Source organism: Ursus arctos, unplaced genomic scaffold, assembly GCF_023065955.2.
Source record: "Ursus arctos isolate Adak ecotype North America unplaced genomic scaffold, UrsArc2.0 scaffold_21, whole genome shotgun sequence".
Classification (NCBI taxonomy): Eukaryota; Metazoa; Chordata; class Mammalia; order Carnivora; family Ursidae; genus Ursus; species Ursus arctos.
The window spans coordinates 40,489,826-40,561,914 of record NW_026622886.1 but is presented as its reverse complement, the minus strand read 5'-3'; the positions used below and the strand labels follow the sequence as shown (position 1 = coordinate 40,561,914).

At 38.9% G+C, this 72,089-nt stretch overlaps 1 pseudogene; it reads right to left on the bottom strand.

The window, feature by feature from the left end:
• Positions 1-15,170: 15,170 nt before the first annotated feature.
• Positions 15,171-52,812, bottom strand: LOC130544456 (60S ribosomal protein L7a-like; annotated as a pseudogene).
• Between the last annotated feature and the right edge of the window lie 19,277 nt (positions 52,813-72,089).

Here is a 72,089-nt window from a genome sequence, read left to right as displayed (position 1 = left end):
ATCTTAAAAAGGCAGTATATGAGAAAAGCAAGTTCTAAAAGGCAACAAACATTATGAAACCATTTTAATACAGCTCAGAACAAGCAAAACCACATTGTTATATATTTATGTGCTGAAATTATCAACAGAATGATAACTACAACTTACAAAAAAATGATTGCCTCTTAGGGAGAGGCAGGAGAAGAAAAACACATGATACAAGTAATGCATTAATACCTATTTTTTTAATAATTTTTTTTTAGTTGGAAAGGAGGGTCATGGGTGTTTATTTTTTTATGTTACTTCATTCTTTTGTATATGTCAAATATTGTATAATAAAAATATTTAAAGGGTGACCAATTGAGCCAGAGTAGTTAATTAAAATCAGTAGGAAAAAGACAACCTTCTGGAAATTACAAAGACTCTATGTCCTCCAAGGGAAGTCTGGCTAGATCCGACCTTTCACTTCCAGGCACTGGAGACCTGTCTTGACTAGTCACAGGAGATTTACTCATGCTCACTAAAACATGCATGAGCCAGAGGAAGACATCAGAATGCCAATGTACAAGTTTATAATGAAAAAAACAACTCACATAAGTGAACATACTCATCTAGCGTGATTAGCACATCCTATACCTGTAATCAAACTACATAGAAAGTCAAATTATAATCAGAAGGCTTATTATTGACCTTCTGACCGTCCACAAGAATTTGTGGTCAGAGGGGCTGGTTTACTAATTTATCATGCAACTGTAAAACAATACTGCAGCTACACAGAATATGAATATATCTTAGAAACAATACAAAATCTATCTTCATATTTATAGCTGCATGGGCAAACCTGCATGGGAATTAAAAGTTTACTCTGTGAGCATGGATCAATGTTAAGGAATTGGGCAGAACGAGAATAAAAGAAAGCCAAGCCTCGGCTTCCCACTGTCTTCAGTAGGGTCCAATGTATCACAACTGATGCTACTCCTACTTCTCACACCCAGGACAGACACCATTCATCAATGATGGTGCTTCCCCCCACCCCAAGAATTGCCTCATGATGCCTCTCAAAGCATTCCAGATAGCCACTACTAATTGGATTGGCATGTAAACTAAAAGCTATTGTCTGTAATTCTGAACAGCTAAAATTAAATATATTTATATTTCCATAAAAGGCCTTCTACAATCTGACCACAAACTACCCAAAATCCCTTGGCTCCATTTGAAGTCATCTACTCTCTGCCCACCCCCCAAATGTTCTGTTCTATTCACACACGCTCATCTGTGCTCACTCAAGTGCTCCCCACACACTCAAACACTCACAAACTCACACACACCAACCTGGAATGTCCTTTCTTTCTTCTATGTCCTGCTTGAATCTAACTTCTTCTGTAAAGCTTTTCTGACCATTACTGCCCAGAACTACTGTTTCCCACTTCTGAAGGCCTGATGTTTACAGGTTATTTGGCATCCACTGTCTGGCATGGGTAGTTGTATTTTTAAGTATTTCTGTATTATAATCCATGTGGTCTCTAAGCATTTTGAGGGCAGAACTATACTTCTTTAGATTCCCCACAAAACTAGCATGGCCTCTCACATTGTAGATGCTCAATGAATAATTGTTCCTTGATTTTTCCTGTACTTAATACCCAACCTGAAACATGAAAAAATAATAATCTCTTAAATTATGATTATATGTAGACTTCCAATCCAAAAAGAAATAAGTAAAAAAAGTAGAACATTTCAGAAGATATATGTTCAAATTGCACTTTCAATTGAGTTTTTCATTAGTAAATTAGTGGTGGTGCTGGGGGAGGGGTGTTATGGGTATCAACTTACTAAAGCATTCAAGAGGTAAATGGGTCAAGTCCCAGAAAAATTTTTGCTAAATTTCCCCATTTTCTCTCCTACATAGACTGTATTTTGAGTGAAAATACCAGGATAATAAATTAGGTAAGAGGAAGTTCTGCTTATTTTTTTGTATGTAAAAGATTTATGATCGTTACAATGTCCACCGTAGAAAACTCAAAAAAATACAGGAGATATTAAAAAAAACAAAAACAAAACAAAACAAAAAAAACCACCAGGAGTCCTCAGAAATCTCACCACCCAAAGATAACTACAGTTTAACATACATATACCTTTCCCTTCCTTTCTAAATTCATACAGTTTCTGAAATATACACTCTTTTGTTAACAGGGTCATCTTTATTTACAACTTGCTTTTCTATTCTGTCATGGAGTCTTTCCTACAACCTGTGAATATTGTTATGCACCATCTTTTCCAATACCTACACTGTACTATGTTGTTTGTGCTTTTGGCTTCAAGTGACAGAACCCAAATATAAATGGACTTGAACAAAAGAGGAAGCTAATCAGATTGTGGGAACTAAGGAAAGGTTGAATAATTGAGAAAAGAGCAAGGATGCAATGAAATCTCAGGAAAAATTAGGACGAGGGATCCCAACAGTATTGGGACTTCTGTTCTCCTGATCCATTTTCTTTCTTGGGTCTACTTCATGCTCTTTCACTCTAGCATGGATTTTTCCACATAGCAAGAAACATTGCTCTAACTGTACTGACTATATAATTTTCAGAGCACAAAGTTCAAAATCTCAGGGAAGATGTTCATTACTTAATTTCCACCCCTGTGTCAGCTAGCTACTGGAATATGGCAACTCCCACAGCAGCCATCTGAATGAGCAAAGGTAAAGTCCTATGAGAACAGAGCTACTGAGCAGATGAAATTACAGATGTTCATCACCATTCACTGAATCAAATCCTATTAATGGACGTATAAGAGGCTTACAATTTTGAATTACTATACATAGTGTCCGGCAAATATTTTAAATTTTAAATTAAGTTCACTAATATGAAACTTCTCACACATTTTTAGCACATACCTGATAATATGCTTATATTCCTACCATTGGGCTCATTCAACTTATTTATTCATTCAATAAATCTTTTTAGAATCTACTGTGTGCCAGGCTCTATTCTAGGGACAAGAAAAACAGCAGTGAACAGTTAAAAAGCTTTTTAGAGTAAGAGTTTGGGCAGCTACTGTGTATATTTTGAAATTAGAGCTTTCAGGATTTGTTAAGGAACTGGACATGGCATGTAAGAGTCAAATCTTTCACTGAGCAAATGGGGAAGACCAGGAGCAAGTTAGAATAGATCTGTTTTGAACATGTTAATTTGAGATTCAATTTAGACTCCCATGAAAAATTTTAATTCAGGAAAGGATTCAAATACATGGAGATTCAGAGATTGGAGAAATACAGAGGTCCAAGCAAAGGAGTCAAAGGTGGTCACTGATGTAGGAGGAAAAATGAGGAATAATGCCTGGTAAGGCAGTGAAGAAAATTCAAGAAGCAAGGAGTGATGGATTATGTTAAATGCTGACAGATAAATAGGATGAGGGTGGACAGAGGACCACTGAATTTGGAGAACCTGGCACCTATCTATCAGTGACTCCTGTGGAGTGGTGCAGTGAGGAGAAATGTCCGACTAGAACAGGTTCAAGAGAGAATGAGAAGAATTGGGACAGTGAGTATAGCCAACTCCTTTGCTAGGTTTCACTCTCAAGGTGAGCAAAAACTGGGGATACAGCTGAACAAAGAAGTAGAGTTAAGACTTTAAGATGGTGAAAATATATCTGTATGCTAGCAAGAATAATTCATTATTAAGGAAAAAGTTGTGGATGAAGGAGCAGGATAGGACAAGGACTGGAGCAGACCACTGAGTCAGCAAGAGGGAAAAGGATTCAGAGCACAGGGTGGGTATATGAGCACAGAGGCAAATGGTGGGAAGATGTGGTGTGGGACGTGGAAGTTCACTTCCAATGCTTCAGCTTTTCCAGTGAAAAACAAGCAAGTTCTTGGTTGAGAGTGGGACCCCAGGAGGAGGTGTTGGAGGTAACTGGAGAGAGGACAAAAGCAAACTGGCTACCTGAGAGACTGGGAGAATAATGGACTAGACAAATGCAGTATGGCTGCAGGGCAGCCCTCAAATGTCTTTTGAGATTTCATGATCATGGGTGTAAAGTGAATCCAGCCAGTACCATTGTGGGTTTTTGTCCAGCAATGTCCAGCTATGGGGGCGAAGGAGTGAAGCAGGACTTTGGTTTTTCCAGATGAATATGACAAGGCAAGCAAGAAACAGGAGAGTCGAGTGGGGATGCTGAAAAGAGACTTTAATCACGGCTCATAGCCTGCTTTCAGCCCACACACTTTTTAATGGCTTCTCAAAGTCTAGCTGTATGAGTTTCCTATTGCTGTTATAACGAATAACCATGAATTTAGTGGCTTAAAGCAACACAAATGTATTATCTTACTGTTCTATAAGTTGGAAGTCTGGCACAGGTCTCACTGGGATAACATCACTGTGTCAGCAACATCATGTCCCTTTATGGAGGCTTGGGGCAAGAATCTGTTTTCTTACCTTTTCTAGTTTCTGGAGACCTCATTCCTCCTTCTTCAGAACTAGCAACACAGGTAAATCCTTCCTACGTTGCATCACTGACCTCTTCTCCTGACTCCCTCTTCCACTTTTAAGGACCTTGTGATGATATTGGGCCCACCTGGGTACTCCAGAATCATCCCTTTAAGGTCAGCTAATAAGCAACCTTAATTCCATCTGCAATCACAATTCCCTTTTGCCCTTTAACAGCATATTCACAGGTGCTGGGCATTAGGATGTGGCCATCTATGGGTTTATCATTCTGCCTCCCAGAATGCATAATGCCAAAGTGTCCTGTAGAAGCATTACACTCCAATCTAGTATGAAAAGGACTTTTCACCACTACCCTGCTAGCTCTAGGCATTGTTGGGTTTTTTTTTTTTTTCATTTTGCCAATTTGTCAGTGGACAATGATATCACATGGTTTTACTTGCACCTACTTGATTACTAATGAGTCTAAGCATATAAACTTTTATTCTTCTGTGAAGAAAATCTGTGCCCTTTGCACAATTTTTAAAGGTCTTTTTTGTTTGCTTTTCTAAGAGTCAGAAGATTGTAATTCTTTGCCTAGCATATATGCTGTAAATGTAGGGGGAGGGTTACAGGTCATCATTAGTTTCTCAGCTTTTTTTTATCACCTAGTCAAATCTGTCAAAATTTTTGGGGTGGATGGGGGTTCTGGCCTTCGTGTTCTGTTCAGAAAAATATTCTCTACTATAGGAAAATAAAATTTCCCTGAATTTCTCAGTGCTTTTGTAAAAAGTAGTAAGCCTCCTAACACATGGAAATACAGAAGATAGGGAATGTTTATTTTCACTTCCCCTAGAAGGATTTTGCTCCACACGTACCATGAGAATCAGATCTGTAGCCATTTGTCCAGTGAACTGCTCTAATCCAAGAGGGCCAAATGGATACAGCCTGGGCTAGATACCCAGGCAAGGCCACAGGGGGTCGGGAAAATGGGAGCTCTTTCCACATAGGTAATTACATTTTAAAAAGGAAGAAGCCCAGACTTTAAACACATATCTAGGTCATAAAAGATGCAGACACCCAACATTTCTGTGCTCCTTTAGAAGACATATTTATATTCCAGAAGATTAGAGTGAGAACCAAGGACCCTTTCCATACCTTCTAGAAGGAGCAAAGGGTTTTGTTATCTCTCTCTCCTTTCAGGATGGGAGAAGAATAGCTGTCTTTACTCCTATAAACAAATAAGGAAAATCCGTAGAGCCAACTCACTGTGTCCTAAAGTTTGACCTGTTTTACCTGGTTTTTCATCACATTACCCCAGGGGTAAGGGCTGGGACAGGTAAGCTTTCTCACTTGTTATTACTGCAAGGTAACTGTAAGAAAACTATCTTTTACCCAGAAGACGTCATATGTACATTCAGGTTTAAATTAATAAAGAGGAATATTAAAAACCCAACAGCTACTCCAAAATTATAAAAACATTCCATCTTCTGGAGAGTGGAAAGTGTTTCTGTAGTTTTTTTCTGGTAACCAGTGGGTTGTTGTACCCAAAAATTATCTGCAGGAAAATGATTGCAAGATGATGACATGGTGTGATATTTAGCACTGATGTCCCGTCTTGAGCAAAACACAGTATCAGTAGCACTTTCTCCTTTCTACAGCTTCTCAGAACCAATTCCAAAGTGACTTTGTGCCTTTTTCCTTATCTATACTGTTTCGTCCAATGGCAAAAGCTTAGGAAATTTGTAAATATATAAATAAAGACAATGCCTTCTTAAATATAAAATTAAAGAAGAAAACTGCTGTCAAACTTTGATTTCTAAATATAAAAAGTAAGCAATTGCTTACTTAACCTATGAATTATTTTTTTCCAAGGACCATTATTCAAAACTCCCTAAGAAAAAAGAATTTTCCCCATGACCAACTTCATACAATCACAAACACATTATTGTTTTATTCTTAATCCTTAAAAATGTGTTTTATAAGTCTGGTGACTTGTTTACATCTTTTACTTAAGGATCCCCCCAAGATTTTAACGGAAATGGAAAAAAAAGCATCATGAAAATGATCCTGTCCCAAGCTGAATGCAAAGTTTGCAGCGGCCACCTGCTGAGCAGAAACTCTTGATATTTGTGTACTTAGAAATACCACAGACTGCTGAAGATCACTGGCCATATGCGTTGTGGCTATGTGAAGACCACCCTCCATTTGTGCTTCTGACTTAACTTTAACTTATAAAATGTAGGCACGTGTGAATTTTTGCTTGCTTTTTCTACTTGTTTAGACAACTTTCAAACATTGAAAAATATTAAATTAAATGGAAAAAATGCATATATACCACTCATCACATTTTTATTTTTTAATTCATTCAATGTCACTGAACAAGTTTTGCTTTTTATGTTTATTTGTTTTATATAATTATAGAATAAAATGTTTTACTCATTTTCACTTAGCACTACTTTGAGCATTACATTTTCTGCACAGTTATATTTTTTATTTGATCATAAATTCAGTGGCGATTAAATAATCCATTTCATTATATGATATAATTTGCTTAACGGTTTCCCTTTTATGTTCATTTAAATTGCTCTTAAGTTTTTGCTAATGTAAGAAATATTATAGTATGCACTAAGATATTGGCCCATATAAGTCATTTTTGAATAATTAATTTAGAATGAATCTTCAGAAAGGAAACCAAAGGATTAAAAGTCATGCACATTTTCATGGCTCTCTACCAAATTATTTCCTAAGGACTGACAGTCATTTGCAGAGCCACCAACAAAGTATGAATATACCCATTTCCCTGGTAAATCCCTGACTTTGGATTTTAATATGAACTCTTGAAATTTTCAAATAATTCTTCACTGTCTGAGTTAATCGTTTTTAATTACTGGCAAATTTGAATGCATTCCTAAATATTTATTTTCCAAACTTCTTTTTAAGTGAATTGTCCATGCCCTTTTTTCCATGTATCTACTGGAATATCACTACAGTTCTTAAGTTGTGTGAGCTTTGCACATACCGCAGAGTTTCTCATTTGTGGCACTAGGGACACTTTGGGCCGATTTTGTGTGTGTGTGTGTGTGTGTGTGTGTGTGTGTGTGTGTGGATCTGTCCTGTGATTATAGGATGCTGAGTAGGTCCCTTATCAACTAGATGACAGTAGCACCCCCCCCCCCGTTGTGACAGTCAAATATGTCTCCAAAAATTGCCTAATGTCCCTGGGAGGCAAAACTGCCCCAGGTAAAGGGACACTGTCATAGATCCTGACAGGTATAGCTGTCAATTACTAACCAGTCACTACAAGTCTAACAGCGTTCTAAGTGGTTTTTCTATACTCATGCATCTCACACCTCCAACACTGCTACAAGCTGGATACTACTAGCCCCAAGAAGGAGAAACTGAGACACTGATGAATTAAATAACTTGAACATGTTTACACACGGAAAAAAGGCAGGATTTGGACTCATTGGTCTGACTTCAACGCCCCTACTTTACTCACCCTTCCTGGACCTTCTTCTTTCCCATTATAGGCTACCATTTTTCCATTTTACCAAATCCTCTGTTTTTTTGGTTTTAACCTTATAAACAATTTTACTTAATCAAAATTGTCCATCTTTTTCCCTGTCATTTCTTCTATTGCTTTAATTCTCTCAAAAGCATCTATCTCTCTGACATACCTGGGAATTTACTTTTTCTACTTTAAAAAAAAAATTCAATGTTTTACTCTCCTATGTTGTATTCTGGAACATACCTCTAACTTAATTTTTTTCCATATTACTATCTACTTTTTATAACATTTAATAAAGTTTTTTATAGTCTAAACTTGATCATACATCTACTATTGTAAACTAAATTGATTAGAATTTCTACTCTATTTCACTAAACAGATAACTATAGCACTGATATTATACTGTTTATTATTGTTATAACATAATCTATTATCTGTTAGGATCTGTCTTCTCCCATTATTTTTCATTTTCTTTGAAATATGCCTTAATGTTTTTCTTGTTTAATTCCCAAAGCAATTTAAAAACCAGTTGGTCTAGTTCTGAAAAGAATGTTAAAAATTTTGTTTGATAGCTAAATTGTGGAAGGAGCCGAGATGCCCTTCAACAGATGAATGGATAAAGATGTGGTCCATATATACAACAGAATATTACTCAGCCATCAGAAAGAACGATTACCCAACATTTGCAGCAACATGGACGGGACTAGAGGAGATTATGCTAAGTGAAATAAGTCAAGCAGAGAAAGACAATTATCATATGGTTTTACTCATTTATGGAACATAAGAAATAGCAGGGAGATTGGTAGGAGAAGGAAGGGAAGAATGAAGGGGGGTAAACAGAAGGGAGAATGAACCAAGAGAGACTATGGACTCTGGGAAACAAACTGAGGGCTTCAGAGGGGAGGGGGGTGGGGGATTGGGATAGGCCGGTGATGGGTATTAAGGAGGGCACATATTGCATGGTGCACTGGGTGTTATATGCAAATAATGAATCATGAAACACTACATCAAAAACTAAGGATGTACTGTATGGTGACTAACATAATAAAATTTTTTTTTTAATTTTGTTTGACGTTAAAGCTATGAACTAATTTGATGGAAAATTGTCATCTGTAGAATGACATCTTAAAATGAACTGGGTAATTTTACAAAATAAGGAATAAAATAATGGTATTCACATAATACATGAACTGAAAATAGGTTATCATTCTCCCTAGAAATTTAACGTCTACAGTGAGTCAATACATAAATGCCTTGACTTCAAAATTTGAGTTCCAAACACTCATTTGTAAGTTGATTCTTTAGACATCAAAATTTTTGTTCTGAAGAAACAGCATTATATAAATGTTAATTAATTGGGTTCCTAGGCAGCCTATGAAAAATAAATAATACAAAAACTCTCTTAATGTAGGGAAATACCCAAAGAAGACCATTACTCTGTGGAAAAGGGCACTCAGTGAAGTGGGTATTATTTGGAGGTTTCCAGAAATTAAAGTCACATCTTGAGACAGGGAGCACCTAGGGTTCAGCTTCTGTTGCCCCTGAAAACTCCATGAACACTGCCTTAACCAGACACATTTTCGAGACCCCCACCCTCCAGAATCAAATCAAGAAGCACAGTCCAATAAGTCTTCTGTTATACTCTCGGACTCTATTTCCCCGGGGAACATACCTGGAGAAGTCGGCCAGACCTTCATAAGCTTTTTAATTGACCCATATTGTTTTTGTTATCCTCCAACTTCTTTCTATTATGATTAGCGTAAACCCTTAAAATGAAAAGAAATTTTCACTGGAGCAACTATATCCCCCTTCACAGCATGGTGAGAATAGGCTGAAGGGCAGGTGAGGAACCTCTGGAAGCCAAGTGAATGGTGGTCTCACAAAGATGGAAAAGTTGATGTGCCTCTTGGACCTATGGCAAGCAAGGATAATGACATTACCCACCTCCTAGGACTGGGGTGATGAGCAAACTAGTTAACATATGCGAACAACATGTAGAACAGAGCTTGGTACGTAACTAGGTCTCCATAAAGTTAGCTGGGGATAATTAGGAGTAATTATGAGCCTTGAGGGAAGAAATACCTTCCTGATCTCCCCCCTCAATGTTACTGAAATTAATTTGTATCACCCTTTGAGCTGACTCAGAGAATTGTGGCTTCTTAAGCTAGAGGAAAAGAAAGGCAAGATGAAGTCACATGTATTAATATGCCCAGGTCTGTAGCACCACTAATAGTCATTAGCTCATTTATTTTCTATGACCTTACCTCCTTAGAATGCTTCATTTTATCTGATCTCTGAAGCTTAGAAGGATCAGTCCTGACTCTCCTTTGATAGGGACTCAATCTTACATGAAGGCTGTATGGGTTAGTGGTTAAGTGCAGCTGGGTGGCCATCAGTAACTTGCTAAACATCTCTGCCTCAATTTCTTCATCTGAAAAATGGGGTTAACAATGGTCCCCACTTCATGGGGCTCTTGTTAGGAGTAAGTGAAACAATATATATGCCTCAGCTATAGTCTATAGCTATTAAGGGTTAGCTACTATTTTCTCTTTTTTTTATAACAATTTTTATTTTGTTACATTAGTCACCATACAGTACATCCCCAGTTTTTGATGCAATGTTCCATGATTCATTACTTGTGTATAACACCCAGTGCACCATGCAATATGTGCCCTCCTTAATACCCATCACCGGCCTATCCCAACCCCCCACACCCCTCCCCTCTGAAGCCCTCAGTTTGTTTCCCAGAGTCCACAGTCTCTTTCAATATCATCATTGTTGTAATTCCAGGAGTTGGAAATCATTACTTTCATTTTTAGAAGGCAGAATAGGCTCAGAAAAGTTAGATAAATTAAGTCACACAGCCATTAGGAAGATGAAGCTCATATTTTACCCCCAAACTGATTTTAGAATCTAGGTTTTGCATTTCTTGTATTTTTATTTCCTTTACTTGACATTTCCTTAAGAGAAGACTTGCAGGAAGACGTGAGAGCTGTTTGCAGATATTTTAAGGGTAAGCTCGCAGATGGGTAGGACTAGACTTTCCTTGTTGTCTTCAAAAACAGAGCTGAACCCCAAGAGTAGAAGCTCCAGAGAAGCTCTTTGGGGCTTACTATAAGGAGAAACATTTTTCCAAAAGGAAAGAAATTCAAAAGCAGAGTGGTTTCTTGAAAGGAGTAGTAAATTCTCCTACTACTTTATCTCTTAGCCTGTTGGTATGCAGACAGGTTAGATGTCAGCTTGTTGAGGATATTGCAGAAGAGATTCCTGTAACTGTCTCCAAGGCACCCTGATCTCCCGTCCTGGGCAATATTTGGGGGACCAACATTCCACCATACAGATATACCCTCTTTCTTTTGTTACAAGGGCAGATGGACTTCTTGGCTAACATCTAGAACCAAGGATGAGTGAGGCTTCCGTGGCATCTCCAGGAAGAGATAAGTCTTTCTCCTTTTCTCACTTGGGATTAGTGTGGCATATCACTTCTCAGATGACCGACTTACTGTATCTAAATGTCTAAGGATCCTCTAGGTCATGTACAGAAGTATTTATGGCTCTAGTCTCATCAGCACAGCTTCAGGACACTTCCTGTCAGCTACCCTAGCTCTCTTACTCCAGGGAACCCTCAGGGAAGGAATCCTCAGCTCTCAGGACCTGCCTACTCCTATACTTGCTCTCTCTCAGCTCCTGCCAATGGTCTCACGGCAGACTCTGCCTCAGGTGCAGAAAACACTATCAGCTCCGGCAGAGCTGTTTTCAGAGCATGACCATCCCAAGCCCTCAGGAAGTTACACCATGTTCTGGGGCCGACTGGGGGCAGGAAGAGAATGACCCACAGGACAGTTCTGTGTTAATCTTTGTCACGGGTGGCCCAAAGCAACAGTGCTTGACCCTAGGTTCTCACAAGGCTATTACATCAACGTGGCATTTTATTGTTCAACAAAATGTTTCCAGGTATTTTCTTTCTTATTTCTCTGCACCCACACAAGTATTATTACAGATAAAGTACTTATCAATTATGATTGATATGTATGATTCTCTCACATTCGTGAGAGAAAACTCAACCAACAGTAACTTAATCAAAATAGGACTGCGTTTCATCCCATGTGAATGGGACACCCGCGAAGGCAAGGCCGAACTGGTGGTTCCATTGATATCAGGAACCCAGACTCCTCTTTTTCTACTTCATCATTTACAGTGGGTGGTTTCCATCCTGAAGGTGACCTCATGGCAACCTTATGTTTCAGGAGTTCCAGTTATTACAATCTTGCTCTGGGTAAGAGGAAGAAGAAAGGGTATATATCCTAGCTGAGCTACTTTCATTTAAAGATTTCCCATTGGCCACTCCTATCTGCAAGGAAAGCTAGGAAATGTACTTTGAATTTTTTTTTCTTAATCTGGACACAAATCTATCCCCATCAGCATAGGGATCTATCACTAAGGAAGTAAGGGAGAATGACAGCTGGGTAGGAAAATAGTAATCTCTAAGCAAGGCAATTGAAGCTAATTGGGATTAAATGACTTGGCCAAGGTAAAACAACTAGTTTCTTGTATAGGTCTATTGCTGTACAACCCTCAGGGACACAGTGGCATCATATTCTCTGTAAATGGAACCCTCCACACTTTAAAGTGATGGAGTGTACAACTTGTGCCTTCATGTATGGTGACCTGACTCCTCCTTCTGCACCTGGTGAAGTTTTGTACGTGAGACCTCTCACTGCCACCCCCAGGAATCCTGCCCTCCCTGCTCTAATCAGCTGGGCCTAATGTTTATTGCTGCATATTTTACTGGAGAAGTAAGGTCACTGTCCATTTCGTGGAGGCCCTTTTTCTGCCCAGGGGCCGTAAGTCCTCTTCAAGTTTCTGCACACCTGTTCGGGGCCTTCCCTGATTAGAAGTAGAAATGGGAAGAGGCCGCCATCTTTTCAATTCTTATACGCAGATGGGTAAATCAGGGAGTTGGCACTACAGCCCTATTTTCATCAATTTGTAGGAAAGAAAGTATATATTAAACACCAGTTTTTGAGGACCTCACTTGTTTATGAGAAGCTATTCCACTTTAGGCATTACAGGGTTTTTGCTTAAATTAATAAAGTAATACTTTGAGTTTCATCCTAGTATGATCCTTGAGTGTATATTCCCCTATTTAGAACCCTGAAGGATGGGAGGAAATGGTTAATAATATCACTTTATTACAAATAAAAAGAACTAAATTTGGAGTCACATTTTTAAAATTAACAATTATGTTGTATGGCTATGTATCATAATAGAACATTTTAAAAGTAAATATATTCCTGAAACAGTTGCTATTCTGCTTTTTTCCCCTAAGTTGAATTTGGGGGGGGAGGGGTGGTACACCGGTTAAAGATTTGGGTTTGGCGGGTTCTATTATTGGAGGTTTCATTGTAACAAGTTTTAAATGCAATAAACTGGGATCTTGCTTTCCTGATAGAATAGGGCATGGGTATGCTTTCCTAAACATAGAATTCTACTTTTGAAGATGTGATCACTGCAGTCTGAAGTCAGAAAATGAGACCAGCAGATCGTCCTTGGGCCATCCTGGGGTCTGTCAGTAAACTGAAAGTAACTGAACGAAGAGAGGAATCTCCAAGAGAGGCCAGGGGAGTGCCACCAGCCCACCACTACAGAGAATTTCAGAGCTAAGCCACTCACCGAAAAAAAAAGCTCAACCACAGGGCGGATGTGCTGCTTTTCACACCCAAGTCATTTATTTGAAAAGCAAAGGCAGTAAATTCTTGAAGCCTTCACTATGTTAGGATTACTCCAGAAGAAAAGAGAAGTTAAAGAAACGCTGAGCTTCCCCTTCCAGTGTCTTCCTTGCTTATTTGTTTCTCTCAGGCAGACTCTTTAAACCTTATTTCCTTATTTTGCAACAGGAGTCTATAAAGTTAAGACAATTGTTTTTAGCCTTTACAAGTATGCATTTAATTGTGTTCACTGTTATCTCTACTGTATAAAACATGAAGAACTCCATGGTACATGAGAGCAAGTTCCACATGAACCAATGAGTAATAAGAGAGTCTAAAAAGAATTAGGCTACCCTTCAAAAAGCCAAAGTAGTATCATCAATTAAGGGCCCCAAAAAGCTAATTTTAAGTGAAAAAAAAAGAGGGGGGATAGTCAAGTGTTCTTTGGTATGCCGGTGCCATCAGGTTTTTACTGTGCCTCCTACCTCATTGCCTAAGAATTACTATGAAAAATCTTTAAGGTCATCCCAAACCTGCATCTTGTTTAGCAAGAGCAGAAGTTTGCTCAATTATTTACCCAATTTGGGTAAGGCTTAAAACCTACTCAAAATATTTCTGTTGAAAGCATACTCAAATGAGAAGGCATTGGAAAAAGTTGTCCAGACAGGCTGTTCACCTATCTAGCAAACTATCACTGGACAGTTTTAGCACCATTCAACTCCTGCTGCAACCACACTGATGGGAATGGAAATTCTATACATTCAGTTAAATGATTTGCATACTGGAGCAGTAAGCAAATACTGGAACAGAGGCCCCGAGCTTAGGTCTCTTGCATTTCCCACAGTCTTCTCTGAACCCATCTCACTTATTGTCATTACCACACAGCATACTGCTTACTCATGCAGGTCTGTACTATTTGGGTCCCCAAGCAGATTGGAAGCTCCATACATGATGGGGAACATTGTTATAGCTACCATGTATCTCCCACAATTCCTTTACAGAAGTGCCTATGCTTGCAAGCATTTATTCATCCATTTATTCAACTAATGTGTATTAGGAGCCTACTGTGTGTCAGAATCCATTCCACACACAGGTTGAGCATATGGACTGTACAACCTCTCTACTCTTGTAGGGCTTAAATTTGAATGAGATGAGACAGTAAATAAACAAGAAAAACACAAGAGGTGACAAATATGATAGAATTAAAAGAGGGTAATGAAAGAGGAACTGAGCGACTATATTGAATTAGGTGGTCAGAGACCTCTGAGAAGGTGATATCTAGATGTGGACCTGTTGAGCTGGGTTGGCACGTACAAAGGAACCAGCAGAGGCCCTGCGTGGCCAAGGCATACTGAGAGAGGAATATGATATGAGAAGAGGCGGGAGAACAGCAGGGAAGACTTCTCAGGGTTGGGGAACACACGGTTGGCATGTGGATTTTATTCTAAATGCAGCACAGGGTTTTACCCAGGAAAATTACGTGATCTGATTTACTTTTCTTTTAAGAGAACTTATTATTTTTATGTACAGAAAATACAAAACAGCATATACTTAGCCCAGTTTGGTAGCCAGTTCTTTAGCCTTTGTCTTTTCCAACTTGGCAATACAAGCCATGGACTTTTCCTCCCCAGTGACTGCAGATGTCATTATATCCATCATTATAACTGGTCCTGATAGCTTCCCCTGCTTAGCCAGAGCTCCTTTTTCTTCTGAGTTCACCTGTGTGAAGGCAATAGTAGTGCAAGCCTTCCTGTGGACTAGACACCCCAGCCTGGCCTTTCCCTTGGTAATGGAGTAGGGAACTCCCATTCAATGAAATGGGGCAAGCAGGCAGACAACCAGCTCAATGGGATCTACAGCATGTGCAGTCACTACCAGCTGAGCTTTCTTGGTTTCCACCATGGTGGTGACAGTTATTAACCCCAGCCCAAAGGACAGGCGGCCTCTGAGGGAGGGACATCCCTTTGCCAACAGCTTTCTTTTCAGTCCGGGCCAACAATCTCTGCTTCTTCTCTTGACTTGTCCCTCATCTGTATTTGTGGGCCAGCTTAAGCAGCTGAATAGCTGTATAGCGTCTAAGGCCTGGGTAAGCTGGTTAATCACGGGAGGCACTTTTATTTTATTTCAATTTTTTTACTTAAATTCTAGTTAGTTAACATATATGGCAAAATTGGTCTCAGATGTAGAATTTAGTAATTCATCACTTACATATAACAACCAGTGTTCATCACACCAAGAGCCCATCACCCATTTAGACATTTATAGAGAATAAGCCCTCTATCACTGCAGATGATGTAGCGGGGCTATTTGATAAAGTGGGTGAGGTCCCTTTTGGGCTGGATGTCCTGTCTGATGCCAGAATTCTTGGGCCTTTTCTCAAACAGGAGACTGACCACCTTCTTGGTCTCCTGCTTCTTCACAACAAAAGGAGCCAGGGCTACCTTCTTTCCTTTGGCATCTTCGATGGCTGGAGAAAAGAGCTGATTTACATTTTTAAAAGACTGCTCTAGCTATTATGTGAAAGGGAAAGCAAAAAGTGAAATACAGAGAGTAGTTAGATTATTGTAATAATGGAACAGGACATGGGTATACATGTAATAGTCTTTAAGAAAGATTATGTTCCTTGGATGAAGGGAGCATTAACAGAGATGGAGAAATACAGATTGAAGAGAAGTTTTAAGGGTATCATCAAGATGATTTTCTGATGAATCAGGCATGGGGGAATGATGAAAGAAGGAAATCAAGGATTACTCAGATTTGTGGCTTAAGCAAATGAATAAATGATGATGTCTTTTACTGATGGATGAGGAATAGGTGTGTAGGAATTGAGGGTGGAGGGGGAATCTGGAGTTTTCTTTAGTTTGAGATGCTAACTAAAGATGTCCAGGATGAAAATTCAACCTAGCAGTTGAATACAGAATTCTTGAAAAAGGTCAAAGTGAAGTTATATGTCTGGGACTCAGCCGAATCATGGTATCTGGATGAGATCATACGTAATGATTAAGTAGAGAAGCAAGAGGGACCTGTTTAAAGGCTGAAGTCCCTTCTTGTTTACTCTGATGAGCAGGTTAAACAAGTAAGAGAGCAAGGCAATGGGTTTTCATAACATCTATATTAAAAGGTAGAGTATGAGTATCAGATTCCCTTCTCATTTTAACAGCAAAGGACACTGATTAATAAGTAGTTGTTTGCTATCTTCATCAAGACATTCAACATAAGAAACTCTGCTCAAAGTCACTGAGTATTAGAAGAATGAAATTGTATATTCACTAGATTTCTGTTTCATTAAATATATGCATATGTTTCTCATAATTCACAAACTGGTCTGTGAATGATCACATTATTAAATAGAAAACTGAAATGACATCTGCCTAAAAAAAACTAATTCTGTAATTGTCTTGACTTATGAAATGCCATATTAAAAAAGTTCACTGGAATCTTAGTGTGGTTCCTTCAAATAAATTCTATTTGTACTAAGTATAAAAAAGTCAAGGAAGGCTTGAAAGGGTGGGATAATGGAGTCGTTTCCTAGGTAAGAAAGTAAAATGCTTCTTTTTTTAAAAGCTTATTTTCTAACTGCATAATATAACATATTTTGATTATTAAAAAAACAAATATAAAACTAAAGCCCACCCTCACAACACTCCTCAACCTCAGGCCTATCACTAGAAGTAATCATTTGACCACTTTTGTGTGAATTCCTTGAGTCTCTTGCTTGCATGTGTGTTAAAAGGGGATCTTGCTGCCCTGCCAAGATCCCCTTTTCTGCTGCTGCTGGAGCTGATAGTACTTCCCCTTTCTGTGGAGAATTGCTGTGGCCAAACAGATGCTGTGACTACTCCCCATATCCCTTGGGATGGCGGCAGGCCACATTTGGTCAATAACAGACAGAGGGATATAAATCCCTGCAAAATCAGACAGCTGGTCTCTGCTCAGGACCACAGTCACTTTCTCCCTGTGTCCTACCCTGCTTCTCTCACTCCACTTCTGGGAGCACTTTCTCCATGAATTACTTGAAGAAGAATCACCATCTCAGACTCTGCTGCTACAGCTAAGATAGTGTACGTCTATGTAACCGTACATGTGCATGAGAGCAAGTTTTACATAACGTTAACATAATGTGCTTATCATTAGTTTTCTTAAGCAACAGTTTTCTTGAAAAGCTGTTGTATCGATATGCATAGATTTATTCCATTGTTTTTTAACTGTATTAGATTACATTGTGAAAAAAATTAATAGATAACTTATGAAAAACTTAAAAAATGTTCCAATGTGGTAAGTGAATGTCATCATTCTCGGTTACATTTCCTTGATTACCAGAAGTAGAGTCATCGTATATGTTTATGGTCCACTTGTAACTCCTCCTCTGTGAATTATTTCATATTCTTTCAGTTGGATTGTCTTTTCCTTATATATTATCATTGGCTCTTTATAAATTCTGAATATTGTTCATTTGTTTATGGTGTATTGAAAATACTTTTTCTACCTATCATTGTTTCTTATGGGGTTTTCTGGTGTGGTCTTTTGTATTATTCAGAAGTTTGGTAATGTACTAAAAATTATATTTTATTCTTAATGAATTTACATATTTAAGAGGACCACTCTACCACAAAGTCATAAACATATCTTCCTATATTTTCTTTTAATATTTTATAATTTTCAGCATTATTTAATTCACCTGGATTTTTTTAATGAATGGAATTAGGTGTTGATATATTTTATTGTATTTTCTAAAATCGATAGTCAACTGTCCTATATATACACAGGCTCATTACTGGACTCTGAATCCTGTTCTATTGATCTTTTGGGGTTTTTTCCTACTTAAATACCATACTATTTTTATTACCATAGATTCACTATATATTTTGATTGCTGTTAGGGTATAATCTCCTTTTCTTGTTCTCATTTTGCTTGTTTTTAAATTTCCTTGGTGATTTTTGGGCATTTATGTTTCCATATTGAATTCACCATGTCATTGGGGTAGAAGTGATACCTTTTCCCATGCTCAGACGTTGTATATATTTTTTAATACATCAGGTCTTCCTCAATAAATTTTATTAGTTTTTCCATAAATATCTTGCATATTTCTTTATTGGGTTTATTCCTAGATATTTTGTATTTTTTTTGGTAATTATAAATATTCTTCCTAATACATTTTTAATTGGTCATTGCTGGAATTTTAAAAAGCTGGTGATTTTTATATGTTGCTCCATACTCCTTTTTAATCTCTCCAGTTTGTTCTAATAATGTTTTCATTGGTTCCCTAGGAGTTTCTATATACACTATCAAACATATTATCTAAATAATAATGTCTTGTATCTTTCTTGGTAACAATGATGTCTCTTACCTATTTTTACATTGGTATGACATTACATAGGTCCTCTAGTACAATATTAACCAGTAACTATGATGCCAGGTATCTTGAGTTTGTTTCTCACTATAATATAGATGAGTTGAATGTGGTGTCCTTAAGCTTATGATAATTGTAGAGTTTTAGCGTACTAAGAATTTTTTTCTGTTTCTAGTTTGCTAAGAAGTTTTTACTTAGAAAAATTGGATCAATGTTGAAGTTTAACAAACACTTGTTTAATATTGACTAAATGGTTTTCTTCCTCTCTTCTAGTTAATGTAAGGAATTTCACTAGTAATTTTTTCCTTTTGACAAAAATAATACAAGTTATTAATTCATCAGCAATTTTTTTCAAGATCTTAACATGCCATGTATGGTCTATTTAAGTGGTTACCCAAAATACTACATTCCTGAAATGGTACTTATCTAATCCGTGTAGATATTTATGTATGGGTCTTTACTTGCCTTTTCTTATTTATTGCCTTATAGGAATTTTCCAAATTTCCCCTTGGAATAGACATACAGTTTATTATATGAAATGCTTTCCCTGAAGGCAGTGATTTGATGAGAGCTTAAGTTATTGGTTAACATTTTAACGTAAAAAAATTAGTTTTAAATTTCCCATCAATTTATTAGGAAAAAACTGTAAATTATATTTTCTTATTTAAGTAACGCTAATGAGTAATAACACCTAGAAGCAGCATAAACATTTTGCTAATCATGCTGTAGACAGTAAGAGAGGATTAATTTCAAGATCAATTAGAAACCTACATTCTCAGAAGCTTAGCCCCTAGAAATGAGCAATTCTGATACACCTGGCAAACAGTTTCCAATTTCTGGGATGCCTGTGTGGCTCAGTCAGTTAAGCATCTGCCTTTGGCTCAGGTCATGATCCCAAAGTCCTGCACCAGGCTCCTTGCTCAGCGGGGAGCCTGCTTCTCCCTCCGCCTGCTGTCCTCCCCCCCCCCCCCCCGCCCCCGCCACGCTTGTGTGCATTCTCTCTCTCTGACAAACAAACAAAACCTTTAAAAAACAAAAATAAACCAACAAAAAATTTCCAATTTCATCTAAAGGGGTTGGTGTCTAAAGTATCATTGTTGAGACATCTGTCAACTACACTGGGGTCTTTCTTTATTCCCCTGCCATTCTATTGTTCTTTCATTTGAGATGTTCTAAGAAACACTTACTTAGGTCCTGAAATGTATCCTTTAGACATTTATTTAAGAGTGGTCTACTCGGACACCTGGGTGGCTCAGTCAGCTGAGCGTCTGCCTTCAGCTGAGGTCATGATCTCAGAACCCTGGGATCAAGTCCCACATTGGTCTCCCTGCTAAGTGGGGAAACAGCTTCTCCCTCTGCCTGCTTCTCTCCCTGCTTATGCTAGCTCTCTTGCTCTCTCTCTCTCTGACAAATAAATAAGTACAATCTTTAAAAAAAAAAAAAAAAAGAGTGGTCTATTGGTGGGTAAACTCTCAGCTTTTCATGAAAATGTCTTTATTTTATCCTCATTCTAAAAATATAATTTTGCTTTCTTTCTAGCATCACTTTAAAGATACTACTCCATTTCTCCTGGCTTCCATTGTTGCTCTTGAAAAGTCATCTTTAAGTTCAATTGTTGATCATTTGTAGGTGACTTGTCTTTTCTATTTGCTTTTAAGATATTTCCTTTAAACATTGGAATGCTCAGGGCTCAGGCCCCTTCTCCTGTTACCCCTTCTCGTGGATCTCTCAGCCAGTTTCATGTCTATAAATGGCACTTACATGATGATGACCCCAAAATTTATCTCCGATTCAGACTTCTCTCTAGCTATACACTGGCATACTCAACTGTCTACTAAATACCTCCTCTGGAAACATCTCAAACATAAAAATGCTTAAATCTGAGCACATGGTTTTCAACCCTTTCCCCAAACATGTTCTTCAGCAGTCTTCCCCATCTCACTAAATGGCAACACTACTTTTCCATTATCTTAAGACAAAAAATAATCATTTTCCTTAGACCCCACATTCAATTCTTCAGAAAGTCCATCAGCTCTACGTTCAAAATTTATACAAAATTCAATCACTTCTTGCCACCCACACTGCTCCAAACTACTATCATGTTTTGCTTGGCTTATCACAATAGCTTACTAGTTGCTCTCGCTGCTTAAACTTGACCTTCCTTCAATTGATCTTTTCTCAACATAGTAACAAGAAGGATATTGTTATCCTGTTATCTCTGAATCAGATAATATCATTTATCTATTTAAAAGCCTCCAATGGCTTTTCCTTTGTCTCTGAGTAAAAGACAAAGTCATTTCAGTGGTCTACACAATTCTTACATGATCTGTCCCCCTCTACATCTAAGATTTTATCTCTTTATTTCTTTTCCTCTTAATCATTTGAATCTAGCCACAATAACTTTCTCGCTATTCATCCAGCACACAAAGCATATTTTTGCCTTGGGGCCTTTACACATGCATTTGTCTCTCAGATAATCACATGACTCACTCTCTCACCTCTTCCAGGCCTTTGCTTAATTTTCAGGCTTTCAGGGACACTTTACCTGATAACTAAATTTAAAATTACAATGACTACCCCTCCAACATTGCCTACCTCCCTTCTTTGCTAAAAGTTTACGTAGCATTTATCACCTCAGACATACTATATATTTTATTTTATTTATTTATTTTGTGTCTAATGCCCCCTCCCCCACCACACACACACACTAGAATATAAGATCCAGGAAGGGAGGGTTTTGCTTTTCCTTCTATCTTTTGGTTGTTGTATCCTTAATGCTGTAAAATTGTCACATGGTAAGTGTTCAACTCAATAAGTATTTGTTCAATGAATGAATGAAATAAATATCTTGCAGTTTCTCTAAAATGCGTAATTATGGATTTTTAAAACTTAATATTTTTTTGAATTCTGAATGCAAATATGTATTTTATCAAGATCACCAGATGATTTGTATGAAGATTAAAACCTATGAAGCACTTCTCTAAGATGTATGCCTATGAGTGTAATTCCTGATCACAGAATATATATATCTTTACGAAACAATGCCTAATTGCTTTTCAAAGTGATAATGCTGCTTCCTCTAATAAAGTGTTAATATTCTAACAGTACCATTAGACTTAATTTTTGTCAAATTAGATGTGAAATATCTCATTATACTTCTAACTTGCCTTTTCAGATTACTGATGAAGTTAAGCACCCTCTTTTTTTATAGGTTTATTCACCACTTCTGTCAAATACCTACTTTCTTATTGTGCTCATTTACTGAGTAGTTATTTCCTCACCAATTTTTGTGCTGTATATATTTGAGAAACTATTGCATTGTTGGTAATACTGTAGCTAGCAGCTTCTCCCCAAGTTATAATCTATCCTTTTACCTTCTTATGGGCTCTCCAAAGAACAGAAGTTCTTAATTTTAATGTAGTTACATATATCATTCTGTTTTTTAATATTTCATGTTTTATTTTAGAAACTTAAATTTTAATTTAAGAAATTCTCCCATACATAATAGTGAGAAAAGTTTCTCCTATCTATATTTTCTCCTAACATTTTAAATCATTGTTTTTCATATTTAAGCTCTTAATTCATACAAGAAAAAAAATTATGTATTTTGTGAACTAGGAATCCAATTTCTTTTATAAGCAATTGTCCCAGCACCATTTCTTGAGCACCATCCCCCAATGATCTGAAATGCCAACTCTGTAATACCAAGTTTCTGTATATCATTTGTTTTGTGGCTGGCCTCTCTTCACTGCCATTGGTCATTTTGTTTTACCATGCACAAATACTACGCTGGCTTAATTATTATATAAGTCATGATCTCTTATAACCCACCTAGTTATTGTTCTTCAGCAGTGTTGTGGTTTCTCTTGGCCCTAATTTGCCATATTCATTTTAGAATCCATTTATCAAGATCCATTAGAAAAAAATCTGTGAGATATCAATTAAAATTTTATTGGTAAAATTTTTTATGGAAGAAAAATTTTATAGATTAATAGATTAATTTGGAAAAGACTGATATCTTAAAAATGGTAAGTCTTCTTGTCTATAAATGTTTAAAAACACAGTATACATCTCCATTTATTTAGGTGTTTTTAATATTTTTCAATATGAAGGTTTGTAATTTTCTCATACAGACAGGCTCAGGCTTTATGTCTCTTTTTGTAATAGACTTTCAGATGGTCTTCATATCTCTTACTCATCTGCGTGTCTTTCCTGGCCATCAATATCCAGCTAATATAAAGTGAATTTTACCACATTAACCCCAGGCTCAAAAATCTGTGTTAACTATCTATTGCCTATGGGATCAAATGCAAACTTCACAGGCTGGGATTTAACTGGCTTTGCTTACCCAGGCATCATCACGACTTGCTAGGACTCTACTTCATTTGTTTATTTACAGTGGAATTATAGTGTAGAAGTGAAGAGCTCATTTACATAATATAATCTAAACAAAATTAAAATCAAGTCTTGACTCCATTACTTACTGACTTATGGCTTAGACAGAGTGACTTAGTTCTTTGCGCTCCTCTTCTATAAAACAAGGAAAACATGGATACTCATGGCATAGGATGTTCTAAACAATAAATGAGACAGTGCATGTAAGTTATGTGGCACTTGTAACTTACTAGCATTAATTGCTATTATTGAATTAATGTTATTATTGACTAATTCAAAATTAACAGATAATAGCATGTCTTCTCTAAGTGAATAATCGTCATCATGCCTATATTAACCTTTTTTGCTTATTAAAGTGTCTTTCTACATTTTTTTTCTTTCCACACATTTTTAAATTTGGAACAGAATCTGGAAGAGGAAATGGTCATACTCTAGATGGTGTGTCCCCCTCTGGGCTAGTGGTGAGGAGAGGAAACTAGAAAGACGTAGGCCTAGGTTTTGGAGACTAAGCTTATGAATAACCCCTGATATACAGGCAACCAGCATACCAAAGCATAATTACAAAGGCACATGCATGACAAATGCAGATGCCGTCCAAGCTGACTTCAACATGCAAAGGAAGCCAAGAGTAACCCATTGGTCACCAGAACGCAGGAGTTACCTGGCAATCACTATGCTAAGAGCCAGGTAAGTAGTGACATTGCTGTTCTAGGGTCTGCTTGACTTAAAAGAGTGCTTTATCCAGTGTTGAGGGCTGGTAATGGCCAGGCCAAGCTTCCTTCCAAAAAGAATTGGGTTCAGAGTAGGGCTCCCAAAAAGGAAACTGGAGTACCATTTTTTCTTTAAAGTGGCAAGAGCTCAATCCCAGCAAGGGTAGATAAAAGACTGCAGCTTCTTTGAGTGCTAAAGCTTGTTATTCCCTTGCTTACCGTGTGACTAAGAAAAAAAATTGATCAGTGAAGCCCCAAAACTATTTTCTTTTTAATAATAACTTTAGACACATAGTAGTTAGCTCTCTATTTTAATGATAGGATATATGACATGACACATCATATGAAATTACATAATGTGTGACATGTGATAGTCAGTCTGACAGTGGTATGCCCCAGGAAATCTGTTCCTTTGTACTAGGAATTCCCACCAGATGCAAAACCCAAGCCCTAGGGAAAGAGGACTTGTAAGAGCTGGTCCCCATGGGCTTTATGGTAGATCAACAATCATAGAAGTGACCTTGAACCACTTGGCAGGGAGATAAGACAGACTAGGATCAAGGAAGAAGCTTAAGTGTGCCCTCTGGGCTCACTTAATATGAGGTCAAGTAAACTTATTACTTAAAGACTACGAAAGCATGCAGGGCTCATCTCTGATAGAGGGATACACTAGTATAGTAGATGCAGTGTCTGGTTAGCAAAGTAGAAACATTCTTCTCGTTAGACAATGATGTCACTGGGTTTGACATTTAAGATAGATACTATTAACAGAGGTGAGCAAAAACTTGTAGGAGGATCATTTGTTCATTTGCTTTTTCTCTGTATTTAAGATGGAGGAGACTGAGTACATATAGAGGGTCAGAGGAATGATCTGCAGAGGATCTTGAGGAAGCCAGAGATGGGGCTATGGGCACAGAGAAGAGGATGAGCGCTCAAGAGAAGGGAAGAAACCCCAATGTCACAAGGGCTAATTAAGCGTAACTTCATAAATCAGTCTCACCACTAGGACTAGGGATGTATAGTAGTTGATCAAGAATTTCAGCAGCATTATACAATGATGGCATTCTATCTTGGGCATAGATGATGGCAATTTCTATTTGTCTGTAAGTCAGCAGACTAAACTCAATTAGGTAAGGATTCTTGGCCCTTAGTTGGTAACTTAAAACCACATATGAATGGTGCTGGGGCAACAGGACAGCCACATGCAAAAGAACAAAACAAGACCATTATCTTACACCATACACAAAAATTAACTCAAGATCTGAATGTAAGACCTGAAACTATAAATTTCCTACAAGAAAACATGGGCAGTACCTCCTTGACAGTGGTCCTAGTGACATGTTTGTGGATCTGACTCCAAAGGCAAGGAAACAAAAGCAAAAATAAATAGGGCTACACCAAACTAAAAAGTTTCTGCACAATAAAGGAAACCACCATCAAAATGAAAAGGCAACCTACTAATTGGGAGAAGATATTTGCAAATCATATATCGATAAGCGGTTAATATCCAAAATATATAAAGAACTTATGCAACTCAAAAATTTAAAAAACAAATAACCCAGGAGCACCTGGAGGTGGCTCAGTTGGTTAAGCGTCTGCCTTCAGCTCAGTTCACAATCTCGGGGCCCTGGGATTGAGCCCTGCGTTAGGCTCCCTGCTCAGCAGGGAGTCTGCTTCTCCCTCTCCCTTTGCCCCTTCCTCCCGCTTATGCGCACTCTCTCTCTCCCTCTCTCAAATAAATAAACAAAATCTTAAAAACAAACAAACAACACAATTTAAAAATGGGCAGAGGATCTGAACAGAGATTTTCCCAAAGAATACATACAGGTGGCCAACAGGCAAATGAGAAGATGTTCATCTTCACTCATTATCACGGAAAAGCAAATCTAAACCATAATAAGATATCACCTCACACCTGTTAGAATGGCTATTATCAAAAAGACAAGAAATAACAAGTGTTGGAGAGACTGTGGGGAAAAGAGAACCCTCACACACTCCTGGTGGGAACGTAAATTGGTGCAACCTCTATGGAAAATGGTATTCAGATTCCTCATACAGATCTACCATATGATCCAGCTATTTTACTTCTGGGTATTTATCCAAAGAATACAAAAACACTAATTCCAAAAGGTATATGCAGTCCTCCATTTATTGCAGTATGGTTTACAACAGCCAAGATATGAAAACAACCTAAATGTCCCTCAACAGATGAATGGATAAAGAGGATGTGGTATATATATGCAATGGAATACTATCATTCTTTAAAAAGAATGAAATCTTGCCATTTGTGACATGAATGGACTTTGAGTTTATTATGCTAAGTGAAATAAGTCAGATGGAGAAAGACAAATATTGTATGTTCTCACTTATATGTGGAATCTAAACAAACAAATAATACAATATAGAAACAAACTCACAGACACAGAAAACAGATTGATGGTTACCACAGGGGAAGGGGATTGGGGTAGTAGGTGGGCAAAATGAGTGAAAAGGTTCAATTACATGGCAGTGGATGGTAACTAGACTTGTGGTAGGGACTACTTTATATTGTACACAGATATCAAATTATGTTATACACCTGAAATTATATAATTTATATAACAATTTTATCTCAGTTTTAAAAAACACATTTGAAAAACAGACGAGTTTCATATCATTTCTGCTAAAATATCAGTAAACAGAGTCCAAGTCAATGGCTTAACCCACCACTGGGGTTAGGGATTTTCCTCTGCACCTTTCTTTGACCATTTATCAGTAACATGATAAACCTCAAGCAAAAAAATAAAATAAAATAAAATAAAATAAAATAATGCATTTTTTAAAATCCCACCAGGACTTTGGTTTTCTTCATAGTTTACCTGACCATCAGATTATTTCAGTGACAGCAACTCAGTGGCAACAGCTGGGGTGGTGGTTGATAATTCTTCCCTCCTGCAAGTTAAGGCCAAAGCACTGTGGTGGGACCCACTGAGAAGTTTGTTTCCTGTCAGTGCACAGTTTGCTACAAGCAACCCTTTCTCTGGGCTGCCAGGGCCTGTGGTCTGAACTGTGTGACACTAACATTCAATTACGGAAAATGTCTATTTAATAACTGACATTTCCAGTAACTTCTTGTGAGTTCAATATGCCTCGAGGCTAATTAGAAAAGTTCCAGAGTATACTGAGAACTACTTTATTGACAAATAATTTACACTCCTCTGATTTATTCTGACCAAAAATATTATAGATTCTCCTTGTAGTTATTTCAGACATAGCTGGGATAGATGTGGTGGGACTTAAGTGTTCAAACCCTGGGAATTAAGGAACCTAGCAGTACTTTTGTTGGGCAGAAAATATTTTCAGCTGCTGAGTCCAGATCCAGAGAAGCACAAGAAGACCTTTTAGGTTTTCCATGGTCTAGTGACAAAAACACATCTTCCGGTGCTTATACTCACTTTAACTGAACCACAATGGTTCCTAGGAACACTCTGACCTCCAGTCATCAGCAAAGCTCAAAAGCAAACAGATTTTGAGGAGCTCTCCAAAAGGTAATCAATGGGATTTGCTTCCTCAGGAACGAATGGTAAGTTTTTCCACAAACTTATTAGGTTCTAGATATAAGTATTCATCTAGTTAACAAAACAATTAGAAATACCTATCTTATATACTCTGAGTTTTCTTCGATAGGAAGCTTGAATCATTTTTCTTTTCTCTTAAACATCTTAGAGAGGGGAAATGTCTCTTCCCTTTCTCTCAGTTTTGATGGAGTTAGCCAGGGCATAAAGATTAAATCACAACTGGCCACAGGAACCCATGATTATTGGTTTCAAAAATCAAGTGTCAAGCTGGAAGGCTGGGCTGGGGAAATTCAACACGTGCTCGTACATTTTTCTATTCTTCTCCAGATATATATATATATAATACCTTTAAATGAAAATGTGCACTAGATGCATAAAACTTTGTGGGTAAATCTGTGGAGTTTAAACATTACTTTTGCCTGATAGGTTGGGGATAGCATATTATATTACATATCACTTCACAGTTCACTATCAAATATATCATTTCATTTGATGCCCAAACATCCCTATTAGGTAAGCAAGGTACATATCTCCAAATTCATTCACAGATTGGGGGGGAGGGGACTCTGGAAAGGTTAGTGACCAGACCAAGGTTAAAAGCTGAAAACTAAGCAATAAGGAGTATATCAAAAGCTTCAGTGTCTTCTGACTATTCCAAAGATGAGAGACACAGTCTTAAGGATTTAATATGTAATTTAGAAAAACTTGAAATATCTTTCAGTAAACGATCTTTTGTATCAAGAAGAATCTCCAAATCTAACTTCTTAAAAGGACAGGCTCAACTGGCCTATGCTCTACATGGGTACAGTTATACTCAGTACATTCTGAAAGGGCTTCAGCCCCTACACTACACTAAAATTGTTCTCAACAAAATTTTTGAATAACCTGACTTTACTCATAATTTTCTGACCTGACCTTGACTTGAACCTGTGGTGCCATGTGTCATTCACATTCATAAAATTCCCTTCTGTTTTTTCTCAGCACCATTGTCTCTGTGCTTGCCTAGGCTAGGCAGCCTGGAGCAAATGAAAAATCACTGGATTTGGAACATTACAGACATTTGGGTTACAAATCCAGCTCTTGGAATCTTGAGAAAATTAACCTTAATAAGCCTTAATAAAAATAATTAGTACTGCCACTCCTATAGGACAGCTTGGAGATCAGAGATAGCAGGTAGTGCCAAGCTCATTCGAAAGCATTCAGTGGATGGACGCACCTCCTCAGCCTGTTTTTGTTGAGCTCTTTCAGTGACCACACAGATACCAGTAATATCAGGGTCCTGATATATTTCACACCTCTGCTCTTCTCACTCTGTATACCAGTGCTGTCCAATGGGACTTTCTCTGAAGATGAAAATCTTCTATAATCTATGCTTGTCTAATACAGTAGCCACAAGCCACATACAGTCTTTGAGCACTTGAAGTGTGGCTAGTACAACAGAGAAACCAAATTTTTTGTTTCACTTGAACTAATCCAAGGTTAAATTTAAATAATTACATGTGACTAGTGGCTCCCATATTGGACAATACAGCTGTATACTTTCCCTTGGTAGCTTCATACCACTCCATGACTTTGGCCATTACCCATACACAAGAGTCCCAGCTTTATTTATTTACTTTGGGGGGGGGGGAGGAGCAAGGGAGAGGAATAGAGAATCTTAAGCAGGCTGCATACCCAGCATAGAGCCCGATATAGAGCTCAATCTCACCACCCTGAGATCATGACCTGAGCTGAAATCAAGAGTCAGACGCTTAACTGACTGAGCCACTCAGGTGCCCCGATTCTCAACTTCAGATTCCAGCCTTGATTTTCATCTGCCTGTTAGCCATAACAGGGCATCATAGAACTCATCATATTTTCCTTCAAACTTGCTCCTCCTCTTAGGTCCTATATTCCAATCAATAGCACCACAGTCCAGTATCCAGCTCAATCCAAGTAAGTGTCCCAGTTTTGAACCAGGAGTTACTATAGATAGTCCTTTTCTCCACCCAAATTCTACGCCTATCAGCCTACAATCATTTGTACATGTTAAATATCTTTATCTCTCCATCTGTGCTGTCATAGACTTAATACAAGCCCTCATTATTTCTGACTGAGATATAATGATGGAGTTCTAATTTGTTGACTTGTTTCCAGTCACACCCCTCACCCTGCCATTGATCAGCTTGGCTGTGAGAGTGTTCACTGATTTACTTGATCTTGTCTAGAATTTACTCAAAATCTTCCAGTGGTTCCTCAGGGATTCACGATGGTCTGACCCCCTATGTAGTTCTCCAGTCTCGTGTCCCATTACATATCCCAGAAGGAAAAGAGAAAGAGGCAGAAAGCTTATTCAAAGAAATAATGACTGGAAACTAGGAACATATAGTTTTATAGGTAAATTCCATCATAATTTTATGAAAAAGGTAACTAGAATATTATTTAAACTGTTCCAGAGCACAGATGAGGGAAGAAAAGCTTCTAAATTATTTCTGTAAAATCAGCAAAGTGAAACCAAATCTAACAAAAATGCTACAGACCAAAAAAAAAAACAACAAAAAACTAGCGGCAATATTACTTATGGTCGTTATGCAGAAAAAAATTCCTATAATAGTGAATGTTGGAAACTATTCAGCAGCATATTAAAAGAGTAATATACCACAAAAAAGTGATCATCATTATTAATATAATAACCCTACAGTTCTAAACATCTATGGATCTAGGGAAGAATGGTTCACATTGATAGTGGGATCAAACTGTGGTCACTCCACTGTGGTCCAAGCTCAGTGAGAGATGTAGCTGCATGTTATTATATCTGTTCTCAGCCTAATATTATAAACAAAACTTTTGGATGGGGGGGTCCTGTGGTGGAGTGGCTAAGAGCACTGCTCAGGATTCAGAGACTAACTGGGGGTCAAAGCCTGGTTCCACCACCAGTGATCTGACGTTTATATACATTATGAACTGATCACCAAAATAAGTCTATAGTTACCATCCATCGCCACACAAAGGTAATATGATATTACTAACTGTATCCCCTGTGCTGTACATTCCATCTATTTATTTATTTATTTATTTATTTATTTATTTATTTATTTGGTCTCTAGCCTCACCACCACATTATTCCAAGAGCTACTCAAACAACATGGCCCAAACTAAATGAATTGTCCCCTAGACCACTTCTTACACATTCTCTGTAGTTTAATTACATCACAGTCACCTAACTGAAGCCAAAAATTGGAGTCAATATTTTTTCTCCCCTTTACTCCTTAGTCCTTACTGGTCACTTTGTTAGTCCCAACTCCTAGACCTCTTTGAAATTTGTAATGTCCCTTTCTCTCCCCATTGATACATCTTGTATCAAGGCTTTTTATGGACTATTGCAACAGCCCATAACTTATTTTCCTGAACTTCTGTGTCACACTTCCTATGTCAACTCTGCATGTGATCAAGAGTAGTATTTCTAAAACATAAATATTATTGTTTATAGTAGGTTGAATAATGGTGTCCCCAAAGTTGTCCACATTCTAATCCCTAATGCCTGTAAATGTTAGGGGGAGGGAGGAAGGGAGGGAGGGAGGGAGGGAGGGAGAGAGAGAGAGAAAGGGAGCATGCAAGCATGAGTGGGGGGGAGGGGCAGGGGGAGAAAGAATATTTTTTTTTTAAGATTTTCTTTATTTATTTGAGAGAGAGAGCAAAAACAAGGGAGGGAGTAGGGAGAGAGGGAGAAGCAGACTCCCCACTGGGCAAGGAGCCTGATACAGGGCTCGATTTCAGGACCCCAAGATTATGACCTGACCCAAAGGCAGACACTTAACGACTGAGCCTACCCAGACACCCCTGGGAGAGAATCTTAAGTAGGCTCTATGCTCAGAACAGAGCCAGCTGTGGGGCTAGATCTCACAACCCTGAGATCATGACCTGAGACAAAATCAAGAGTTGGATGCTTAACTGATTGAGTCACCTAGGCCCCCCTGTAAATGTTACTTTATAAGGAAAAAGAGACTTTGTAGATGTGACGTGAGTTAAAGACGTTGAGATGGGGAGATTATCCTGTGTTATCTGCAAGCACACATTGTAATCACAAGGGTCCTGGTAAGAAAGAGTCAGGATCCAAGTTTATAGTGGGAGATGTGATAAAAGCAAGAAGTTATAGTGATCATGAACCAAGGAATGCAGGTGGATTCTAGATGCCGAAAAGGGCAAGAAAACAGATTCTTCCCTAGAACCTCCAGAGGAAATGCAGCCCTGGTGACACCTTGATTTTAGCCTAGTGAGACAGGTTTTGGACTTCTGACCTCCATAACGGTAAAATAAAAAATTTGTTCTGTCTTAAGCCATTAAGAATATCAAAAAAAAAATTTTAAGATTTATTTGAGAGTGAACACACGTGAACCAGTTTGAGGAGGGGCAGAGATAGAGGGAGAGAGAATCAAGCAGGTTCCACTCTCAGCACAGAGCCCAACGTGGAGGTGGATCTCACAACCCTTGAGGTCACTACCTGAGCCAAAATCAAGAGTTAGACACTTAACTGAGCCACCCGGGAGCCCTAAAAACATCAAAATTTTTAGGGGTGCCTCAGCTGATAAAAGTATGCAACTCGATCTTGAGGTTGTAAGTTCAAGCCCCACACTAGGTATAGAGATTACTTAAAAATAAAATCTTTAAAAAAAATAATATCAAAATTTTTTACAGCAGCCATAGAAAATGAATACATTCAAGCAACCACTTTTTTGGAAATAGAGGGATTCACATTTCCTACAGGATAAATTCCAGACTTACTAAACTGCATTCAAGAACCCTCATAATCTAACTACTAAGACATTTTTAGCCTTTCTTTCTGTTCCTGCCCTCTAAGGAACTTCTAATAGGGACCAAATTTCTTTTCAAAAGTTGAGCCACATGGTCCGACAAAGAATTCTGTGCAACTTTTGCATATGAAAATTTGGGAGGAGACATAATTTAGACATCAAAATGTTAGGGTTTGGTGAATATGAACAACGGGACAGAATACTTCAATAGCCAAGATATACTCACTACAATCACATAGGAAAAAAAAGACATTTTTGCCATTCACTAAGTAATTTTACCGTAACAATTCTTAGACTTGTAAATGTCCCTTTTAACTGGATGTCTTCTCCTTTTATGTCTGGTGAACTCCTTCCTACTTATTCTTCAAGACTCAGTTTCATCATCACCTCTAGCGGGAACAGATCTTCACTGACATACCCGGGCACAGACACTTAACTTTTTCTGTGTTCCTTAAGTGTACATTTAATATGCTCTTTTACCATATTCTTCTGAATGCTAATAATGTAATTACCTATTTATGAATCGTCCTTCCCATTAGACTATTTGCTTCTATGGTAGTATTCCAACATGGCCCTCAATGAACCTCAAATTCTGGCATTCTTGTCTTTGTGTAGTTCTCTCCCACAATGAGCCTTGGTTGGTGTATACCAGTGATATGCTGTAGCCAGCCTGCATGAGTTCTCAAGAATCAACTGTGTTCAATGATGCATTAGTTCAATATAACACCCCGTGCTAATGATGTACTATACCTTGGCTAATTGAATTTAAGTTAAAAACATAAATTAAATAAATAAATAAATAAATAAATAAATAAATAATTTTAAAAAAGAAAGAAAAAAAAAAGAATCAACGGTGCTCCTCTCTTCCAAATTCTGTGTTCATCAATGTTACCTTAGCTTGAAATCAGCCAAGGTGGAACTATTTACACTAGGAAAATTAGCAAATGTTACAAATTAATGGAAGTTTTCTGTTTTTTGGGAGAGTGAATTTCGCAATATCTCTCCTTCTGATTCACAGTAACAAACAGAATGCAGGGGAAAAGATTTTGTGTCGATGCTGGACTTAGCTTCAAAGAGGACTGGCAGCTTCCACGTTCTCCCCTTGAATACTGATTTTTGCCACCATGTATTAAGATCAGTTACCTGATAGATGGACACTGAACAGGTCCATGTGAAGAGGAAGAAGTCTTGAGATTATATGTAAAAGGAGAAAAGCCCATTCATCCCAGCATCCCAAATAAGCCTCCAGATAACTCCAGTCACAGTCACCACCATTTCACTATAACCACGTAAGAGAAATCAACAAACATCAGAAGAACCACCAAGTCACCTACAGAATTACAAAAAATAATAGTTGCTATTTTTTTAAAGATTTTTTATTTATTTATTTGACAGAGAGAGAGACAGCCAGCGAGAGACGGAACAGAAGCAGGGGGGTGTGAGATGAAGAAGCAGGCTCCCAGCGGAGTCCGATGTGGGGCTCGATGTGGGGCTCGATGTGGGGCTCGATGTGGGGCTCGATCCCAGGACTCTGGGATTACACCCTGAGCTGAAGGCAGACGCTTAACGACTGAGCCACCCAGGTGCCCCATTAGTTGCTATTGTTTTAAGCCATCAAGTTTGGGAATTGGTGATAAGAACCATTATTAAATTAACTTAAAAAGCTTCCCATGTCAAGAGCCGTATTTCATTTGCCTGTGTATCCACAATATCTGAACAGCTACCCAATGAGTACATGCTGGATAGAGAGCAGATATTGTCTTTTTTTTTTTTTCAGTACTTCCGTAAGGTAGTACCTACCCATCTATTTCACTATGATGAAGAAATATACCCCTTCATAATAATATGACACTGTATGACAATAATTAAAGAAAGAAAACTAGTTCCTAACAAAGACAGATCCTTACTGGACAAACACTATAACCTCTTTCAATATTGAAATGACCTACTAAAATTGACTAACATGTCTACCTTCTCCCTGGGTAAGTATCAAAGGTCTCTGCTCTTCTACTTGCCTTTCTTAAGGGTTTTCCTCCCATGATGACATCAAGGCAAGATTCCTGGAAGGAGGAAATACCTGAGATATTTGATGTATGTAAAAAGAAAGACTGTGATTTTGGTCTCAGGTGTGGTAGTAATCTAGTTTCTACTTCTGACTATGCAGTGCGTGGCAAATGACAAAATCTTATTTTGAACTCTGAACTTGTATCTTTTTTCCACAATAAAATGTTTCTCTTTTATCTGTTTACTATTTGGTTTTTTCCTATACTTTCTCCTCCTTTCCTTTGTTCTAGTCTGTTTTTCATCCCTACGTAATGTTTCCTCTTTTATATACTGCTATGCTCCCTAGCCCTGTAAATTACCTACTAAAAATTAATCATTTTGCAAAATGCATTATACATATCCCATTAATCCTTTTATCAAACCCATGACCTAGGCATTATTATTTTCAGTGTATAGGTAAGGCTCACAGAGATAAGTAACCTGTTCAAAATCTCAGCCAACGGGAGAGCCAGATGTGCAGCTGGTTCCAAATGTACTCAGATCTACACAGCTATAAAACACAAGAAGTGGGAGACTGGGGAAGAGGTTAAATACAGTTAATTCATACCTTTAAAAAAAGGAGGAAACTGAAGAAAACAAGCAGATGTACATTTTGCATGAAGATACACAGAAACTTGTTAAACACTGTACAGATAGACTTACTCAAAAACATTTTCATTTCCACTTCTACTCCGGGGGTATATAAGGAAACTATTCTCTTTTTCTTAGAACCCTTACTCTGCAGGATCAAAATGAGCAAATGGTGACCACGTAAGTGAGAAAGTAAATTAAAATGTGCTTGTAACTGCAATCTTGCGACTGACATAAAACTCTGTACCACAGCCATTCCTTAGAAGCCAGCTCACGGGATCAGACAGTCAGGCAAGCCCATTTCTAAATTCTGCATCTCGAGACCCACAGTATAGAACATACTGATGAGTTCTTTTGTACCCAACCTTAGCTGCCACTTCACTATAGTGAAAGGGAACTGCCGACAGTTTTTGTCCAACTCACTGCTGTAGACTCCACAGCTTGCAGAGACCTGGTCTAGAGTCGTAGGTGTCTGAATCATACAGGTGGTCCGGACACCTTGATGATGAGGCAGGGATCAGAACTCTTTGGTGAGCTACATAACCATCAAATGCTGCCACACAGGAAATGGGCCCAAGAAAGTTTCAGGAGGGTACAATTTTGTCTTTGTAATCCATTGTCAATGGGTAGTTAAATATTAAGGCAAAGTCAATGTATGAAATTACATAAAATTATAAAGTACTTTTGAATAATAATGTCCTAAATACTTGAATACTTATTACATGTCAGGAACTTCATATAGCTCATCTCATTCCATCATTGCAATGCATCAGAGCAGCTGGTGTTAACAGATACCCTTTTCACAGTAGATAACCAGGCTCTGAGATACTTGGCGTCTTTCCTAACTGCTAGCTGGTTAAGTGAGAGTCAGGACATGAACTTTTAGTCATTTGGTTAAATAGGCAGAATGATCTAGTGATTTAAAAAGCAGGATTCTGGATCCAGATTGCTACCTAAATATCCCAGCTCTGCCACACACTAGCTGTATGACTCGGTTAAGTCACTGTGCCTCAGTTTCCTCATCTGTAAAATGGGGATCATAATAGCTTCTACCTCATGATACTATTATTTTGTTATTGTTAGGACTGGATTAGTTAATACATAAAAATGTGTAAATAATATGTATGTATAATATACATAATATACCCAGTGCCTGACATATACACTATACAAGCATTACCAATTAATATTGATTCCAAATCCAGTTTTATTTCTACCACCACTCCCCCTTGTGGGCGTGTGTGTGTGTGTGTGTGTGTGTGTGTGTGTGTGTTGGGGTTCTAAAATCTGGAATGGAGGTGGAAGGTAGGACTCAGAGAGAGGAGAGGACTGGAGATGGCAGCAGAGAGCTTCTAGCAGGTATGTTTAGGCTCTGACCCAATCACTGACTAAAAGAAGCTTGGTGCAGCTCTTTGAAGGCAGGAGAGTAAGGAAGCCCTAAGTTCTACAGTCCTATTTTGAGACTAAATCAGTATAACATTTTTGCCCAAACAGGAAATGGCGATTCCAACTTGGATGGTGTGGCTTTTTCCTGAGGCTGTCCAATCCATTCACAGTTGATCAAAATGAAATCTCCAGAAGTTCTGAAAAACCTAATTACAATTCAGATCACAATGTCAGTTTTCTGACCTCCCAAGCTCAGTATCTGTGCTCTATCTTGAATGCTTTACCCACTTATATTTATAGAAAGCTTTGTCAATATTGTTGACTATTTTAGGTTATATACCTAAACGTGGAATTAAGAAAAAGGATTTAACATTTTAAGCCTATCATGCATATTGCCAAACTGCTTTCCAGAAAAGTTACCCCAAATCACACTGGTTCAGCCACTCCCACCTACCACTTATTATCATGATTCAGAAAGGAGAAATCTTTGCTAGTGTTAAAGGAGAAAATACCACCTGGTTGATTTCTTTTATTATTACCAAGGTCAATTTTTTCTATTTGGAAGACATTTATATTATTTATTTTAACTGTATTTTTTGTCTTTAGTCAGCTTTTCTGTTGGGAGATTCTACTTTAATGATTTATGCAAGATCTTTCTACAATAATATTGTTTCTTCATTAGTTTCATGGAAAATGTTTTCCCAGTAAGTTATTTGCATATTAATTTATTTACTTTTAAATTTTTAAAATTTAAATTCTACATTTAAAAAAAAATTTTTTTAAGATTTTATTTATCCATTTGAGACAGAGAGAGAAAGAGAAAGAGAAAGCACAAGCCAGGGGGAGGGGAGAGGCAGAGGGAGAGGGAAAAGCAGACTCCCTGCTGAGCAGGGACCCCCCCCCCCCCCACGCAGGGCTCGATAGATATCAGGACCCCGAGATCATGCATGACCTGAGCCAAAGGCAGACGCTTACCCGAGCCATCCAGGTGCTCCAACTTTTTAAATTTTTTTAATAGAGTTTGGAGTCCTTCTCATAGGAATTCAAAAATTATTTTATACCTTCCTGTATCAAATTGAGGTATTTAAGAAACATACCACTCTTATATTCTTTTGGTTAAAATATGTATTTCTTAAAAGAATACACAAAAAGGTAAGTTTTACCAGAATACAAGCTCTTCGAAAAAAGAGATCTGACATATTCACTCATCACTGTGTTCCCAGCACTTGTAACTGTTCCATTTGTTGAACAAATAAGTGCATTGCTATCTTGCAATCTGCATGAAAGCAGCAAATCAAATTCAAAGATTTCACAAAAATAAAACAATTATTGAGGACATGCAAAATCTGCAGTGACAATGCCTGGATTTCTGGCTGAAGTACATTTTATTGTTAAAACACTAGAATTTGGGGCTTTTGTTCTCTTTGTATTTTTAAGTTTTCACCACATAAATGAAACTTCTCCATGTTACCTGAGATTTGCCTTATGAAAATATTTCAAAAACAAACCTCTTCCTCTTGATCTCCACTGTCACCACTCCAGACTAAACCAGCATCATCCTAACTTGAACTCTTGCAATGACCTCTCAATTAGTTCCCCACTTCCTCTTTTGACCTTGTCCAGGACTTTTTGCTATAGAGCCTGGAACATGAGCATCTCAAACCATCAATCTGATTATGATGCTCCCTTACTTTCATTGCTTCCCACTGTTTTTAGAATAAAATTTAAAATCCAAAACTCCACATGATCTGATGTAGCCCCATTTGGGGAAGTCCAACCCCACCTCCCCTTGCTGTGCTCATCCACACCACTGCATTTCAGTTTTCCAAACAGGTTTGACTCATTCTACCTGGGCCTCCCCACTGTCTGCTGCCTCTCCCCACATGGCTCTTGCACACCCCTGCCTGGCCAGCTCCTAGTCACGTGGTCACTTTCTGAGCATCACCTTCCCCATGACCCGCCATGCTCCAGGCTACATTAGGTCTTAGACTCTTCCTGTACATGTGCTACATTGTACTTGTGCAGCATTCTTCATAGTCTGTAATTATATATTTCCTTGTGTAATTCTTTGCTTTACCTCTCTCTCCCCTACTAGGTAGAAAGCTCGTGGACAAAAGGTTTGGTCTGTTTTGCTCATCATATCTCTATTACCTACCACGGAACCTGGCACCTATTTGGCACTCAACAAATACAAAATGAGTAAATGAATGAAGGAGAACAGCTCAAGGCCATCCTCTGCCAGGAAGCCTTCCTTACTGATGCCCAGACCACAGTATGCTTCCCTTTTTGAATATCTGGTAGCATTCTCATCTATGTTGTCCCAAATGAATTCTTACGTTGTAATACATAATGTTTCTTGTTATTTTTCTAAGCCTGCTTATTTTCTCAGCCACAGTGTTCCCCCTTCCCTCCTCTAACACTGGCCTCAGAGCTGGTTCTCAAACACTCTTGGCTCACCCTTACTCAGAGACCTTGCATTTGCTGTTCTTATTCAGAACACTTCTTCCCCACATATTTGAATGATCCCTTCCCAATCACTCAGCCTCAAAGGTCATCTCCTCAGGTAGACTCTGCCTCTCCAATAACCGATCCTACTTGACTGTTCCTCCCAGCTCTCATCGCTACCTCCCGTTACAGTACACATTACACACTTGTTTATCATCTGGCTCCCTTATCAGAACACAGGCCCAAGAGAATATGACAATTTGTCTGTTTGGTTCCTACTGTATGCCTGGCATATAGTATTTATTATATACTGGCATATAAATATTTATTAAATGTCTCAATACCAGCTCCAATGAGAGTCCAAAGCTCCCACTCAGATCAAAATGAGCATGAGTAGATTTCATCTGGCTTCAGAAGCTAACCCAATCTTCACTTCAGGGTCCCACCTCAGGGAAAGTAGTAGGGATTTCCTAAAAGATTGCTTCTGATGCAAAGAGGCAACTAAAGGAGAGTAGAAAGTTGATGAAAAAGAAGGCAGAGAATAGGAGAGGAGAAATCAAGTCAACTGAATGGAGTGAAAGGGGAAAATACTGGAATTGTAAGGATCTGAAATCTTTTCAAAAGCTACATTAACAACCAGATGGTCAAAGCTTGAGCTGATATTCCTTCTGATAAATGTGGCTCTGAATGAAATGCAACCTCTCTGTTCTGGCAAATCAGCTTGACGCTCATGCATTTGATGTGATATGTCATGTAAAGATGTAATTAGAGGAAACTGAAAAAAAAAGAATAAAAAGAGAAAGAATTTAGATCATAATAAAAAAGAAGTTAGATGCCGATATGGGCAAAAACACATTTATAGAAATCTCACAATAAAAGTGAAAAATATTTCCTTTGTTAAAAATAACTGATGCTACATTATAAATGTGTTGATCCGTCCAGAGCTCTCGGAAGGAAAAGAGATTAAGATGTTTCCAGATTGAAAACCACCCCCAAATCTGTAACTTTAGATTTGTATATACATGAAAATATAAATAAGGTATGGGTGATAAGGCCTTGTTATAATACAGTAGTAAAACTGTGATAAATTAGAATGGGTGGGAGGTTTCCTGCTGTTTGATTTTTTTTTAATGATTTTTTATTATATTATGTTAGTCACCATACAGTACATCCCCGGTTTCCGATGTAAAGTTCGATGATTCATTAGTTGCGTATAACACCCAGTGCACCATGCAATATGTGTCCTCCTTACTATCCATTGATTTTTTGACTCAGAAAGCAAGCACTGGAATAGTTCTTCCTCTGTACCTGATCACCTGATATGAGATTAGAATTCTGTTCGCAGTTTAATATTCAATTCTTGGGGAGAAAACAGTCACGTCTATAAAAATATCAAGTATAGTTTCAGAATCTATGATTATCTGAAATAAGTTCGCTTCCACCACTAGCCATAACTAACTTACATATCCAAAAATTTTTAACTCTTATCAGCAGTAAGGTCTTAAAGTTCTCATTTTCTTCCTTTATATACAAAAAATCCAGGCAATGAAAATCTCAAAATAAAACTGAGAAAAATTTTCCTTTGTTAATATAAGGTGAATGTTTACATCACAAATCAAGACTTAGAAAAGAAAAAGAGGGGTGCCTGGGTAGCGCAGTTGTTAAGCGTCTGCCTTCAGCTCAGGGCCTGATCCCAGGGTCCTGGGATCGAGCCCCACATCAGGCTCCTCCACTGGGAGCCTGCTTCTTCCTCTCCCACTCCCCCTGTTTGTGTTCCCTCTCTCGCTGGCTGTCTCTCTGTCAAATTAAAAAAAAAAAAAATCTTCAAAAAAAAAAAAAAGAAAAGAAAAAGAAATATGTATAAAGCCAAACTCATAACTGAAGAAAACGCAAATCATGGGGTAGAAAAGTAAAGAAAACAATATATTATGTATCACTGACATCTATGAATTTCTGTTTTCATTCATCTTTCTCTCTGAATAGCCTAGCCACCCATTAGTAAGAAACGATAGTTTACATGAATTATTTTAACTACATTCCCAACAAATATTCAATGTAAACTAGAAAACTTTTTTTATGGAACAACTCAAAGCACATCATTTTACCTCTGGTCTAATTTGAGAAGCCCATGCAATTAAGATTTATAGTCTTTTTCATCACTTTCTGGAGCTCCAAAAGTTTTATTAGACATCTCTCTCTTACTGCTTCTCCCTTGCTAAAATGAAACTTACTAGGCCAAAGAAAGAGAAAAGAATTCAGGAGATCAAACGGTAAATTTTTTTCTTCACTGACATTCTAAAAGGAACTATGAAATTTTGCTTGTGAATGGCATTCATGATCCCCACCATGATTTTAAAAAGTAGAAAGCAGAATAGTGAAAAAAAATATACCAGTGTTAAAGCCTACCAAGTGCATTGTTGATTATGTTATCATTTTTTAATTAGATTCTGTTAGGCAGAATTCAGCATTTCCACCCTGGAGGCTGATGTCACTGTGAATTCTTGAAAGAGAAAGCAGGACTAGAATATTTAAGATATTTATAACTCTATCATGATGTTGCCTACGTTTGGGTGAGAAAAAAATGACTTTATGATCGTCTGGTTAGTTATTTTATAATCAATATTTGAAGATGTTGTTATACACTGTATTAGTTCACTTGGGCTGCTATCAGAGCCCTGGAAGGCTTAAACAACAGAAATTTATTTCTCCAGTTCTGAAGGCTGGGGAGTCCAAGATCAAGGTGCTAGCAAAGCTGGCTTCATTCTGAATCCTTTTCTCTTAGTTTGTGGATGGCAGCCATCTTGCCATGTGCTCACATGACCTCTTCTTTGTGCATGCACAGAGAGAGAGAAAGAGAAAGAGAGACAGAGAAAGAGAGAGAGAGATCGATCCCTGGTATTTCTTTTTATAAGAGCACTAAAACCATCAGACCAGGGTTCTATCCTCATGACCTCATCCAGTCATAATTAGCTCCCAAAGACCTCATCTCCAAATACCATCACACTGGGGGTAAGAGCTTCAACTTATGAAGGGGGGGCATAAATATTCAATTTATAACATGCACCATGAGGCACATACGTCGTTTTGTTCTTCCAGTCACTAAATAATACATATTCTAAGGATAAAAAAATCCAAGGTTGAAATAATTTAGATTACAAAAAATATGTGTATATATAAATGTCTAATCCAGTCTCACCATACAATTTAACAAACATCAATTAAGTGATGAATATATTCATTTTACAGGTGTCACACTTGAGAACCACAGAACTGAAGTCTTGCTCCAGGTCACAGAGCTGATTGGTGATAAGGTCAGTCTGCTGATAACTAGTCCAGTACTCTTGCAAATAAACCCACATCATCCCTGACTGGCATGAATACATTTCTACATGTCAGTCAATAGAACATTTCATAACCCTGGATCATATTACAGTTTGAGGCGTAAGCCCTAGGCTCTACACTCCTGACCTCTGGAGTCTGATGGCTCACCCTGAGCAGAGAAAGAAGTCAAGAACCTGATCCCTATCCCAAGACACTACAGAGGACTGCACTGGCAGACACCCCCAGTGCAACTGAAGAGGGCTTTGAGCAAGTTCCTTAAAACTTTCTGCAGACACATAGCTGCAGAAGCAAGTTTACCCTGAGCAGCATAGGAAACATGGAGTTGTCCAAGTTGCAAAGAACCCAGAAGCCATTCTAAATAGAGACAGACTCAATGGGGGCTAACTGGCCCTGGGAGGAGTTCCTGAGAGCTACTGATGCAAGGGGCTGATGTGACCAAAGACTCCCAAGTATTGCCACAGAAGGCACTGGCAAGGCCAGAAATGAGGGAGACCCACCGCAGCAGATGCCTGGTCAGACTAGCCACCAGAGGACACTGTTCTCAATTCTTTCCTTTCAGAACACGACCCTCAATTGCACTTAGTTAATTATGGAATTACATGGTCAAAATCTGCCTTCCCAGATAGATTATAACCCCACAAGGTCAGGAACAATCTATATATTCTCTTCATATTTTCCCCCAACACCTAGATTAGCATCTAGTCTATAGTAACTGCTCAATAAATAGTTATTCAATTGAGGAAAAGGAGCATCAACTAGCTTTGCTAATGTCTTTGGGATAAAGAATGGTAAGACACTTGGGACGCCTGGGTGGCTCAGTCCGAAGTGTCTGCCTTCAGCTCAGGTCATGATCCCAGTTCTTAGGCTCGAGTCCCACATCAGGCTCCTTGCTCAGCAGGAAGCCTGCTTCTCCCACTGCCTGCTGCTCCCCCAGCTTGTGTTCACTTGCGTGTGCGCACGCGCACACACTCTCTCTCTCTGACAAGTAAATAAATAACATCTTGGGGAAAAAAAAATAATAAGACATGTAAGCTAAAAAGTGGAAACAGAAACTTTTAGCCTTCCATTACATTCTTCCTGGAGCAATTTGTCTCAAAATATGATGAAGCTGGAAGTCCTGAAATGAGTGACAGCTTGAGTAATTACAACAATAACAACAATAATTTACATATGTATATCACTTTATTCTTCCCAAATAATAACATATTATTATTTAGTTTTCATGATATAACTATTCCCATTTTAAGATGAAGAGGCTGAACTTCAGGGACAGTATAATTTGTCCAGCATCACAAAGCTAATGAAGTACTGGATCCAAATCCAGATCAAACAATTCCACATCTGGTATTCTTTCCACTTCAACTACATTAAAATAACAAAAATATTAGTAAATGTGGATTCTGAAATAAATGAGGGAAATAACCATTTTAAAATTAGCAAACTTCTGTCTTCCAGACTAGAAATTTTAATTCATTTTTGTGTCAGACAGTCCCTTTGTTCTGGGAAAAGCAAGAGAAAAAAATATTTGAGAGAGGCTCTACTGTTATGCAGATAGGAAGCACACATCCACCCACCTTGCTTGGGGAAGACCCAAATGCAGTGACATATCCCTAATGTCAACACTACCTTTATTCACTCCATATTTACTGAGTACCTCTGTGTGCTGGTCACCATTCAAAATGAGACAGTGTACCATATAATGTCACCTGGGAGTGTCTTTTAACAACTCCTTATTCCTGCAAATTATGTTTCAGAGCGAGAAATGTTTCCTTCTCAGTAAGCATGCCGTCGGTCCTATTAAACCTATGTCCTATTTGGGCCTCCCTGCACAATGTGATGTGTTGATGTTTGAGTTCTTTGTAGGAGCCCATATTGGGAGAAAGAAACCTACAAGAGGAAGTGTGAGCTTGAACCTCCTTTCTGTCCTGCTCAAGGGAAGACCATGAAAAGGACACTGGTGGGGTTTAGGACCCTGTGACCCAGGGTAGTGTGCAGAGACCTACTGACACTTTAAGAAAAGCCCATAAGCTGGGAAGCACAAATGTGTGGGTCAGGTGTTCTGATGATTTGGGGGAGCTGAAGGTTAAACCTACACCAAACAGGGGTAGGTTTTTCCTTTAAGGAAATGGATACTCCCAGTTGGATACTCACTATGGAGAGACATTAATTCCAGTACACAGAGTATCATGGTGACTTTACACAGAATGTGGGAAACTCTGCTTCCTGTCTCTGGGGCCTAGGGGAATTTTGCAGGGTTTCCATTGCTTGGGACCTTCCTATAGGTGGGGTGATGGGGAGGAACTGGTCTCTGTTAGGTGGTGGCCAACTGGAAGCTAAGCAATTTTGAGGGCTCTAAGAAAAGCCACAGTTAGAAAAGCGGTTATTTAAATTTTACTACTTATGTGTTTGGTCTCAGTTGTGTTACAGGGAATTATGGAAGGGCCTGCCCCACAGTTCATACAGGTTGGCAAATGGGAGAACAGGGGTCAAGGGGAGAGTGTGAAGATGATCCCCAAGAGATGACAGGGTGACCAGAGCTGCCCAGCCCTACGTGTTGGTGATTGGAGAAGGAAGGACCAGGGACCTAGAGGAAGTAGGTCGGGAGCAAGATTCCTCATAGAGAGTTCTCAGTGTAGTGGGAGAACAGTTTAGGCAGGTGGCGCTAATCTCCAGCATTTGGTTCAAAAAGAGGGTAGTTGTTCACACTTTAATAATTTAAGCAGTTAAAAAAAAATTGTTTAATTAAAAAGATGTCTCTACTTTGGAATCATACTGATGCCTCAGACATGTGGGTAAAAGCCCTCTGCCCCTAACTGCTCCCCCACCTCAGATTGCACAAGGGCACTAGGCCCATCGAAAAAAGATTCCCGTAACTCTGAGACAGAATCAACAAAAGACTTTACAGACAATTAAATGTCATGTCTGAAATACTAAATTATGCCAATGGAGTAATTTGCTCACCCTCAGCTGTCTCTTCTTGCTAACTGTTCTCTATGGAGCCAGGATTCTCTGAAAGACTCCTGTCTTAAGGAATCCCTGGGCCTCCCCAGAGGCAAGGCCCAGCCCCACCCAAGGAAGCCCACCTGCTTCTCCCTCCAGAGCAAGAGGTGACCTACAGAACATCCTTGAGCAGGAATTAACCACCTGAAAAAATAAAGGGACTCATCTATTCATCACATGTAAAAAGATTATAGTCCCTTCTTCATGCACCTAATTTAATCACAATTTAGTGTACATTTTCAGAGTAAATGGACAAACACTCATCTTCTATTTTGTGTACATGTATGTGCAAAAAATCAGGAAGAGATATTGCACTTGCAGAATATTAAGCACAGCCCGCTGGTTTCTATTTAAATGAAAATAACCTCTCATTAGCATTTCATAGTTAAAAACAAAGACTTAAATCAGACCTGGGTTTCAATGTCATGCTCCACCATGGATTCCGTAGTATCCTGAGAATAGTTATTTCTTATCCCCAAGCCTCAGCTGCTCTGACTGCAAAATGGACCTGACAATTGTGTCTGCTTCTGAGGGTGGTTGTAAGGAGCAAATTATTTAATGCACATGAAACATTTAGAAACAAGCCTGGCATCTGGTAAGTGCTCAAAAATTTTACTATTCATATTTCAGTATTTCTAAAATGTTGCTGAAATTCAGGTGCTAATTACTGGGGCATCCCAAAAGACAGACTTAGAAAGGAAAGCACTACTAGGTAAGACTCTAAACAGTACCCTAACTGTGCTTTGGCTACATCACTTGCCACTTCCATCAACTGCTTTTTTGGTAGCATGCTGGAAAATCAACCACAGTACCCTAACACCCACACCCCAGCAGCTCTCTAAATCAGTTGTTCTAAAATGAGTCAGCATACACCCAAGCATGTTGGCCATTCATCTGATGTCCACAGGCTGCAGGTTCCCAAATAAACTCCTGCTAACATGCACTGGCAGCGTGCCAGAGGCCAGGGGGCGTGGGTGCACCGTCCACACCTCCCCAGCTCTGGGTTCAGGGTTCTTCCGGTACAGACACGGAGCCCGTGTCTGCAAAAAGACAAGAGTGGTGCAGGAACAGTCTGCCGGAGGAAGCATCTTCTGCCCACATTCTGCCTCACTGTAACCAGCGTTCCAGGTCCCACCAAAATTCACTACCACTAATTTCACACAATTGGCTGAGGTATCTATAAAAATGTTTCTATCTACTCCTGGGTATATTTTTCTCCTTGAGTAACTAAATGTAACACTTGTTAAAATTTGTTTCATTTTGTTTTCCTGGAATAAAAATGAGCTCATTTTTGTTTTCCATGCCCAGAAGTTACAGTAACAGGAGCACCTTCATCTCCAGTTCCCTAGGGGAAGTTGGGGAAGCTCAGAAAGCAGGGTCGAGGCAGGACTATAAAGCCAATAGTGATGAAATCAGGTTTCAGAATGAGTTTAGAAAATTTGACTTAAACTAACAAGGTGCTTTTTGGATGTTAAAGATCTCCATTTAGGTTTCTTAAAAAATGATTATACACATTTAGGACAGAAAGACACTGGCTTACCTAGGTTTAAAAAGAGAGAGAAAGATCCTAGTTGATCATGCCTAAAATGAGCCAATGTAAGTAATGTGCTTGCCAAAAAGCAGCGCTTTCCCAGCACTACCACAGCACTGCGCCGGATTACCACAGCTTAAAGAACCAGACAAACTAGATCTGTCTCTTCTTTCTCACCTCCCTGCTCAGCCCACTGCTAACTAAGTTCTGTACCACCCCCGCCCCAGCACCTCTCAAATTGTGACTGCCAAAAGTCACCAGTGACCACAAATTGGCAAATCAGTGGACTTGTTTCCAGTCTTAGAACCTGCCCCCTTTCGGTATTTGACATTGTTGACCACGCCTCACTTTCTTCCTTTGGCTTCTCTGATGCTGTTCTGTTGTTGCTCCTGACACCCTGGCCACCTCTTTTTAGCCCCCTTGTCGTTCTGTCCTTCAGTGCTACCTGTAACTGAAGGTTCAGTCCTTGTCCCTGTTCTCTACACACACCACCTAGTGATCTCAGCTACTCTCACCTCAGCCATCACCAGGAGGATAAGAAATCCCAGATCTATCAGTCCAGTCCAGACCCTAAGCACTTGATATATCCACCTGCATCCTGGAGAACCACAGCTGGTTCTTCCTACTTCTCCAGCCCTTGGTTCTCCTTTTCTTCCTGTTCCCATACTCTTATCCTAACAAAGAGCACCACCATCCATCCAGTGGCCTAAATCAGAAACCTCAAGACCTCTTCAGATTCTCTCAATCCTTTACCCACTACACTGAATCAGTGATAAAAATTCTGCTCCTTAGCTTGTTTTCTATTTACCTCTTCCTCTCCTCCTTCACTTTTGATTTATATGAGAGAAGGAGAATTCTGTGGTTCTTATCCTCTGGGGTCTAGAAAGATCATCTCTTATGTTGCCTGCCTCAAACTACATCATTCAGTGTTTCTTCTCCTCAAAAAACTCAATGTTCTATATTCTTTAGAAAAAAACTTTGATCAAAACAATTTTTTAAAGAATGTGGGACTAACACAGGGAAAGAATAAGGAATAACTTCTATTCCTCGATCTTAAGGCATCTTGTAGGAACCAACCAATATTAAGAACTCGGTAACAAAAGAATGACCACTATTTATTCTTTCTTTCTTTCCACAAATATTCACTCACTCTTTATTTTGTGCTAGGTGTTCTTCTGAATGCAAGATGGTCGAGATGGGGTAGGGTGCGTAGCAGATGATGAAGAACTCAATAAATGAGAAAATATCACAGTAGTAAGTGCTATGCAGAGTTTAACAGAGAATGACGTGGAAGCTACTTTAGACTGGACAGTCAGGCAAGGTCTCTCTAAGGGAATGTCATGTAAACTGAGACCTGAATGGTAAAAAGGAGGCAGCCATGGGAGGATCAGGAGAAAAAGCACTGCATGCCAAGAAAACTTTTGTGTAAAGGTCCTAAGGCAGAAAAAAGCTGGGCGCTGGAGAAATAAAGAGAAGGCAGCTATGGTTGGAACTCTGTGAGCAAGGGGCACAACTGGGTCACATGTCAGATATCCATAAACTTCAAAATAATTGTACAGGGGAGTTTTTATTATTACCACTTAAAAGCTAAGGAAATGGAAGTTAAGAAAATTTAACTTCATGCAGTGAGAAAGGAAGACCAGATTTTTCTTTGTGGTATCTCCGATTCCAAAACATGTTGCTTTCGTATAGGGGACGATTCAAGTAAACCTAAGATTTGTGACATTCTGGAAAATTTCCACATCAGTCTAGCCCCAAACTCTGCCCCAATTTCAACTCTTTATCATAGTGATAATTGATTTCCCCTGATCTTTTTATAAACAAGGGAGGCTTTTATGACACCTCTCTATCAACGAAGTCACTGAAATGTGTGCAACCTGGGAAGCCCAAGGGTTACAAAAGTAAGTCTAGGGTTCGTACTTTTTAAAAAACATATTTGTGTTTTCTAAGTGCAAAAATAATATGTGAATATTTAAATTAAAGTAATATAGACATACATAAGCGAGAAAAAATATCCCATGAATCTATTTTTAAATTGGTTTCTACTTGGGGTTTACAATTTAGTTTTATTTTGCTATATTTGTTTATTATTTAATTTCATGTGATTTTACACATGCCTGAGGGTATTAAGGATAATATAATAATTATATCAATCACCCAACTCAAGAAATGGAACATTAGCAATATAATGAAGCTTTTCTCATTTCCATCTCCACTTGCACTTCTTCCTTTCTAGCAAATATAATCACTACTTTTAATTTGATGTTTGTTTTTCCATGTGCTTTCTCATTCTTGTCTTCATTTTTTATATTCTTCTCCTCAAATGGAAGAAGAGTTGAAGCAGAATAATTGACAAACTGGTGAAGGTCAAATGAGGGGTAGTGGAACAGTGTGAAGCCCCTGGGAGTCCCAGAAGTTGAAGAACTGTGAACCCTCTGGAAGGCTCTTTCTTCCTGAAGACCAATGGGTATTCACAGAAAAGACAAAACGGTACATTGTAGAACTTTCATACATTGCTCATGAGAATGAAAAGTACAGCCAGTTTCTTATAAATTTAAACACACACTGGGGCACCTGGGTGGTTCAGTCAGTTAAGCATCTGCCTTCAGTTCAGGTCATGATCCCAGGGTCCTCAGATGAGCCCCAAGTTGGGCTCCCTGCTCATCAAGGAGTCTGCTTCTCCCTCTGCCCCTCCCCCTGCTCGTGCTCACTCTCTCCCTCAAAAAAATAAATAAAATCTTTTAAAAAAAATTAAACACACACCAATCGTTTCATCCAACAATCCACTTTTAGGTATCTATTCAGAAAAAATTAAAACTTATGTTCCCACAAAATCTGCATGTAAATATTTATACCAGCTTTATTCATAAGCACCCAAAACTGGAAATAATCCAGAGGTTCTTTACTGATGAATGGATAAACTGTGTGGTACACGCATTCAATGAAATGCCATTTAGCAATAAAAAAACAATGAACTGTTCATAACAACATGAATAAATCTTAAATGCATTTTACTAAGTGAAAGAAGCCAGGATGAAAAGGCTTCATATAATTCCATTTGTATAATGCTCTGGAATTACATGGATGGGAAACAAATAAGTAGACACCAGGCACTGTGAGGGGTTGACTACAAAGGAACAGAACAGGGAACTGGAGGGCTAATGGAATAGAATGGAAATGTGGTGAAGGATATATAACTCTATGAATTTGGCAAAAATCCACTGAACTGTACATCACTGAGTAAATTTTGCTTTCCATAAACTAAAACCAATCAGTGAGGATGTGGGAAAGATGCAATGCAAACTGTGAGTATTACAAATGAATAACATAATCACAATGAAGGAGAACGGAGTAAAAAGTTGCTGACGTAACTTTGGAAAACAGTGTACTGCTAGATACTGTAAGACTCAAAACAAAAATAATTTAAACACTGTACTCTAACTGACAAATTTGTTTCTTCCAAGAGTATAGATTTGCAATTCTAAAACTACTTTATTTGTATATTAGGTGAACAAAAACACAAACACACTGCAGATAATGGAAGGAAGATTTCTCACTGTTGGAGAAAAAAGAAATAAGTGTCAAGGCAAGAATATAACGCATAGTATTATTTTTATGTATGCAGAGAGAGAAACAGAAATATATACGTATGTACACGCATGAGTAAGTGTACCTACTTATATTTCCTACTTCCATTCACTGAAAGCAACTAGAAACAGTGATACTTAGCATACCTAGCACCCAGACCTTGGTTTCTAAATATCATTCTTCAAGATGGTGTTTTCCTGGCTGACTCCAGTGCTGGGGTAGGGAAAATATAAAGGATACTGGAGCATCTTGTGTTGCCAGAAAGTAAGAAAGTGGCAAAACAAAACAGAACAAACAAACAAAAAAAAAACAACAACAAAACATATTGAAAGGGCACAGCAGGAGACAACAGCTCCTAATGACCAAAGTTAGAAAAATAACAAAATAAATGATGATACTATTAGATTGTAACCCAAACAATAAACTAAGCATCCATGAATCTATACTGATATTAATATATAATTTAAATTAGTAAATAAATGGGGGAGAAGGGACAACTCTTCTGTAGAAATAAATTTAATTAATAAACAATTAATAAACATAGAAAGAATAGGGGAAATTAAGAAAGCATCGTTAGAACATCACAATAATAATTATCATAGGCAACATCCACTGATAGAAGCTAAAATAAGTAAATCATGAAACTACTCCATGATTGGTAGTTTAACATGAAGAAAAATCAATACTGACAACTTTTAAAGTTTTAAGCAGCTATTAAAGTACACTACTTTTATTGGGCAAATAATTAATAATATCAGGAACTTCCCTTGAATACATACAATATTCTAGTCACTGTATGAAACACTTTACACGTTAACTCGTGTAATCTTCCCAGCAACCCTATTCAATTTGACAAATGAGAAGGAGATTAGATAACTTTCCCAAACTTAACATGGTTAGGAAATGATGTGTCTGTAATTTAAAACCAGAACTCTGCCAACAGATAAACAGATGTTAGATAGATGTCAGATATTATGCATATGAGAGAGAGAGAGAAAATATATCTATATGTATTTGCTTATTTCAAACTAGAGTCAATGTAAAATCAATCCCACAAACAAAACATCAGGGTACTGAAGTGCTAAGGAGAACAAAGAAATATTGGGGCATCACATCTGCCTGGTGTTTTGTCTTTATTAATTAATTTATTTATTTTTGGATTGAGAAAATGATGAGACCAGTGAGGTGATGTGAGGAAAAAATGAAAAATTGAAAACTAAGTTTTTTACAAAAGTGAGAGGAGCAAGGATGTTTTTACCTGGCAGAGAAATCCAACTATTCTTGAAGGCGGTCATCCCTTTTGGAAAATTTGAAGTATCACAGAAGTCTGGAATGGTGAAACTGCTGAGAAGCAAACTGCCCTTTGGAGGCTCACCTCCACTCTCCCAAGGTCTCTGGGAAGTGCGGCCACTGGAGCCACAGTTATCACTGACTATACCAGCCTCTGAGCTACCCTTGGCATAAGTTGCTATCTTGATAGAATAAGAAACATTTTCTTGCCCAGTATCTTCAGAGTAAGAAGATGCCCTTCTGAGTTAGACTTAATAGAAATAATAGCTCAATTTGGACGTGAAAGAGGAGTCACAACTTAAAGTTTCAATTCAAACATAGTTTGTTTTCTAATACTAGGACAGTAATAATTTTATGTTAATTTATGTCAAATATATACACATATTACAAATACAGGTATTGACTGGCTGAAGAAATTATTTTAATCTTTTTAGGTATCACAATGGAATTATGGTTATGTTACAGAAAGACTCCTTACATTTTAGAGATACATATTTACAAATAAAATGATAAAGTTTCTGGGATTAAATCAAAATATTGTGAGAGAGAAGATAAAAGACTATAGATGAAACAAGATTGGCTAGGAGCTGATTATTGTTTGACTCGGATAACGAGTTCTTAAGTGTTCAATATACTAGTGTGTCTCCTTCCGTACATGTGTGAAAGTTTTCATAATAAAAAAGCGTTTAGAAAGAAATTCGGATTTTTCTACTATAATTCAATGTAAGTGATATCATAGAAACCTCAAATCACACTCCAAAAACTACCGTATTTGCGGAGGAAAGATGGAGGTGGAGACCACTTAGAACCATGCCACCTCGAAACCAAAGCGCCGCGAGGAATAATAACAATCCTAATAAAAGTGCAATACCATTTTTTCAATGTAAAATGTGTAATAAAGAAATACCGAGGTAAACACAAAGGCCTTACCTTTGAACATAATGAGAAGAAATCTGTGCGCGGGAGTGGAAGGGAGGCCGCGGCTGCCGGACGGTGACGAACACGGAGCCTTCACAGGCGCTCGCAAGATGGCGCCGGGCCAGGTGGTGCGCAAGCTTCCCGGTCCGCCGCTGTCCCCCGGCGGGGAGAACACGCACGTACCGGATTAGATGTGCACAACCCCCGGCACGACGTACACGAAACACTAACCTTGCTGCCCCACACACCACCCGCATTAGGAAACCATCTGCCGTACTAGAACAAACACACTGTGCTGACCTAAAGGAATGTTTTAAAATTTCTAATTTAGTGTATTACCGTTAAACTCACTCCTTTTCTTGGAAACGATTTTCTAGTCTAATTTTTAATGTGTTTTAAAGTAGTATGTTCATATGGAAGTAAAAGATCCAACGATACAAAGCGTGAAGCTAAAGTCATCCTTTCCTTGTTCCCCTAGTTTCTACCTAGTTTCACTCCCCAAAGAAAACCATTTTAATTATTTGCTTTTTTAGTTGTTCTAATTTTTTTTATAATTCTAAATAAATGCGCGTTATTTTGAGTTATCTCATTGACCGACTTTAAACAGGTGTTTGGACTCCTTTATATGAGAGATAAAGATGTTTACCTACCTTTGCTTCTTCCTCCCAGTTTTTCTTAGCAATGCTTCTTTTTACTTCTTTAACGGTCATATTCTTATTTGTAACAGTATAGATATTTCTTGACCCAACATTTGATTCCCATTTGTAAAATAAGATAATTTACTTGCCTTACTTCACTTCAGTATCCAACCTGTTAACTGTAACTCTACTTTTCACATTGTCAAGGCTTATAATGTTTACAATCTGTTATAAGGAAGTGAGTTTTTCAGAGGTTTGTCCACAGATTGATTCCAATTCATGTTCAAAATATTATAGTTATTATAGTCAACTATTAGTCAACAAATAATGGGATCGAACCCAAAGAAAAAAAGATGTAACCCTATGTCACTAAAAATGAGCGGCTTGATGGATCATGCACAAATTTGTTCTCATTTCTTACAGCTCTATAATTACTCTGTTTGATTTTCTTTACATTAGGCAATGATTTTTTTTCATATTACGATTTGATTTGTGTTGGGATTTCTAATGATCTCTATTTTTACTCTAGTTTCTTAATTTTACTGTTATAGAAAATTCACTTTCTTCCCAAAGTCGTTCTCTCGTAGCCTATGACTATTTGTTCATATATGAACTAATTTATCTCTGTAACTGTGATTCTGGAATTTTATTTTTTTCATGGCACTCTTGATTAAATCCCCAGTTTATTGGATCCCATCCCTACAATTTTTCCTGGATTTCTGTTTTGCTTTGCCAGGGTCCATCTCAAATAATGTTCTTCAGAAAAGATGTATAGAAAGTAAACTTTCTGAAATCTAGTATATTCCAGAATATCATTACTCTGTCTCCACATTCATTCATTGTTTGACTAGGCACATAATTCCATACTTAAAAATTATTTTTCAGAACTTCATGTCTGCTAGTTGGTGAGCAGTCTCATGCCAATCTGATTCTCATTCCTCTGTAGTGACTTTTTTTTTTTTTTTTTTTAATCTCTGGAAGATGATGCAACCTATCTTTTACCTCAGGTTTCCTGGAATTTCATGTGTGTCCTGGATGTAGAATTCCTAAAATTCAAAATGCTGGCAACTCAGTGGGTTATTTTAATGCAAAGCCATATTATTGATTAGATATAGGCAACTTTCTTATATTGTCTCTCTGATGATTGTTTTCTCTCTAATTTCTCTTTTCACTTTTCCGGAAGTCCTGTTAAATTTATAGTGGACTTCCTAGATTGCCCTTCAAGTTTTTTTAACTTAATTTCATCTTTTCCATCTTCTTCATCTTTTTGTTTTATAAGAGATTTCCTCAAAGTTTTCTTCTGGCATTTCTTTGATTTTATTTTTAATTTTAGCATTTAAATGTATTAAATTTTATAAATACAATTTTGTAAACTTTGAAAATTTTATAAATATAATACCTTCTCAAATTGTTCTGAGGGCACTCATTTAAACTGTATAAAGCTCTTTTCTGGTCCCTAGAGTCAGTTTTTCTGTTTGATTACCTTGGTCTTTATTTGTACTCCTGATTTCCTGAAATAACTGGCACTTCTTTGTGTATTTTCAAATGTACACTTGAGGGAACAGGTTGATTACTCTAAGTAGCTGGCATGTGTTCCTCTATAGATGCCAACACATTATCTACTCATCCATCTTTTCCCTAGAATTTGCCAATTCCATGTGCTTTGTATGAGGGCAGGAGTGTCCCACAACTGCCTTTAATTTCGGTGCATAGGTTGGGAGCTGACCTGAATGCTCCACCACCCCCACATGTCATCTCTCATACTAGCATACCATACCCTCTCACACAGATTTTTTGAAAGAGTATTCCCCAGATTCAACAAAGGGATAAACCCTTCAACTGCATTCGTAATGGATGGAGGCTGATACGTGCTATATTCCCTTCACGGCCTTCAGTTGTATTTTCTGATTTCTCATCTACTTCCCATTCCTGTTCTTTGTATGTGCTAGGGGTGAACTTCTACCACCTACACTGTGGCCTTTCATGTGTTCTGGGCTGTGCCTACTTAGCACTGTTTTATCTCATTATGATTCTATTTACTTCTTACTGTAAGAAATTTGTCAAAATCTCACATCTTCTGATGTCTTTCATCATGTCTTTTCAATGCTTTATCAGTTGTCATGAATACATTCACTTTTGTTCTGAAAGGGCAAAATGCTAGATGTAGAGGATGGTCAAAACCAAAAGCCCAAATATCTTTCTTCCATGTGTACCAGTGGAACTGAATTAGGATAATGGTACCAGATAACTCAGAAAAATACAAGCTCACATTCTAAATTTTCAGTAAAAGAAAGAGCACACATGTGTAAAACAGAACCCCTCCCATTGTCAAGTAACTTAATCTACTTCTTAGCTGCAGGAAGAAGAGAACAATATAATTTTAACCGGCAAGAGTTCAGAATGAAGATTGCTGAAGCTAATAACTCCATCAACATCAGTCAGAATATAAGAGATAAACTGAGAGATTTGTGTGGCATCCTAGCAATACTGAAATGAAGAAGCTCAGCAGAGATTTAGACTTCGTTATCTTTAAAACAGAATCCGGAGCAGATTGTCCCAAGAGTCCTGTTAAGTAATCTATTAGATTAAGTAAATATCACAGGCAGACAACAGGATCCATAAAATCCTGAGACTGCACTTCGTGTGGAACAGAAAGTCACAACATAACAATGTGGTTTAATAATCAACCAGAGAAATGAGACATGCCAAGAAGGAAATAGAGAAATGGAAGTAAAAGAGAGTACTTTGGGTGGCTTGTTTTTAGGGAGTGTGATCTAGGAGGGCAAATCAGAAAGGCTGATGTACCTGAAGGATAACAAGAAGCTATCTTTGGAACAGAGAGAAGGACAAGATTTCCAGACAGAGAAATATCAAACTCAAACACAGATTTCATGCTGTAGGAAGGCATGATGTACAGAAGTAAATGAAAGGAGGCTGGTGTCTGGGACCCAGTGAACAAAAAAGAGGGCAATAGCAGATGCTGGGAGGCAGAGAGAGGGTCAGAGGCTTGAAGACCATGTAACCATGATAAAGAATTTCAACTTTAAGTGCAACGGAAATTTAAGTGTTAGACCGGGGGAGTGGGAAGACTGGGTGAGAAGGAAGTGGGTGTGGAGGGAGGGGCAATTGGGGCCAAAGTCCAGGGAAAAGATGATGGTGACTTAGACTAGAGGGTAGTCATGAAGACAGAGAGAAGTGGACAGATTTAAGAATGCATTTTGTGCGTAGAAAGAGCCGGACTTGCTAATGGACAGGATAATAGTATTTAGTAAAAAGGACACATTGAGAATGATGGCTAGATTTGTGTCTAGATGAACAGAGAATGGTGCCCCTTGCTCAAATGAGGGTGATACAAAGAGTAATAGATAGGGGAGGGGGGGCAGTTCAAGGATTCTGTTTTGGACACTGCAAATCTGAAATGTCTGTGAGACATCTAAGTAGAGAAGTTAAGTAAACTATCAACTATTGAATCTAGGACTCATAAGAAACATGAGCCTAGAGAAATAAATCTAGAGTCATCGACACAGAATACACAAAGGTCAGAAAACAGAATGTTTGACCTTATTAGGAAAACGTCCCAACTGCTTTCAAGGACAAGGTCTAAGTTATGACTAGGGAGTAAGTGACTGAGGTAGCATGACAGACAAGAACATCAGAAGAGAGGAAGTTAAGGAAATGAGGCAGTGAGAAACAAAGAGGATCCCTAGCAACCCCTCCTCCAGGCTCAGAGGTAAGACGGCTGTGAGAGAGAAAACAGTCACCTTTGAGACAGTTTCACAGAAGAGGTATTATCAGCAGGAAGACAGGTTTCAGGTAGAAAGCAAGAAACACTCATAGAAGAAGCTGAAGATATAGAGGATGTTTTTGAGGATACACCTCAGGTTCCATAGGGCACAGAGAAAGGCTTTGAGGAGATGAGGAAGGATGGTACACAGGGTAAGAAAGAAGATGGAGGGGGCAGTTCCCAGAGCCTTTCAGGGATCATAGCTTGAGGGATAAAGGATGTACTGAGAAGCTAGAAACACATCATTTTTCTCTTTTCCTTTTTACCTTTGTACATGCTGCTCTCTCTGGCTGCGTAACCCCAGCAGCAGCAGAATGGAGATGTAATACTTTCTCATTAAACACCCACCACATGAGCTGTAAAAAAATAAGCAAAACTTCCTATTGAGTCATTAGCTTCCAATATACTTAGCATCCTCCACAATTTACAAGATGGGCTTCTTCAATCTCAACTTTTAAAGGCACTTTACATGGCTGCTCCTCCTGCAGTCTATCCTCCTCTTTTTGAATGCTCTCTTCTCTTCCCTCTGAGCCCTCCCTGTTATTCAATTCCCTCCTGTTCCTTCCCAAATGGGGAATGGGGAGAGTCTTTGAAGGGGCTTCAGTAGTACAACCAGACTTTCCATACTGCCAAACTGATATAGCAAACTACATAGATTGAGTGGCATATAAACAACAGAAATTTCTTTCTCACAGTTCTGGAGGCTGGGAAGACCAAGATCAAGCACCAGCAGATTCAGTGTCTGGTGAGAACCCGCTTCCTGGTTCAGAGACAGCCGTCCTTTTGCTATAATCTCACATGGCAGAAGGTGTTAGGGAACTCTTGGGTCTTTTTTATGAAGGTTCTAATCCAGTCAGGAGGGCTCCACACTTATAATTAGTCACTGCCCAGTGGCCCTACCTCCAAATACCATCACACTGCAGGTTAGGATTTCCACATATGAATTTTGGAGGAACACAAACATTCAGTCTATAACCACTTCTTCTTTGGTGTACTCTCTTGAAAGTTATCCTACTACAAGAATCTCCATCTCTATCCTCATCTTGAATGCCATAAAAATGCTCTTTCATTATCCCAAATTTGGGATATCCCAGATTTCAGGAAGAGAGGAAAACAAAATCTATTGTCCTGTACCTGGAAGTTTCTTCCTCTTCTGTCTCACCTCATTGACTCTTCCAGTGGCCCATCGTCCCCTGGCATCTCCAACAGACGTCCCTGTGATCTTGCAATTATGTTTACTTGCCTGCCTTGACATTAGCTTAGGAGTTCTTTCAGGGCACAGATGGTCTTTTAGAAGTATCCGTATCACCAGTGCATGCTGCAATGCTCCTTATGGAGGTGCTCTAGAAATTTTTGTTGAATATGTAAAAACCTAGTTCATTTCCAGAGAAGTCAAAATCTACTTGCAGGATTATGGTGGCAGAAATTGAATTTAAGAGTAAAGTTCTTTTATTTTTTTTAAGATTTATTTACCTATCTATTTGAAAGAGAGAGAGAGAGAACAAGAGCTGGAGGGACAGAGGGAGAGGGAGAGAGAGAGAACCTCAAGCAGACTCCACCCTGAGCCTGATGCGGGGCTTGAGCTCATGACCCTGAGATCATGACCCAGGACAAAACCAAGAGTAAGATGTTTAACCAACTGTGCCACCGAGATGCCCCGAGAGTGAAGTTCTTTCAAGTGGTCCTGAGGTATGTGCTGAAAAAGATAATACTCTGATTAACATCAAACCTTTTTTTTTTCCAGAACTGTATTAGGAAGATGAGGTTAGTGATAAATTACTATTTTACAAGGAAGAATTGGTTAGGAAGAGGCAAGTTCATAAAAGAGAACTTGAACAACTATTTTTGTCATATGACTATATGGCATCTCTGTCACTCTGGAAGGTCTTTATTATCTTTTACCAGAAACTGAATCACACAGGGTCTTATCAGCACCCCCCCCTTTTGTAATGGGGAGGAAAAAGATTCCTTAGGAGAAAAAGATTCGTGGAGACAATGGGATCTCAATAATTGGTGAATTAAAGAGGCTGCTATTAACATGCAGCTCAAATAAAATAAAATACAGCTCTCCCAGGACAATGTTACTCTGTAGCACTTGGACTATCTGTGATTTTGTAGGAAACTTACATTATACATTTGCTTGTCTGCCTTTCCATTAAACTGGGATTTCCTTCAGGGCAGGAATCACCTCTCACAAGCATCAATAACCCCAGTGCATGTAACAGTGTTTGGTTATGGAGGTGCTCAGTAAGCTTTGTTGAATAGATGAAAACCTCGTTCAGTTTTTTAGAGGGTTAAATCTAGTTGTAGGTGATGGTGGCAGTATTTGGATTTGATTGAATTCAACTTGTTGGAGTTCACAAAGGGTTACATCTTTGTGATGGAACTGCCCTGGGCTATAGCCCTCTCAAGCTTGTCTTTCCTAAAATGAATCCTTCTGCAGAGCTTACCTTACTCCCACTTGATACACAGATGGACATTTGTTTGTTGAATATCTTCCTTACACAGTACAAGAAATGTATGAGAAACTGTTCCTGTCCCCCAAAACCTGATAATTCATTTGAGAGATAAAATACAGAATATTGCATGGTGCAGTGGGTGTTCTACGCAAGTAATGAATCATGGAACCTTACGTCAAAAACTAGGGATGTACTGTATGGTGACTAACATAACATAATAAAAAATTACTATAAAAAAATACAGAATAGCACAGAGAGCATAAAATCCAATGCATTTTAGACCATGCATCTCATTTAAAATACTTCCCATTGAGAGCTTGCAGCTTTGCAGATGAGCGGACCGATTCCATCACTGGTGCCTTGTAATTTATGGGATGTGCAAAAATGCCCCCGCCCCCTGCTATAGGGCCTGAAGCTCTCCCTTAGGATTTGGTTATTTTAGAAAGCCATTGACACTCAGGAATATTCTTTGAAAACATTAACATCCTTTAGGATAAGACCCTCAAAGACCTGCATTTAATCCAGCTCCTTAGGGAAAAAATGTGCCTCTCACTTCTTCCCACCGGGTCAGCAGGTGGGAGCTTTACAGAGCAAGTAAAAGGTGTGATAGGAAAAACAAGAAGACTGCGGGCTAGGCATGAGGTCTTGTAGATGGAGGAGAGCAGGCCCAAGTGAGCTATGGCACTATGGAATCCTAGATAAACAAAGGGCTTTGAGGTACAGAGCGGGTTGAGGTGTCAGGAAGGAGACTCACAAAGAGGAAGTGAGTGGGCACAAGATCCTACATTGCAAATTCCCCAAGGCATTTTTTTTTTAAAGATTTTATTTACTTATTTGACAGAAAGAGACAGCCAGTGAGAGAGGGGACACAAGCAGGGGGAGTGGGAGAGGAAGAAGCAGGCTCCTGTCGTGGGGCTCGATCCCAGAATGCTGGGATCACGTCCTGAGCCAAAGGCAGACGCTTAAGGACTGAGCCACCCAGGCACCCCTCCCCAAGGCATTTCCTCTCCCACCTAGCTTTACCTTTCCTCTCTGTCCAGGCCCATGAAGCCCTGCTTAAGACCCTGCAATCATTGCTTCCACATGGATTGCATTACTCACCTTCCTGCTGCTGGAGCTGCTGCAACATCTATCCACGCTGCTTCCTCTTGTCGCTTCAGAGCCTGTGACAAGGAGCTGCGGGCCCCAGGATTGCAGGAGCAGGTGGGGCAGGTTATGCAGAGGTCACATCATGGCAGAATAAACGGATATTGCTGGGACGCCTGGGTGGCTCAGTCGGTTAAGTGTCCACCTTCAGCTCAGGTCATGATCCCAAGGTCTTGGGATCGAGTCCCTGATCAGGCTCCTTGCTGAGCAAGAAGCCTGCTTTTCCCTCTGCCTGCCGCTCTCACGCACGCTCTCTCTCTCTCTCTGACAAATAAATAAATAGAATCTAAAAAAAAAAAGAGAGAGAGAGAATAAAAAGCTACTGGGCCTACTTCTCTGGCTCTGGCCCTGTAGACCCCCTCTGCTCCCAGCTGCTGTCTGGGCTAAGGGCTTCTCTGCAATGCAAGGGAGACCCACTTCATCTTTGTTAAGTATATTTCCAGGATTTGCTGCCCAGACACAAGCCCTCAGCAGGTGCCAGAATCCTCCTCCTGACTAGCTTCCCTTTCTCTCCTGCGGTGTGGGCAGTGTGTCCTACTGGAGAGCGTGATTTCTGGATCCAGGCTCCCAACGCTTGAGCCCTGGCTCTGCCACTTCCTAGCTGAGGGATCTTGGGCCTCAGTTTCCTCATCTGTGAAAAATGGAATAGTAATAACACTCCTCTCATAGACCTACACGTGAAGAGTTACATGGGAAGGGTTTAGTACCACTTCTGGCACATGGTAAATATATGCACACACAGTAAGCACAAAATAAATTTTTGCTACCTTTATTACCCCTGCAACTACTCTAATTAATCATCCAAGCAGCAAGTGTAAATTAAGAAGCTACTTTGTGCCTACCAATAGGCTGGGAATAAAACACTCCACTAAAACGAAAAATGGTAATGGTAAAATCATGACTTTCAATTGTGAGTGCCTATTTCATCCAATCACGTTGTCCTGCCCCTGCCTTCCACCATCCAGCCAAGCACCGCTAGCCCTCCTTCAGTTAGTCTCGAATCTTCTACCAGACTGCCTTCCTGTCTCCCCTCCCACTCCCATCTAATAAATCTAAATATGGCCTCTCATTTCACTTCTGAGAAGCCGTTTCCTGTCATCTCTTCAAAGACTACCTCTTTCCCACTGACTGTCTCTAATGAGGAGCAGAAAGCAAACACGTAGCCCTCCTTGTCAGCAGAATCCGGAAACAGCTCCTCCTCCAGTCACACCTGAAGTCCCTGTACCGCCAGGAGCAAGTCCCTTTGTGTTTTGCCATTTTGGGGTGTTACTGGTTTGGTGAGCAGTATGAAAATAGGGTTTTGACACCAATATCCTGGTCTAGTCTTTGAAATAGGAAAAAGATGAAAATAAGTATGTTTCCACATTTTGGGGTAGAAAACCCAGTCTGCGGTTTCCCTGGTGCTGTCATGCCATTCAGAACCTCAAGTCCTCCAGCCCTCTAGGCTGCGATTTTCCTTATTTGTTAACCCGGTCTTCAAAAAAAACAAAAAAACAAAAAACAAAAAAACCCTGGTTTCCTTCATAGCGCTTGATTTTGATTTTACTGAAACTTGTGTGGTTAAAAACATTCTTATACTAATAGCTATGTGACCTTTAAGATATTTGGCAGGGAAAAAAAATCATAAGAGTAAAGTCTTGTTTCCCAACTCAGAAATCTTTCTCACTTCAGAAATGGAGAACTGTGAAGCCCCCCTCCCTTGTCTGTGCCCTTAGAGCTGCTCCTCACGCCTCTTGTCTCCTCTTCCCACTTCCAGAGGGACTCTGGGTCACTGGCCCAGCATGGAAATGGTAGTGATGGGTCAATAACAAATTGTCTGGCTTTCTCTGTGCCCTGCAATGTGAGCTCTCGGGAAATGGGCAGGAAACAGCATTGTTGGAGCAAAAGCAATCACAGACTCAGCTGTAAAAGCTGAAATATGACATTGAAACAGAAGTCAAACCAGAATTACATGAGACAGGTCATTTCTCTCAGATATGCACATAGGTTAAAAAATCTAAGCACTTGATGTCCTTGGGAAAATGCCAGGTCCCGGGTGCTGCAACCACCATTTGAAAGTTGTATGGACGTTTTGGAGGATTCCGGTTGTTCATGGTGTGATTCCTACTGGTTGCTGCCTTCTCCGTCTTTTCTGCTTTTCTGATTCATTCACAGTAGTTTTGAGTCAGGAATTAAAATTGAGTAGAAAACAAACTCAGGGAAACAATCATTGCTTTTAACTACATTATGACAAGCAGTCTTCACTGATGTTATTCCATAAACCGATGAGTGCCATATGGTCCCATTGTCATATATACATGGGCACACTTGCAGACTGATAAGGCTCTGGGGTCTGGCTCCTTCAGCTAGGCCCACTTCAGCCCCAGTGTGGTAGCCCAAAGAAACTGACAGTGGGGATTTCCTAACTCCTGAACCAGAGTTTCCAGCATGTCATTTTCCAATTATGCAGCATTTTCTACTTGGGTCATAGTTCCTCAACTTAATGACAAAAACAAAAATAGCTAAGACTCAGTTACCCAAGATTTCTGGTATCCCTCAACTCACCTAAGAACAGTTACTTGCAGTTGTGATTCCTATTCCCCCTGATGTTTTCAGTGTCTTGTGCCCTCAATGTGTATTGCTCAGTGCACAGTACTGTCAGTGAATGAAAAAACTGAATGGAAAATATTTGAAATGATCTTGTCAAACCCATTGGGAGATTAATCATATACCATTGATTAGAAACAAGAGAAAGCCAGAGCTGCGAAGTTATGGTTTCACACATGTACAGATCTAGAAGGCTCTTTAAAATTCAATTAGTTCAGTGCTTTTAGGGCTAAATGACTGATACCCCCACCCCTGCCAAAGTAATTTTGGAAATGTGCATGGACAACTTTGATTGTCACAATGATTCTAGAGGTTTTACTGGCATTTCACGGGTGAAGAAGCCAAGGATGTTAGAAGTCTTGCAATGCATGAAACAGTTCTGTGCAATGAAGAATTGCCCCATTTCCCATGCAACTTGTATATATTATCTCCCCTAATTTATGCAATGATCCTATAGATACTACTTTAATCCTCATCTAACAAATTATTCTGGAGGTTAATGAGAAGGATTCATTCTTCCTAATTGCTTTTAACTCTACCTCTAGAATTAATTATTCTGTTTCAACATATCCCGATAGTACTCCTCTTTCAATTTCTTTGGCTTGTTCACATCCCCATGGGGCACATAAAGATCCTCTCTAAAGACCTTCACTACAACATCAAAGATAAGGTAGTGAGCAATCATTTTGGAAACCAAAATTCTCCTAGAAAGGCTCAAAGATTAATTACTCATGCTATTTTCAAATGGAAAGAAAAACATTCATAAAATCTAAGAAAATCCCTTGAAAGTTCGTGTAAAGCTCACGATTGTGTTCAGATAGTTTTGAGCCATTATCCTATTGGGGTACACCAAGTACGCCTTTATGACGTTCTAGGAATATTGTTTCCACTTCCCACTTCTTTTTAAATCACAAGGTAAAATCTCGTGAGATACAAAGGATTCATTTATGTTTCCTCCACAAATTTAAACGTTTCTATTTTCTTTACTGCAAGTGTACGTGAACAGTAGGCTATGTCTTAGTAGGCTTTCTGTGCTTGGCAAATAAGCTTCAAATAAGTAATAGACCTGAAGGTAAATTGTTTTCCTAAGAGGATATATATTAGGACAAATATTGAGTTCTATTTGGTTCAAGCAGGAAATATTGCAGTCTTTGAATGGATTCCAATGGAAGAATTTTCTCCTTTCCTGGGTGGGTTTTTGGAAGCAGCATGGGTCAAGGTGTTTAATTAATTCCTATGGTCAAGTGTAAGTGCTGTAAAACTACATAAGCTGCAGAAAGAGGAATAAAAATGGAATCTGCTTTCCCACATTATCTTAATGACTAAACATTGTAACTAAACTGCACTGGGCAATATCTTTACTAGCAATTAGTGAAAGACTCCCATTGAATTGATTGGTCCTCTACTTACCCCTCTCATGAGGTGTGAGTTTGATTGGACACTCTCACCTTAGAGACAAACGAGTTTACTTTTCCCTTGAGTCAGCTTACTTCGCTTTCCCATGTTTGAAGTCTATTCTGCTGAGGCTTCTTTGTTTATTTTATGTCATCTGCTCTTCAAAGCAGAGGACAACTCTTACCTCACCAATCAGAGATAAAGTAGGACCACCCACGCAATCATGTAACCCTACCTGTTCCTTTATATTTACTTAGCATTAAAAAAAAGTTTCCATAATATAAATATTGGCTCATCGTCACTGCACCCGAAGGCTTAAATCATAGATCATTACGTTCTAGGTCTCTATTAGCTCACCAAGGGATGCCTTAATTTTTAGAAAGATTGCCAGCAGTCTAGGCCAAGTCCTCAGAACACCTGAGCCGCACTGGAGTCACCCATTTGTAAAGACTCAGAAGTAATAAGTTGCATGTGGAGGCAGTCCAGGCCCCAGTGAGTATGCTAATAGCTAGCACTTGCTAGAGTCAACAAGCTCACCTTCTTTTTCTTTTTTTTTTTTAAGATTTTATTTATTTATTTGACAGAGAGAGAGAGGCAGCCAGTGAGAGAGGGAACACAAGCAGGGGGAGTGGGAGAGGAAGAAACAGGCTCCCAGTGGAGCATGGAACCTGATGCGGGGCTCGATCCCAGAACGCTGGATCATGCCCTGAGCTGAAGGCAGACACTTAACGACTGAGCCACCCAGGCGCCCCAACAAGCTCACCTTCTTAATGCTGATGATGTGCAAACAATAACAGCAAGTCTAAGTATCTGCTAGTGGGTGTCCCCAAGCAGGGTGGATGAGAAGAGACAGACTTATAAACATTGCTGTTGGATTCTACCAAAAACATACTCCAGCCCACAAAAGCCTCCAAGCGTAAGAATGACCATATTTCTATCCATAATTTTGCTGTTGTTTACTATCCTTTGTGTTTCTATCTATACTAATAAATGTTTTGATGCAACCACAGCAGTATGTGTAAATTATATGAATAGAGAGAAATTTATTTCCATTAATCACTATTTTTTCTCAGGGTCAAAGAACAAGTATATTATTCCTATTCTTGCATGCTTGCACCCATTGTACTAGTCCTTAACTGCTGCAATGACAAGGAATAAGAAAAAGAACAACCATAATTGTTTATTAGGAAACAAAATCATATACTAGGGTTTGGTGAGACATCAACAGATTTTTCTAGCCTGACATAGAGTGGGTTTCCCAGAATTCTTTGTGAAAATCAAGGAAAATGTCCCTTAGAAAAGTGCTATTTGTTTGAGTCTAGGTGATGTACGGTTACTTTGCTCAAACAGAAGCGGCTGACCTGTAGGTAGAAACTAGGTTCTGGGGGCGCCTGGGTGGCACAGAGGTTAAGCATCTGCCTTCGGCTTAGGGCGTGGTCCCGGCGTTATGGGATCGAGCCCCACATCAGGCTCCTCCGTTATGAGCCTGCTTCTTCCTCTCCCACTCCCCCGCTTGTGTTCCCTCTCTCGCTGGCTGTCTCTATCTCTGTCGAATAAATAAATAAAATCTTTAAAAAAAAAAAAAGAAACTAGGTTCTGGTCCAATGATTTTCTCAGGTTCTTCGTTATCCCAGAGCTCACCACTTCTCCCCCACCACTTTATTTCTAGTTTTCCCTTTGCCTTCTAGCCAAGGAGATCCTGGGTTGGTCTCAGGGTTGGGGTGAGCCTTGTTCTGGCTCATGATGTTTTCTCTCTAGAGTTGTCTATATCATAAATCTTTTTTTTTCTTTTTCTTTTTTTTTCACATTTGAACATCCTAGACTTTTGAAACTCAAGTGGAGACTGGTTTTTCTCCATTTTCCATGGTTACATCACTTTTCTGTGACAACAAGCTCAGAATGATCTTTTTCAATGGGAGGGAAGGTTCAAGGTCAAACAAATACAAAGAAAACAAGTGAGTTAAAGATTCAAAACAATTATACAATACATTCTTTTAACATGAACCACAACACCTTTTTTAAGACTAGTTTTATAAGTAAGAGCTGACAAGTGTTAAGGAATTAGACTTTAATTGATTGTTTAAGGCCCAAAACGCAAAAAACTTGCTGTATTTCCTCATCTGATACGGTTCATGAGTCTTGGCCCCCAAAGTATGATAGAGCTTCTCCCAGGAATTGTGTTAGCGTCCCACTACCTCACATTTAACACAGAACTTTGTACTCAACAGTCACAAACATTACATCATTTCATCCCCCCAATATCTTTTGAGTTAGTCAAGGTCACACAGGTGATGCCTAATGGTGCCAGATGTTAAAAAATAATTGGTATTTCTGAAAAGTGAGTACTCCAAGAAGAGTCATAACCTCAGTCATATAGAGTTCTTATCCTAATATGGCTGCTGATTCATTTGGGCTTCACACAAAGTTCTTTATAATTCATGTTTCTTAGGGTGCTTACGTGGCTCAGGCAGTTAAGCATCTGCCTTTGGCTCAGGTCATGATCCTGGGGTCCTGGGATTGAGCCCTGCTTGGGGCTCCCTGCTCAGCGGGGAGTTTGCTTTACTCTCTCCCTTTGCTTCTCCCCCCTGCTCTCTCTCTCTCAAAAACAAATAAATAAAATCTTAAAAAAAAAAATTCATGTTTTTTTTTCCCATCTAAAGAGCCCTGTCAGGTCCCTATCTTGGCCTTTCCCAGCTTGCTGTGGGTTCAATCTCAGCCCGTCCATAGCCTGGGGCCTGCGCCAATAGCGAATACAGATATGGGCAGGACATAATTGTCTTGTCATTTTTACAGCCCCAGAAGCTTATCAGAGATCTGATACAATAGAGAAGCTCCAACGCTCTTTTGACTTCTCAAGTCCCAAGACTCCCCGTCCCTTCGTCGTCCTGCGTTGTTGCAGTGCAATTGACCACATATTCAGGTCCGCACTTCAACCCCTCACCCGTGCAAGCTCCCTGCTCAGGACGAGATGCTGCCACGGAGACCCAGGTCAACAGTCAGGGGTCCAGCCTTTTATCGACAGACCTCTAAAAATCACACTCGCCACACCTGTCTCCAGGTTTGAATTACAGTCCAGATGCCCCCCACTCTCCCTCCTCAAACTGCTATGTCACAGCCTCTCACTGACTTCCAAAATGCTCTGCACCCAAGTCTCTGAAGCCAGGTCAGTTTTTTAAGCCTTATACGCCCCAGGCCCACTTCTCCCTGATAACACCAAGACAGGAGGCCTCACAAAACTTACATATTAGCCTAAGTAATAATACACGATGTCAATGAAAACACAATTAAAACAAAATCAATGGCTCCTGACTGCTTTCCTTGACTACTTGCTTTCTTTCTCTTTTCTTCTTCTAGAAGTAAAAATTTCTTCAGATCAAGAAAAACTAAAGAGCACTTGTCACAGTGGGAAAGGTGATACCAATGATTCACTGATAGTCAACAAAAGTATCTCTAATATTTATTTACTATTGACACAGCATTGGCTCTCTTCCAGGCATGTTCCATGCAGTTTTTAAAATGTAATCCTCACCATGGTCTTATGAGCCCCATTTTACGGATGAAAAAAATGAGTCTTGAATGCGATAAATAACATTCCTGAAGTTTTGCACCTGACGAAATCTAGTCTACTGAATCCTGCACAAGGGCTCTTAACTACAGCACACATTCACTAGTTGCTCGTTAGTATTATTTTATGCCAGCCTAGCACACAGCCCAGGGGGTGGCCATACCCAGGATGCCTGTGGTTCTCTGATACGGCTTTATGTCTGCCACTCAGATGCTGGTGTCACTTTCACCTGCGATCCCTTATCACTATATGCCCAAAAGAAGCCTTGTCATGGGGCTGCCGGATTCTTATTCCAGGTAAAGAGAGCAGGATCAGAAACTCTTCCCATAGTTTTTTCTTTTATGAGCAAGACAGGGTTCAGGACACACCACCCCAAAATATGGCACCTTAATGTATTGAATATTTCAAGCCAAAGGAATTTGAGAAGTTTGTATGGAATTTGAGAAAGCTCCATGCTTTGTTTCTTAAGTGTTCTAGTTTTTTTTTCTTTATGTGAGTACAGTTGACAGGCAATGTTACGTTAGTTTCAGGCATATGACTTAGTGATTTGACAAGTTTCTACATTATGCTGTGTTCCGCAAGTATAGCTGCCGGCCGTCCCGTTACATCACTATCACAATAGCATTGACTATATTCCTTATGCACTTTTTAAAAAAATATTTTATTTATTTCGGAGAGAGAGAGAAGAGAGAGCGCACGAAAGCGCGAGCAGGGGGAGGGGCAGAGGGAGAAGCAGGCTTCCTGCTGAGAAGCGAACCCAATGTGAGGCTTGATCCCAGGACCGCAGGATCAGGACCGAGCAAGGCAGAAGCTTAACGGACTGAGCCACCCAGGTGCCCCTATGCACTTCTTTTTATTTGCCTGGCTTACTCATTCCATAAGTAGACGCCTCTATCTTCCTCTCCCCTTCACCCATTTTGCCTACCAGCCCCACTTCTGGCAACTATCAGTTTGTTCTCTGTATTTGTAGTTCTGATTCTGTTTTTTGTTTCTTTATTCATTTTTTTTAAGATTTCTTTTTTTCTTTTTTTTTTTGACTTTCTACAGCAGAGTGTTATATTACTCCTTTCGGGTTGTAGCCATAGCATGTGAATCTCTTCAACAATACAGGATACTTACATTCTGATCTCTCCCTAGAAAAATACTTTCATTTTGATTTTTTTTTTTTTTTTTTTTTTTTTTTTTTTTGGTTCAGAAATCCATTCACTTCTCTGTCTCAGGGCTCACCATAATGCCCAGCTTAATAAATGGGCTTAAGAAAGATTTCTTCAATGAATCTGTGGTGGCCGTCCCTCCTCAGTTTTCTTTTTTTTTCTTTTTTTTTTATAATAATATCTTTTTATTATATTATGTTAGTCACCATACAGTACATCCCTGGTTTTTGATGTAAAGTTCGATGATTCATTAGTTGCATATAACACCCAGTGCACCATGCAATACGTGCCCTTCTTACTACCCATCACCAGTCTATCCCATTCCCCCACCCCCCTGCCCTCTGAAGCCCTCAGTTTGTTTCTGAGTCCATAGTCTCTCATGCTTCATTCCCCCTTCTGATTACCCCCTCTTTCTTTATCCCTTTCTTCTCCTACCGATCTTCCTAGTTCTTATGTTCCATAGATAAGATTTCATTTATGAGTAAAGTCATATGGTATTTGTCTTTCTCAGACTGACTTATTTCAACTTAGCATAATACCCTCTAGGTCCATCCATGTTGTCTCAGATGGCAAAATCTCATCCTTTTTGTGGCTATGTAATGTTCCATTGTGTGTATATACCACATTTTCCTTATCCATTCAACCATTCCTCATAAGTTAGGTTGCTCCCACGTCTTGGCTACTGTAAATAATGCTAATGTAAACATAGGGGTGCCTATATCTTTTTGAATCAGTGTTTTCATTTTCCCTGAGTAAATACCTGATAGTGGAATTATTGGATCATACAGTATTTCTATTTTTAATTTTTTGAGGACCTCCATGCTGTTTTCCATAGTGGTTTTACCAACTTACATTCCCACCAACAGTGCACGAGGATTCCTTTTTCCCCACATCCTTGCCAGCACTTGTTGTTTCTTATGTTTTTGATTTTAGCCATTCTGTCAAGTGTGAGATGATATCTAATTGTAGTTATGATTTGCATTTCCCTGACGAAAAGTGTCTTCTTTGGAGAAATATCTGTGCATGTCTTCTACGCATTTTTTAATTGGATTATTTGGTTTTTGGTTGTTGAGTTGTGTAAGATCTTTATATATTTCGGATACTAACCCTTTATCAGATATGTCATTTGCAAATATCTTCTCCCATTCAATGGCTTGTCTTCTTGCTTTCTTGTTGTTTTTAACTCTTCTTTAAATGTCTGGTAGAATTCCTGGACATTTATTTTGGGGTATATATATATATTTTTTTTTTGATTGCCAATTCAATTTCATTACTTGTAATGAATTTGTTCAGATTTTCTATTTCTTCCTGATTCAGTTTTGGAAGTTTATGTGTTTCTAGGAATGTATTCATTTCTCCTAGGTTGCCTGGTTTGTTGGCACATAATTTTTCACAGTATTCCCATAATCCTTTGTACTTCTGTGGTGTCAGCTGTTACTGTTCCTCTCTTATTTCTGATTTTATTTACTTGGGTCCTTTCTCTTTTTTTCTTGATAAGTCTGGCTAAGGGTTTGTCAGTTTTGTATTGGTGAACTTCAACGTAACTAGAGCTGGTGAGGGCTTGAGGACCCTCAGCTGGCCAAAGTCACAAGCTCACTGAGCTGACTGGACCCACCCATTACATTATCCAGACCCTGCTCTGGTCTAGCCTTTTAAGGTGGGGTGAGAACAGAAACTATATCATTCTCCAGTCCCTCTGACCAGGAGAGCTTTCCCACAGCTCTTCCAGCACTTGACAGAGTTCAAAGGATGTTAGTTGCTCTTTTAAATCATAGCTTTTTTTTTTTTTCCCCTGTGCCCCAGGACTGAGAGATCTTCTCCCAGTCCCTCAGCACTATCCCTCCCTACTGCTGGCCATTCCCTTTGTTACCATGTTTCCCGCTCTCTTGCTGTTCTATCTTTGGTTGTTCGGTAGCTGTTCAGCCAGCCCTCAGTTCTTCCTCAGGAGGAACTATTCTGTTAATAGGTGTAATTTGGTGTATTCTGTGGGTGGGGTGAGTTCAAGTTCTTCCTACCTCACCATCTAGAACCAGAACGATATGCTTTTCTCTTGTTAATCTGTCTTTTGTTACAAGAGGAACAAGGAGTCAACAATTTAGAAGGGTAAAGAAAAAAGATATTTTTTCCATCCTTACAAGCTCTCAGATTCCAATGACATTCCAGATAAGGCAAGACTAACTCAATTCTCTTCAATTCTTCCAATCAGCTATCCATTCAGAGTAATTATTGATGATGTCTAGCACATAAAATTATCATTAAAAATAAAAGAAGATAATAAAACTGGAAAGGAAAACCATATTCTTTTTAGAAGTTGGCACAATGACTTTTTTAATGGGGAAATCTGATCTTGTTGGAAATGATTGATAAACCTCAGACTGGAAGCTGAGCCCCAGAGAATGGATTCCATGCCAGTCAAACTTTAAGAAAGAGGAAAAATAACTCTCCATAATAAAAGGGTGAGGAACTGAAAGTTCCTCCAAGGAAATGCTGGTGGAGGGAAAAAAAAAAAAACTGGGTTCTGTGTGGAGAAAAGAGGAAAATCCCTATCCCCTATGATTGTACAGTTAAAGAAAAATTGGAAAACAAGAAATCTCCTGAATATGTATAGTTGTTCTTGCTTTCAGTGCCTTATGAAACCTTTAGAATGCATCCTGAATTTATGAGTATTAATGCATTTGTGCAAGTGTGTTAGTTTGAGGAGCTAAGCTCTAGGTCTGGGTTAGAATATGTCAAAAATATCCCCACACATCGATACAAGAGTCAGAGGTCATAGGACATCCATGACATCTATGTCATAGTGAGAACTG